Source organism: Dreissena polymorpha, chromosome 5 (assembly GCF_020536995.1).
Source record: "Dreissena polymorpha isolate Duluth1 chromosome 5, UMN_Dpol_1.0, whole genome shotgun sequence".
Lineage (NCBI taxonomy): Eukaryota > Metazoa > Mollusca > Bivalvia > Myida > Dreissenidae > Dreissena > Dreissena polymorpha.
In genome coordinates, this window is record NC_068359.1 from 91,071,262 (window position 1) to 91,132,209 (window position 60,948).

Below are 60,948 nucleotides of genomic sequence, written 5' to 3' on the forward strand. Positions count from 1 at the left end.
ATTAACAAATATGAGTGTATATGAAGTGAAAACACCAAAAATAAACAGCGGTTGCGATAGACACCTATAAACTGTAAGATGCCCATAATATCACTTTAAAGGGGCCGTTCAACAGATTTTGGCATGTATTGAAGCTTGTCATAAAATGCTTTTAATGATTTATATTGATAAATTTAAACATTTGAACTAATAATCTCCAGTAAAAAAACAAGAATACGATTTATAAAAAGAAAAATAGTAACCCTCAACAGGGCTCGAACCACTGACCCCTGAATTCCTGGAGTAAAAAGACAACCGGCTAGACCACTCGACCATCCACGCTAATGTTTAAATTTAATTTATATTTTAGCTATATAAGTAATCCTCGTAGTTTCCCAAAATATCGTTTCGCGTCGATACGATGCTTTATCTTTTGGACGGCCCCTTTAAAATGAAGATATTCATTTCGAGGAATTACACCAATAAAAAAAGTCAAATTTCAGCACAGACAATAAACCGTATTGTAGAACGTAACAGCTTACTACGCACAAAAGCGATGGAATAACAATTGAAATTTCTTAACGGATATAAAGTCACACACGATCATCATTGAAGCATTAAGATTGTGAAAAGTATATATTACTTCACATGCAAGCATGATATTCGGGCATAGGAAGGCTTTTTGCGGATCTATAAGTTTGACACATCAATGACCTGATTCTTGTCAGTCTGACTTGAAAGTTCAGTAAAATTTCTTTTGTATAAGTGTGTCCTTTACACATTTGTTAGATTGCTTCAATGACATTTAAAAAATACCACATGTTGGATGCAGTAATCAAATGAATGCATCCTAAGTTGTTGTTAATATTTATTAATTTTCTATCTCTGTCCCAAAGTATAAAGGATTTGTTTTTTATGAATTCATAATAAAGATCAGTGCTTCATAACAATAAATGTAAAAAATGTCATGGAAAAATGGGGAATAAAAAATATGTTGATTATGTTACTTGAGTCATATAAAAGAAGTGTATTGGAATTTATTACAAATCATGCGACCTAAAATTGTATAATTATGAACATGTAATCAAATGCATGAATGGTTTCATATTACAATTGAACACACATACTGAACCAAAAAATGAACTTGATTTTCATGGTCAAGACCATTTGTGTTAGAAACTTAAGAGTCAACATAGTGCTTGTAATTAAGTAAATTAAGTGAAAGTTACTGGGTTAGTTGGATTCGCATGCAGATACATCATCGTTTTTTCAATGGCAGTAGAAAAAATGAGCTCCATTTTCTGAAGTATATAATAAGTTGAAAATAAGAACACTATCCAACTGTCGAACGATAACAAATATTATTTAAAATTGTCTACTTCGCGAAATACCATCTTATTCCGCTGTATTTATCGAGCGTCGCAATAATTTAAACAATTTATCTGGCATTTTCCAATTTGACTCAATGATCATGGGACCGGCCGGATTGAAAATAGTAAAAACTGTTACTAACGATTATAGTTCGGGTGAACCGAAAGAAAAACCCGTATTCGATAACATGGGTAATTTAAACAAGAAAACAGTCTCGAGAAGTAACAAGAGGTTTTTCAAGTCAGGGAACGTTGCACAGAGTTCAGACAAGACGATTGAAGAAAGCTGAAACCGATTGACAGTCTTGTCATCGACCCTACATTATATGACAACGTGCAATCGTTGTAGCCGTTGATGAAGGAAAGAAACGTAGTTGGTTATACACCGGGCTGCAGCAAATGAATGGTTTAGCGTGAGAAAAAAACAACAGTATGGTGGTCACTGAAATAAATTCAAACAAACTTGTTTTGTCATCGGCGTGTCCTAAGCTTGGGGAAACCAAATAGACCTTAATGGGGAACAACTGCGAGTCTTTGGCATCGTTTTGTAAAATCAGAGTTAGTGAAAATTTCCAAGTCAAATGACTTTTGGGAAAATTGAATGAAACTGCCAATATTGCACAGTACATATGAAGCTGCGGCAGAAATTATGGCTATTTAAACGGTGCAAGAAACTCTGAAAAGCGTTAAAAAGAGTTACGAATTTGAAGACTTTTTCTCGGTCAAAGCGAACACTAACGTTTAATTGATTATTTCCCATTATTTCGCATGCTGATGAAAACAAAAGGGCAACGGATGGTGTTCAAAAGGCAATGTAATGAATATAAAAATAGTATGCCGTTTATTCTCGGAAGACTGTATTTGCATGATATTTGTATCACTTTTGATATAAGTTTTATTATTTCCCATTATTTCGCATGCTGATGTAAAGAAAAGGGCAACTGATGACGTTAAAAAGACAATTGAATTTATGCAAAAAAAATTATGTCGTTTATCCTCGGTAGGATGTATTTCCATGTTTGTTTAATCACTGTTGAAATAAGTTTTAGAACTATGTACGTTGTGAATAATATACATTTAACAACACCCTGCAGTGTATTTGTATAGTTTTAATTTCTAATAATACTCAACCACATAATTGTACTATGATGGGACCTTAGACAATTTCTGATATAAAAGCCCCTTCATCATCCCAAGTAAAACCTCTTATTATTAGGACTTCTTTTCATACATGTAGTAGAACCGGGGCTGTATTAAGCAATATTTACGAAAAAGGCATGTGTCACTGATCGGACTATATTCTTTCGTTGTTCATCATCGTTTTTTCCACCCGTGCAATATGGTCCTAATCAAAATGCCGAGTAATTATATGTGTTATATATTTACAATGCACATTTTAGTATATTTTGTTTTAAATTATATATTAATACAATTATTTGTTTGTTATATTGGTGTTAATTAAGAGTATTGATGGCATTATTCTTTTAGTTAGCTATATTCGCATTATTCATTGCAAATAAAATTGAGAGAAACATACACGTTGAGTTTTAAGTTAGAGCAGCTTAGTGTAAATCACCATTGTGTAACAAACAAAGAAAACAGACGATGTTTCCCATTCAGCTAGGAACAAAAAATACTTTGAGCAAATCAGAAATAGCACAACAGAACCCCGGTTACATGTTAACCAACTGAACTGAAGTGTAATAGAGTTAAGACAATTAAGGAACGAAAAAAATCACTAGAGACAATAATTTGTTTAGCGCTATGAACTTAATTATTGTTGTATGTCGTATAAAGTAGTAGGCTGTTATCGATTGTATAAGTTGAGGCATACATTATGTAAATTTAAACGTTGGACGAAAACAATTGCACACGCATATCATAAAGAACAATACCTACAAGTTTCAATGATGTACATACTATAATTAGGAGAATGCCTGCTGACGAGTGACCATTTTTATCTGCATTTATACAACATACGGTTCCGGTTTGATAAAAACGTATTTCAGATCCGAGTTTTTATTTTGGTGTTTATGAAGTGTTTTGTTAGGAGTATACGGATATTGTTTCAGATAAATGTGATAAAAGTGAGTTGACAGTTTTACGAAGTTTCATAACTTTGAATCAAAGAAATATTGACTTAGTAGATACCTCTTTGTCTTCATTTTTTAAGATGGACATTTATCTTCCATTAGCAAAATATTAAGCAACCAAGAAGGATATTTGCAATAATTCAACTCTCAGCTTTATAACCAAAAGGGTTGCTGAGAGTTGCAACGCGCCGTCTATTGTCCACAGGTGCTAAATTTCATCACTACTGCAAAGGCTAAGGAACACGGATACTGCAAACACATATCAACGTTTGACTGTCTTAATCACAAACTCATGCAAGAAATAATTGCTTTATGTATACATGCACTTTGTTATTCTTTCGTACGCTTTATCCACCATTTTGGAAACTGTTGTAGTTTTGCCGACAAAAAGTGTCGCTATCGGTAAGGTTGCATTACACCAATATTTTCCACATTGTGATATTTGCTGTACCCCCTAAGTCGATATCGATGTTTTGAGTCGTCGAACACTTACACTGTTTGAAGTATTAAAATGAAAATGACAGCAAGAATAATGTGTTGAAATGTCGCCGTGTTTTTTAGGTTGCATGCAAAGGATCACGTCCGTAGGCTGCCATTCAAGTAAACTTAATGTGTTTATGAAGTTTATTCGTCGCTTTTCTTAATTGGTAACAAACGACGTCTGTTCAGTGATGCGCACGAAATCTGTGCGCAGATTTGCGATTGGGTTTTAGGAGGGGTGCATATGGACTCCCAGAGCCGCTATAGCAAAAATTATCAAAGGCTCAGTGAGTACGTTTATATGGACTACCAAGAAGGACTTATACGCCAAGTGGGCATCCAACGTTGCTGCAACTTTGTATTTAGGTTGCATTCGAACGTTGCAGTTTGGTTGTAACAATGGTCTAAAAGAAAGTTTTCCCGACGTTTTTTTCCAAACGTTGCTGCAACATTTTTTCCAAACATTGCTGCAACGTTGTATTTAGGTCGCATTAAAACGCAGTATTTTTAAATTCTATTTTTTTAAATAATATAAAATTAAAAAAAATATTATTTACTGCCAACCGTTCTCTCGATTAGTATCGGCAGTTATGAACATTTTCGAGTTCGTTTCTTAGAAAAAACCATTGTTCGATGTCTATAGAGGAGTTAATGAAACGCTCTCCGAGTGGGAAACGAACCAACAAACTCCCGATCGCTAGGCGGACACCTCATCCACTACACCACGGCGACAATTGAAAGTTTCAGACAAAAATGTTGACTACTAGTATTTATTTTTTGTTGAAACTTTGAAACTAGATTCTACCATTTCAATGCATAACACAACTTAAACAAAATATTTTATCCGGCGATTTTGAGTTAAAGTTCATCTTTAGCATCGTTAAGTTAAAGCAACTGATCTGTACAATTTAAAAAATTGAATTTCTAAAATTTACAAGAAATCATATTTTCATCGATGCTATGCATGAACTGTATTATTATAAAGTACGATTCCTACTCAGGGAGCGTTTTATTATCTCCTCTTGAGACACCAAGTACTGATTCTTTCTAGGAAACGGACTCGACAGTGTGCATATCTGCCGATAATACTCGAAAGAGCGGTTGGCAGTTAATAGTTTGTTTAATTTTTTATATTAATTTAAAAAAAGCATTCAAAAATACTACGTTTGAATGCAACCTAAATACAACGTTGCAGCAACGTTTGGGAAAAAAAACGTCGGGAAAACTTTCATATACACCATTGTGACAACCAAACTGCAACGTTTGAATGCAACCTAAATACAACGTTGCAGCAACGTTGGAAAAAAACGTCGGGAAAACTTTCATATACACCATTGTGACAACCAAACTGCAAAGTTTGATGAAACGTCCGGGTAATGTTTTGTATGAAACGTTGTGGCAACGTTCGGTAATGGTTTCCGACGTTGCGACCTAAATATTACGTTGCCACAACGTTGCATACAAAACATTACCCGGACGTAATGTTTTGTATGCAACGTTGTGTTAACGTTCGGTAATGGTTGCCGACGTTGCGACCTAAATATTACGTTGCAGCAACGTTCGCACAACGTTTGATTCCCACTGAGCGTATGCTTGATAGAAATTTAGATAAACTAAAGCTTTATCTAACTGCTTCGATTGACGGGAAAATAAATTTCCTCCGAGATGACCTATATATGAGTATTAGTAGAGAGTGCAATAGAATTGATGAAGTATTCACAACAATCCAGTACCTACAGTAACAGTAGGCCTTAGACACGGGCTCGGGGAGGCAGCCGGCAAGTGATGGAGACACCGAAAGGACCGACACAACTCCATCTGAGCACCGGCGGTCGGGCCTCGACGATGCCGGATGTCTGTGCGACTGTGAGTGGAGTCGTGCGACAGGACGGAGAGGATCTCCTTACAAAGACAAATGACATCATCAAGGCCCTATGTAACGACGTCTTAACTAGAGTACACATCACGGGCGCATCACGATTACGGTCGTACATTCATGACCGCCCACCCCTGATAAAGATCAGCTTCCGTAATGTTGAAGAAAATATCCTCGTGTTACGCAACAAATATTTACATAAACAAAAGGCTCCGTACAAGAATGTCTACATCACAAGCAGCAAGTCTCCTGATGAACGGTTGATCGCACTAAATGGACGTACCTTACGAAGTCAACTACCGCTGGGAAGCAACTTCCGAGTAGACGCCAACAGTCGCATTCGCCCACGGGAAAATACAGATCGCCAGGATCAGCAACAGCGACAGCCCAAGACAGACACCCGGTGCCAGCCACAGGATCAGCATTTAAATTCCTCCTGTCCCGCGGGGTCCATATCATTAGCACATCTTAACGTATGCGGATGGACTCAGAGTAAAAGTGCATTACGGGAAAATATCATACGAGCGATAGACGCTGATATAAAATCTATCTGTGAAACCCACTTAAGTGATCAAAATGTGATAAAAAAACAACGACTTCACTATATATGGTTTGGTTATAACAGGGCTGATATCCATATTAATGCTCCACAGGCTTCCGGTGGAGTTAGCTTACTTGTAAAATCTAAACTGTTCGACTTATATGACATCCATATATATATGGTATATACATACCATGATCAACACACAGCATACCATGACGAAAACACAGTATACCATCACAGACACACAGCATACGAGCACATACACACATCATACTATGGCAAGCACACAGCATACCATTATAAGCACATATCATATGATTTAAACCCACATCATTTCAATAAAACTTACAACATTTAACATACCATCACAAACACACAGCGAACCATCACAAACACACAGCATACAATGTCAAACACAACATTCCATGGCAGACTATAGCAAACACACAGCATATCATCACAAACGCACAGCATATCATCACAAACACTCAGCATACAATCACGAACACACATCATACCATTACAAACACACAGCATACTATGGCAAGCGCACATCATACTATTATTAACACAAGCATATGATATAAACTCACATATATACCTCCGATATATCAATAGTCAACATCAGACAGACGAGGCGTTCCATACTCTGGAACATACAAGAAGAAGTAAATGCAAGGGATATTTATGGGCATAACTTATACATGAGACATATGCTTTGATTTATTGTTTGTTAAATAAAGATAATACCTGTAAATAATGCCGGAATATTTTTTTAGTATTAACTCGTATCATAAACGCAGATATTCTTTCATTTAATTTTGTTAAATTCAAGGAATTACATTTGAACTTATATATATGCTGTAAAATACTTATTGACACTTCTTATGAAATTATTATAATTTCATGTGCTTGAATTAATTATGTACATATGTTTATTACTGTAAATATTATATTGTTTGTGCTAAAATGTGTTCACATGGGCCATTGGCCTTCTGGAAATGATGTAAAAAAAAAATCTCGTTATATATAAATTTGTATACTCAGTACAAGTCAAACAAGAACCATTTTTATAAAAATAATAGCAAAACAGGAGTTATTGTTACCTCTCTATAATATACATGTATAATACATACCTTACTATTTATAGTAACAAATGTGTACAGTTTTTCCTGCCACTATAATATCACCATTGCGGGGTCAAAATAATGTTTCGGCCCTAGGGCCGATTATCTATAATCGGCCCTCAGAATGTGTGCGCGTGACGTTCAACTGGAAAAAAATGGCGTCCACATTCAGTCTTAGCCACAAATCAACGAAATAATCAATCATAATTCGATTATTTAATGACAGGTAGCACGCAATTTGGATAATACATAGAGGATATTTGTTTGATTCGGTGGATTATCGATTTTAATTCACGAGTGATCATAGAAAATGATATTTTCACGAGTGGCGCAGCCACAAGTGAAAATATATATTTGATATGATCACGAGTGAATAAAACTCGATAATCCACCAATTCCAACAAATTTTCTTTTTATTTTATGCTTTTTTTCGCAGTTTATATATATTGTTAAAGAGTTTAACTAAATAATATCGCTGGGATAATGACGTCATTTCGTCAAAAAAATGACGTCATTTCACAGTAAACAATGAAAATTATCGATAATTTTCACTGATAATTTTCACTGTTTGAAACAGTGAAATTATCGGTTTTTATTCACTGATATTTCTCTATAAACCACCGGAAAGCATAAAATAAAAATATCGATTGAAACTAAAGCTCTGCTTCACATTAGATTTATGCCTCAATTTGAGCTTAAACAGGATTCACAAAACAAAATTTAAAATGTATAGATACACTTACCTCTGTGCTTATAATAATAAAAGAGCAACGATGTGCAATCCGTTTTCTGTTATTCTATCCCTTTATCTTTATTTATTTTGAATCACACCTTTTTAAACGATTGTAGCGAATGCTAACCACTGTCACCAAACACGAATTAAAAAAAATTGAATGACTTGTCGATGCGATTACAAGAATTTTATCAAAGCTTCCAATTATGCACGAAAAATGCACACTCCGAAATACGTTTTTGCTTTTGTTCTATGTTTAAAAAATATTTGATATAAACCTTTCACGTCCGAATAGCTTAAACTGTTTTTTTTTGTCACAGAAATTACGTCACAGAAATACGTCATAAATTGCGGAATCAATTGAATGAAAATAAAAGTACGAAAAGCTGGTTCTGTTATAAATTTTAGAGAAAGAACAAAACGAAAATGAACAAAACAAAGTAAGATAAATATTATAGACGTTAATACACGGCTGAGCCGGGCCGGGCAGTGTTAATCGGCCCCAGGTCGCAACGGCCTTCGGGCCGTTATATAATATGCTCCCTGAGGGACGATTATCAATGCCCGGCCCTGCTCAGTCGTGTATTATCCTCTAAAGAAACGATGTCGAAGGGGTCCAATGAGGACCGCTCATCAAACACATCCGGGAAATGATATTTAAAAAATTGTATTAAATTGTTAACCCTGAAGGCCATGGAAACTGGGACAATTTTACGTAAAACAACGGCTGGAACGTAACCCAGAGTGTGTTGTCACACGCCCGTGTTGTCATGGAAAGTTTCCATGTACAGCCACGTCAGCCCCAGTACAGCATATTGCAGTCTCAATTGTTGGTTAACTATGAAAACTATGAAATGAAAAAACAACAACGAAAATAAGTTCAATTCGATAACATTTCTTGCCTTGTGATATTTGATATTTCACCAGCTGTTACACAGCAATCGTCCTGAACTTATGTTTCATTACAATTCTCAGTTTCTGTGTAAAACTATCAAATTATTAATCCCGATATGTGTTTTATTTGTTTTAATGACTAATTAGTTATCATCTAGCTAGTCTCGACATTCGTCTCAGCTTGATATTCGGGAGTAGTGCCGAATATCGATGTCAGAGCTGGCTCGACTTTCGCCCCAGCTCGATATTTGGGACCAGTGCCGAATGTCGATGTCAGAGAAGGCTCGACATATACCCCAGCTCGATATTCGGGACTAAAGCCGAATGTCGATGGCATAGCTGGCGAGAAAGTAGCTCGAGATCGATATTCGGGGCTTGTGTCAAATGTCGATGTCATAGCTGGCTCAAAATTCGCTCCAGATCGATATTTGGGAATAGTGCCAAATGTCGATGTCAGAGCTCAGGTCTCGAATTTCGATATGGAGCTAATGTCGCGCCAGCTCTGACATCGACATTTGGCTCTAGTCCCGAATATCGAGCTGGGGCGAATGTCGAGCCAGCTCTGACATCGACATTCGGCACTAGTCCCGATTAACGAGCTGGGGCGAATGTCGAGCTCTGACATTGTTATTCGACACAAGTCCCGAATATCGAGCTGGGGCGAATGTCGAGCCAGCTCTGACATCGACATTCGGCACTAGTCCCGAATATCGAGCCGGGGCGAATTTCAAGCAAGCGCTAACATCGACATTCGGCACTAGCGCGAATATCGAGCTCGGCGAATGTCGAGCCAGCTCTGAAATCGGCATTCGGCACTAGTCCCGAATATCGAGCTGGGGCGAATGTCGAGCCAGCGCTGACATCGACATTCGGCACTAGTCCCGAATATCAAGCTGGGGAGAATGTCGAGCCAGCTCTGACATCGACATTCGGCACAAGTTCAGAATAACGATCTAGGGCTAATGTCGCGCCAGCTCTGACATCGACATTCGGAACTAGCCCAAATAGCGAACGGGGGCGAATGTCGAGCCAGCTCTGACATCGACATTTGGCACTATTCCCAAATATCGATCTGGAGCGAATTTTGAGCCAGCTCTGACATCGACATTTGACACAAGCCCCGAATATCGATCTCGAGCTACTTTCGCACAAGCTATGCCATCGACATTCGGCTTTAGTCCCGAATATCGAGCTGGGGTATATGTCGAGCCGGCTCTGACATCGACATTCGGCACTTGTCCCAAATAACGAGCTGGGGCGAAAGTCGAGCCAGCTCTGACATCGATATTCGGCACTACTCCCGAATATCAAGCTGAGACGAATGTCGAGACTAGCTAGATGATAACTAATTAGTCATTAAAACAAATAAGACACATATCGGGATTAATAATTTGATAGTTTTACACAGAAACTGAGAATTGTAATGAAACATAAGTTCAGGACGATTGCTGTGTAACAGCTGGTGAAATATCAAATATCACAAGGCAAGAAATGTTATCGAATTGCACTTATTTTCGTTGTTGTTTTTTCATTTCATGGTTTTCATAGTTTACCAACAATTGAGACTGTAATATACTGTACTGGGGCTGACGTGGCTGTACATGGAAACTTTCCATGACAACACGGGCGTGTGACAACACACTCTGGGGTTACGTTCCAGCCGTTGTTTTACGTAAAATTGTCTCAGTTTCCATGGCTTTCAGGGTTAACAATTTAATACAATTATTTAAATATCATTGCCCGGATGTGTTTGATGAGCGGTCCTCATTGGACCTCTTCTACATCGTTTCTTTAGAGAATAATACACGACTGAGCCGGGCCGGGCATTGATAATCGTCCCTCAGGGAGCATATTATATAACGGCCCGAGAGCCGTTGCGACCTGGGGCCGATTAACACTGCCCGGCCCGGCTCAGCCGTGTATTAACGTCTATAATATTTATCTTACTTTGTTTTGTTCATTTTCGTTTTGTTTTTTCTCTAAAATTTATAACAGAACCAGCTTTCCGTACTTTTATTTTCATTCAATTGATTCCGCAATTTATGACGTGTTTCTGTGACGTAATTTCTGTGACAAAAAAACAGTTTAAGCTATTCGGACGTGAAAGGTTTATATTTAATATTTTTTAAACATAGAACAAAAGCAAAAAACGTATTTCGGAGTGTGCATTTTTCGTGCATAATTGGAAGCTTTGATAAAATTCATGTAATCGCTTCGACAAGTCATTCGATTTTATAATTCGTGTTTGGTGACAGTGGTTAGCATTCGCTACAATCGTTTAAAAAGGTGTGATTCAAAATAAATAAAGATAAAGGGATAGAATAACAGAAAACGGATTGCACAGCGTTGCTATTTTATTATTATAAGCACAGAGGTTAGTGTATCTTTACATTTTAAATTTTGTTTTGTGAATCCTGTTTAAGCTCAAATGGAGGCATCAATCTAATGTGAAGCAGAGCTTTAGTTTCAATCGATATTTTTATTTTATGCTTTCCGGTGGTTTATAGAGAAATATCAGTGAATAAAAACCGATAATTTCACTGTTTCAAACAGTGAAAATTATCAGTGAAAATTATCGATAATTTTCATTGTTTACTGTGAAATGACGTCATTTTTTTTGACGAAATGACGTCATTATCCCAGCGAAATTATTTAGTTAAACTCTTTAACAATATATATAAACTGCGAAAAAAAGCATAAAATAAAAAGAAAATTTGTTGGAATTCGTGGATTATCGAGTTTTATTCACTCGTGATCATATTAAATATATATTTTCACTTGTGGCTGCGCCACTCGTGAAAATATCATTTTCTATGATCACTCGTGAATTAAAATCGATAATCCACCGAATCAAACAAATATCCTCTATGTAATATCCAAATTGCGTGCTACCTGTCATTCCGATCACGCAATGTCTGGTTTGGAATGTTGTATTGAAGAGCAACACAACGGATGGTCTTTTTTTTCAACTTTACTTCTTCAACTGCTTTAAGCAATATGTCAGGGGTATAGTTTTTGTATTTTCCGTGATATATTTGAGGAACTGCCTACAACGTTAAAAACACGCGACGTTAATAAGATATTAATCAGTTTGCGTTTAACTTACCATTTCCCCCGTTACGGGCCTCTACTTTACAAAAACGTTGACTTTTGTCGATATTTTTATAGTCACGTGATCTTGACAATGTAATTTACAAATTTAAACAAAAGTATGGGGCGGACGTTAAACCTAAATAAGCGTAATATTTAAGGTATACTGTTATTTTACTCAGTAATTTCAGTGCAAATTGAAATTATATGAATGAAAAATTATATTATATTTGGTCGGACAGTTATACCGTCTGTAGAAATCGTTGGTCCGAACAGGAGGAAACTGTGATAGCAAACAAAATAATCAAGAACCACGATGCCCTGTTCGGGTCAATGACAGCTTGTGGAGCGCTGAAGATAGGATAAGTTAGGCGTAGAGGATGGGAAGCGGTGGCCAATGTGCTAAACTGGTTTGTATCCTTCTTTCGTATTGGTTCGTGAATTCCTATTAGTTCGAGATTTTTTTGTGACGCAATAATAAAAACATCCGTGCGTCGCACGTATCCGAATTCGATACTAGTATATCCGGAAGATTTTGCACTCTCGGTAAATGTGAAAGATGAGGAATATTACTTTTGTTTTTATTTTGTATTTATAATAATCTACTTTCATCGAAACATTGTGTTTTTTTATGTGAACACCTTTTATAGTTTAACAAAACAAGTAAAACCATGCTCAGGCCGACATGATCCCATATATCAAAAAGCCACAAATAGGTCATACTGTTAATATTTTTAATATTTAACGCCTATTTAATAGTTGTAAAATGTTGATTCGAGGTCCATCAAGCATAACAATACAAAAATATGGCCTTCAAACAAACATTATGAAAAAAATGAGTAAATTATGCGGTAGATTTATCGCAAATAAGAAAAAATTCAACCAAGATAAATGTGTGTGTCCATACATTAAAGTAAATTGTGAGTTTGTGGATTAAAGTTATGTATTGTTATGTAATTATACGTTAATCTTATAAACAACTCGCTGTTTATGAAAGTTAAGTAGAAGTTGTGTTTGAGTGTAATGTTTTTCAGCAAATATAACAATTTTGAATCTTGTTATTCGAAGTTCGGAAATATCCGACAGTATACCGAAAGAAACCGATACGTTGAGAATATATATTTCCCTATATAACCCGATTCCACTAGTCTGCTGCAACCTTTAATATTATATAACCCAACTCAAATAAACTGGTGGGAAAAAATAATCTCCCGGAGCATACATAGGAAGACGAATGTGGTATCCCCGTTAATCATGAGAAAATTATGATAATTATATAGTCATAATCTTTTTATAGAAAGCTAAAAATAAACCGGAATTCCATTCTAAAAATAAGATACAGTCCGGGATTCCACTTATTATTTTTGTCTGTATATAGGTGCGGTCCAACACTCGCCGAAGGCTCGTTGATGTTAAATGATAGAAGCCGAAGTTTAAAAGTTTTTCTATTGATCTTTCTAGCAAGATATAAAGCACGAACAAAATGAAGGATAAAATCAAATAGAATTGTTTCAAATAATTAAGATACCAAAACCGCATACCAGCGGGAAATAAACCGTTGTGTAGCAAGCAGCTACTTCCTTCTTCCCGATTCGTGAATTTCACCATTGAAATAACTCCCAGTGTCGTTTTGTGGGTTAAGTAAAATGTTTTGTTCATTATAAGTTTAATTTCTCCAAAAATCGATAATATAATTAGATAATATCCTTTTATCGCTTACCGGTAATCTAACATACAGGTACATTTTGTCATATGTATGTTTTGGTTAAACATAAACACTTTTTCCGACCACGTTGCATAATCCACTGATGTCACGGTTCATTCACAATAAAGTAACAATGAAACAACAATAAATACCTTATAAATAAGAAAGATGCAGATTGAAGGAAAGAAAGCAAAACTATCAAGTTGAACATTCATCTGTAAAAATAAAATACAGATTATTTAATTTTTTATTAAGCAACCCATTTAAGCACCAAAACTGATAACTAAATCATCTTTTCCATGTGCATTTTTTTTCTGTGTACATATTTTTAAACCATATTTAATTGACCTAAGATCTTTGGTTCCGATAAAAAATTGTTCAGTTAAGTAGATTTTATTGTTCGTGTACTTTGGTTTATTCTAGAAATGGGAAAAACGAGAAAACACAAGGAATTCTTCCAAGGCGACTCGCCTCACGGCTTGGTGAAAAGAGTCATGTACAAGAAATACCTGCAAGCTTACATTCCAATGACGCAGAGTGACCGTTTTACTCTCAGAACTGTTATAATCGATGGTTTCGCTGGAGCTGGAAGGTATTCAAATGAATGGCCTAATGAGTTAGAAAAATACGGCTCGCCTTTGATTGCAATGATGGTAGTTCTGGAACATGTTGTGAAGAAAAAAGAGGAATCACCAGAGCAAAATATCGACCCAGTGCCTGTTTTTGGTTGGGAATCTTCCTTACTTACACCAATGGAAGAACTAAAAAGCATGGACAAAGATCAAAGGGAAACATGCGTTAACACACAACTGGCAAAAGTCAAACTGATTTTTATTGAACAGGATAAAGAAAATTATACAACTTTGTTGTGTCATATTGAACTGCTAATTCTTAAGTTCCTTCAGAGACACTTTCCACAAATTAAATATAATGTCATGGAAAGGGAAGGCGTCACAATGTTTTCAATTACAACACAGCCTTTCTCTGTCTCCATAGAGGTACAAAATTGTTCGTTTGGTGATTACCAGCCATCTAGGAGTGAGTTATTGGACAAATCTGTACGTAGTCTGACTTTTGTAGATCCGTTCGGTTACACACACACTCCGATGGATCACGTGAAAAAGTTTGCACCCGGTGAAGGCAATGAAATTATGATCAACTTCATGAGCAGAGACGTAAACAGATTTGCAAAAAAACAACCGGAGAAAATAAGTCAACTTTACGGATTGCCTAAGTTTGACGAAGTTGCTGATGACTACTGTATAGGTCGTCCAAACACTGGCGAACTAGGAGAATTCATTAACTACGTTAGAAATAACATTTGTCCTGGGGCTCAAGAACATAGATCTTCAATTCAGAAATGTGTCGACACATATGAACTTTTTCTGAAAAAGAAAACTGGGAGCTCCTACTCTCTTGTTTTCGAAGTGCGCGGTGAGGGGAATTGCATCATATATCATATTGTGTATATAACCAATCACATCAGGGGAGTAGAAGTGATGAAGTCCGCAATGACCAAATGCAGCACGCATGAAGAGAAGATGTTGATGTCTGATTATGACGTTATTCGGAAGGGTAATAAATTGACTTTCCAGAAAACGCAAAATGATCAAGCCGTCGCAGAGAAAATTTTTGAACGATTTAAGGGGATGAAAGATGTAGTTGTGCAATATCACGGTAACCATAAATACGAAGAAAGTCCATCCGTTAAGACATTTGTTTTACTTGAGACAGTTTATTGCAAGTGGAAAACACCACTTGCAATTTTGCAAAAAGCAGGAAAAATTATTGATGTCTTAGAAAACGGAAAACCGCAAAAATCGAAAAATAAATTTCCGCACGAGGACAGTGTCACAAAAAAACCGATAGTCACAAGAATAACGTTTGCCCTAGAGGCATGTGAAACAGACAATCCAACTAAAGACGAACACACTGTCATCGATAACAAAGATGAAAAGGGACAAAAAAGACGCAAACAAGGCCAAAATGATCAAGCTGTCGCAGATAAAATATTTGAACGATTTAAGGGGATGAAAGATGTAGTTGTACAACATCATGGTAACAATAAAAACGAAGAAAGTCCATCTGATAGATTTCCGGAAAAGGACAGTGTCACAAATGAACTGATAAACACAAGAATAATGTTTGCCCTAGAGGCATGTGAAATAAACAATCCAACTAAAGACAAACGCCCTGACACCGATAACAAAGATGAAAAGGGGCGAAAAAGACGCAAAAGAGGTCAAAACACGAGCGAAAAAGCGAACACGAAAACAGAGAGTGAAAGCAAAAGGCGAAAGAAAGAAAGCTTTTACGTGGATGGCGAAATTAATGTACTACGAATGTCGGAAATATAATTTGTGGCGTGGTAAAACATATTGAGGTTGTATTATGAGAAAATTAAACTTTAAAATGAAAGCTTTCATCAGTTTTTTTATGGTTGGAATAGTGTAAGTCGCATCGAACTCTAGCTTGTTCTTAACACAATATGTTTAAACGAAATCCACGAATTGGACATTCAAACACAGTCAGCTCTGGAACAATTGTTATGTTAGCCGTTACCACCAACAGGATCGTCTGCTTTTGTGAAAGATTATACATTGTACTAGTAATTGTGCATTCAATGAAATCCTTATTTATGTTAATTTATTTTAATAAACGCAATTTAAAATGATTATAACTTATTTTTTTAATCATGCACACGTATATAATTATTATACACGCTCGTGACATTACGTGAAAATAATGTACATGAGCAAGTTATAAAAACTCATTGGTGAGCAAAGACCAACTAAAATTTGCTCCACTCCTTTCATCTGTAGGTGTAAACGAATGATAATACATACATACGCATGCAGATATCAATAGTATAGAAACAAAAATCTCGCGGCCATTTTGTTTGGAGCCTTTAGGAGCAGGTCAAATTGAGGTCAAGTCGGTCGAAGTCCAGGTGCAAGGGTGTGAGTTATTGGTTTTCACCTGGTGCCTGTTATGCATGTATCCGCTTAGGGGTATGGAAATAAATCCGTGTTTATTGTTGTCGGTGTAATGAGCGTGAATTCACCTGCGAGTTATGCGTGACTTTTGGTATTAGAAGCGATTCCCTATTATCGAAGCGCTATCGATTTGGCGCTTTTTTTCGAACCCGGTATAATTTTGAATGTATTTGAAAAGCGAACGGTATTGAACCACAAAATAGGCGCACAGAACGTTTTACATGATTTGGCGCTTTCTTTGTGTGCATTCTCTGTACACTAAAACGTATTTGAAGAGCGGTCATTTCCAATGCAATTTACATTACATGTATATTATAATTTTTAGTAGTCGAGTTACGATACTCTCACTTATGTTAAATATCAATTTGAATGTTCGAGTAAACTATCATTAAAATTTGCTGTAGAAAGTTAAATACAATCCAAAACTTTAGGGACCCGTTGTTTTCAAAAGTATCGTTCAATGTTTACAGTTAGATAAAACATGTTGATTGGTTCGATCATGAGTGTATAATGGATGGAAATTAATACTTTCATGCTAAACAGTGTTTTAATTTGAATAAGCCTGATTTCAATGGCGTTTTGTCGACATGATGAACAACAAATAAAAAGACAGACACATTAAATTTCAACGAAAAATTAATGAACGTTGAAAAGTAAAAAGTAAACATGAATTTCGGATTCTTATTTTACTCGTTGATTTTGCTGCCTGTTATAGTATTTTAGGTTTTGAGATTCAGATAAACATGTTTAAGCGGTGATTTTTTTTATATATTGATGTCGATTATGCGGCATTATTTAAACGAAAACACACGTTTGCATGTTATTTGTGTTAATCTGCTTACATGTTTTGATATAAGGCGCATATGTCGTAGAGAATTATGGCTTAGCATGAAAAATCTTGTATGCACATTAAATTATTTAGAATAATTATAATATGCACAATAATTGTTACTCATGTACATCCTATCTGAATAGGAAATTTATAATATTGGTCTCAAAAGAGGATGGTAATACCATTGATTACATTTCTCACAGTCTGTAGACAATTTTTAATTTTGCGAACAAAACACTTTCTGGAATAAATAGAGATTCCACAATACTAATTGTATTGTTATTTTCGAATGAGAAAGTCATGATGGTAAATCACCATCACAGATACAGAATCATTTAGATAAACATTACCTGTATTATAATTATTGGGGACTAAATGTGAACACTTTTAACACAGAGATGATGTTTTTCGTAAATACGGTAAAATCCGATCAATATTATGGTCACAACATCGAAATGGTCCATAAGTTAAATTATCTTTACACCGCCATTAATGACCATGTTACTTTCACTTTAAACCAATAACATCTGCTCAGGAAAGCCCTAAAGGCTATATTGAGTTTACTTTACGAATGTCAGCAGTATGATTTGAAGCCGAAATGAGTTCGTTCAGTTGTTTTATTTTTTGTTAAGTCTGTTTTATGTTATGCCTCTAAAATATTGGAGTTTTAATAAATTACAAAATATCAAATGTATTTGTTCAATTTTTGGCAAAAGATTGTTTCCTATTAAGGTAACAATATACAAACGTAATACTGCAATATATGTAGAGTTAGGCAGATAACCTTTAAATGTAAATATATGTACGAATATTTTAAATAGTGGTATAACATATAAATAAAAAATAGCATAGTACAAGCTCTTAGCTTTCAAACATAAGATGATTTTTTTTATAAAGGATGCAAAAATTGGGATGGAAATGTTCAATACTTATCAAACAAATATGGATTTTAAACTTTGAATATAACTAATTTTCTAGCATGTGTATGTTAGTTTAAATTCAGAATCATTGGTATGTTCAAGCAGGATTTTTTTTCTTATATGAATATTCATTCTATTTAATTTAATGTAAAGGAATGATTAAAACTTTTAAAGTTCTGTGTTGCCTTTTTAAAAATGAATTAGACATAAAGAATGATTTCTATGAAAGGAAACATATCCTGAAGCAATAAAGATAAACACAATTGATAATTAGCGGGTTAGTCCTTAAGCTTGTAACAATGGCCCCCAGTTTTAATTGTTTACCGGTCTCATTACAACTTTAAAGTTGATTGATATGTTTGTATTAACCTATGAATAATGTTTTGAATTTATTCTATATTTGTTGATTGTTCTGCTCTTAAGCTATAAGTAAAATGCATATACATACTAGATTAAAACAAAATTGATGCAGTATATAAACACCCAAGAGGAAAATTATTTTTGTTTATTGTTAAAAACCTATTTTTATTCAGATATTTACGTTCATATTCATAGTTATTGTTATAAATTTAAAGCTGTGATATCCGATTAAATTTTAAGGCTGTACACACAATTGGTCATCGGCGGGTTTCGTTTACTATATGACGCTGTTCAGATAAAGGGCGCAGTTTTATACCAAAATATTGAATTTCTGATGTTATCTTAGCAATAAATAGAATCCATTGTTTCAAATATCGTAAACAATTCACGAGTTCAATCGATTTTACAATGCTATTTTACCAGCTGCAGGAGATTTCTTGCAAAAACTAGGTCCTGCTACAATACACGTAGCTTGACTTTCATACGGTAAAAGTGATCTGATGTGAACAGTTGTACAACTTAATAGTCAATGATCGTATAACAAAACAACAAAGTATTTTATTTATGACTACTTTATTTTTTAACATACACACACACATTTAAGTAAATATACAACTACAAAGTTGATACGAAATGTCTATGAAACAACACCATTATACATATTTACATTTTAAAACGCTGAACAATGATACATATTGAATATAAACATTGAAAACATCATATTTTAAATCATTATTCTATGACTATATCGCGTTCTTTGCTGATTTAAAAAAAGCCTGGTGATTCGCTATATACAATTCAACCGATGGTTTCAGTAAAAGCTTGTTTAAACTGAACATAGAGTCTTACATTGTCCTGTTTTCATAAGCGATAAAAATAATGCATTTTCTGAAAATATTGGTTCTATTTGAAAGGCGAATAAGGTGGATGTATTTGCGAAGTCCTCTCTACTGATATCAACACCTTCACTTTTGCTCCACGTACCATTTGCTGTATAAATACAAACATAGGCATACATTTTTTATCTTAATTTTTAATATTTAGAATACTTTACAGTTACCCAATTGAACCTTTTATTGGTCTGTATTTCACAGTGTGAATTGTCAAAGATATCACTTTATTTAATATCCACCCAGAGCCATCTTTCATGTATTTTTCGAACATCTTAAATATTGTATGATAGGCTTCATGTATGTCCTCATTCAATGTTTCTTTATGTAATGTTGTAATGGTTATACTCCTAAAATGCGGATGTTGTTCAACTTGTTCTCCATCCATTGTATTTTTTACCAGATCCACCTGAACCGAAAGATACCATTTTATAGCTTGTTGATTTAATCGAGCATTCAAAAAATTAATAACATCCTGTTTTGTTTTTGCAAAAAAATGTTAATAAGTCATATTTTTCTTTATGGTGTGGGTATAACGTTCTGTCTTGCATCCATTGAGCGCATTTTTCATGGAATAAGAATGCTCGCTTTTTAAATTTTTTGTACTTGTAGACGTCGCATAACTGTGGTCTACATGGACGTTTGCTCCGCTAGATGTATCTTTGATTGATGATGATAGCACGTTTCCAGACGATGCTGTTGCTGATGGCACGTTTCCAGACGATGCTGATGATGATGACGCTTTTTCAGACGATATTGAAGGTAAATTTTTATGCTTGTGTTTTCCCTTTTTGTTATGTTGTAACAGGTTGTCTTTTCTGTTTGTTTTAAAGTCACATTGATCGCAGTTAAAAGTCGTGTTATGTGATAACACATGTCGAATTAAAGTCCGTTTTTTGGTAAACTCTTGTTTACATTGCTGACATATGTATTCTTGTTTTTGTTGTTTATGCTCATTGCTTTCATCACTTAAATCCAATTTCCTTTTCAGAGAGCGTATTTCCTTTTTTAATGTTCCATCATTGTCTGGGTATTTGGTTTTTAATCCTCAACCAAATTTTCCATGTTAACACTTTGAAGAGTTAATCCGATATGACGCTTGTACAGATGAAGAGCGCACTTTTATACCAATTCATTGATTTTCTTTATTTGAAATTTAAATAAAATCCATTGTTTCAAATATCGTAAACAAACCTCGAATGACAATGTATGCAGTTATTTAGCACATGAAATATAACAAACACGTGTGAGATCAATATTTGATCAACAATCATCACATTATTAATATCCTAAGCAACTTATCGTGCTGTCTATTTAGATGAAAATACATGACTAGTTCACAATAATTGGACAGACAGACAGACACATTGTTTATTCAAGACTTATACAAAGTACATCGTCTATATATATACAATCGCACATATATATTGTCACGTGATTTTGTACAAAAAAATAAATAAGCAGAAAAAATATGTTAGGTACAAAAAAATAACACAAAAAGCAAAACTCGTGGTTTTTTAAAATAAGATCGTTACAAAAGCAGTTGGAAATATATTACATACATCATAAGTATACAGAAGATGAATATATTATGACATATCATTTATCAGTCTTGATTGTATAAATAGCGCGTTTTTGACAAACGGTGACAGATTAATAAGTTCCATTTTATCCACCGTTTTTAAAAAATTCAAATATTTATAAACAGATGGTTTGATATAATAGTTGGTTTTTATTTAAAAATAATCTAAAATCATTATACATAGGGCATACACAAACAAACTGATATTCATCCTCAATGTCATTTAAATCATAGAAAATGCAGTGTCTTAAAGATCTTTCCTCTACATTTATAGCGTATCTACCCGTTTGAATTCTCAAAGGGTGTACAGATTAACGTAATTTACTAACATATGCTCTTAATGATTTAGGTAGAATATTTAGATATGGTTCATATACTAGAGAGGCTTTAAATTTCCTATACATATCCATCATAGAGCTTTCGTTCACAGCATTGTACCATTTAAGTTTAAAAGAGTCAACAATTCTACATTTAAATACAAACAAAAATGATTTCATATCAAAAGCATGCGCATTTTCGAATACATCTGGAAAACCATAATCATTTAACATCTTTTTAAACATTATATACCCAATTTGTGCAACCCTTTTCACAATATCTAATTGCTTCGTTGTGTACATATTTTAAAATAATGTTGTCGCTTGCCTGCAGCTTAAACCAATATTTTAGTATACGTACGTATCTATGTATATAAAGCGGATATATCCCAAGTTCGCCATACACCATATTATTACATGTATTAAGTCTAACTTTTAATAGACGTTTTAAGAATTTTAGAAGCAGCCTTTCTAATTCTTTTGACTTAGTATATCCCCAAACTTCTGCTCCATAATTGATGATAGAGCCAACAAAGGCATCAAACAATTAATAAAGAGTACTAGGCTTCAAATCATAGTCCTGACATTTACAAAGTAAAACATTCATGGCCTTAAGCCCGTTACCAACTAAATATTCTTGATTAAGAATAAAACTACCAGTATAATTTAGAACAACTCCTAAATAGTTAAAATCATTAACAACTTCTATTGGCTGACTATTGTAGGTCCACTTCTCTGAGGTCAGTAATCCACCTCGCTTACGAAAAACCGTAATTTTGGTCTTATTTATGTTAACCTGCAATCCCCAATTATTGCAGTAAGTGTGTAAATGGTCTAAATGGTTTTGAATTTCTGTTGGATTTTTACCTATAATAGCCATGTCGTCAGCAAACAAAAGTAATAAAATCATAACATCATCTAAATTTATGCCTGCATTAATATCATCTTGGAGATAAAGTTCCAAGTCCTCAACAAAGAGAGAAAATAGTAAATGGGACATTACCTCCCCCTGACGCAAGCCTGCTGAGTATGAGAAATAATCAGAAAATGAAGAAAATGACTTAACACATGATTTAACATTGTTATACATGTCTCTTACAACTCGTAAAACTTTACCCTGAATTCCCGATTTAAACATTTTCAACCAAAGACCGTTTCTATTAATAAAATCGAAACATTTCAACATATCGTCAAAAATAACATACAAACGTTTATTTTCAAACATATAGTTCTGAACTAATGACTGAAGTATAAATATTGCATCTACAGTTGAACGTCCTTTTCGAAATCCGAATTGGGCGTCCGAAATAATGTTATATTTATTGCAGACATTTTCAGCTCTCTTATTAATGACTGAGGTAAACAGTTTAGAAAGACAGCTTACAAGTGTAATACCTCTGTAATTGTTTACATCTGATTCGGAGCCCTTTTTGTTTAATGGAACAATAATACCGACTGTCCACGCTTCGGGGAACACTCCAGAGTATATTATATTATTGAACATATTACTCAAAGGCAAAGCTAAAATGTCAATAGATTCTATAAAGTATTCATTTAACAAATTATCAAGTCCACGGGCTTTATTCCGCTTAAGTAAATTAACGGCTTTAACAATTTCTTCCACAGAGATAGGTCTATCTAGCTCCGGATAAGCGTTATTCGGCAAATCAAAATTATTATGTTCATTAAAAAACTCAGATTCATCATTTTCACAATGAAAAACATGGCCCCTAAGTTCTTAAAAAAGTCTCGAAAAGCATCTAAAGGTATATTTCCAGATTTATTTTAAGTTTTTGTTCTAAAGTGTTTCCAAAAATCTTTCGGTTTTTTTCTTCTAAGATCCTCAATTTCATTCATTTTCTTTTTGTAACTTGCGTTTTTCTTTTTCCGAATAATACCTTTATAATGCTTTTTACGTTCACATAACAATATACGATTTTCTTGCGACTTATCTTAATTGAACAGTCTAAGAGCATGCAAATAACTATTGCGAGCTGTTTTACAAACTGGATCAAACCAATTATTTCCATGTACAGATGACGTACTAAAACGAACATCTTTTTTAAAATGACATGTTTTGGCAAACACAGGATCTGCTTTACTTCTCACTGTATCCGTAAACTTATTAAGCATAGTATTTACGGATTCTCTATTCAAACATTCTGTATTTTGTATTTTCATTAAAAATTTCTAAATTATCATAAATACCAGAGCGAAAATGCTCCCGTAAATTGACATCCCACTTAAACAAACTTAATTTCTTCATGTTCAAGTATAGTAGTAGTAACATTATTACAACACAAGGTAAAGCGAAATGGTGCATGATCGCTCCATTCATTTAAACCATCATAATAAAAATTGTTCAACTGTGACATGTCGTGATCATATGTCAGTAAATGGCCAATTACAGAACAACCGTTATGTGATAAAAAAAAGTATGGTGGTTTGTATTAGCTAACCGCCCATTCACAATACGCAAACCGGTCGCTTTACACAAATCTAATAATTTAACATCGTGGCTGTTAACTGTATGGTCCAATGAGGCCCGTCTAGAACTACAGTCGGGGCTATAATCAACATCGTCAACAATACAGGTAAACTTGTCATGGATGATAAAATCACATTTTTGCCCAACTCGACTATTAAAATCACCACATAAATACACTGATCCACATTTGTCGTAAACGCTTAAATCGATTTCCAATATATTGAACAGATCAACATTAAATGTATTCTAAACGGGCAAGTCATCGCCCCATATATAAGCACCACACAAATATACATCTTTTTTCTATGTTAAAAATACATGATCTAGTCTAACCCAAATAATAGAGTCAAGGTGATTTTTTACAATTTCTATACCATCTTTTAAACATTCTGTATAGTAAAGTATAACACTACCACTACTACGCCTAGCATTTTTATGTTGAAATTTTCTGTAAAAGTTATGTGAAATGTAACCAATAAGCTCAATATTACTGTAAACATTACACCATGATTCATATAGAAAACATATATCATTTTTGGCTAAAATATCAACAAAAGATTTACATGATTTTTTGTCGCTGTTAAGTCCATGTATATTCCAGGATAAAATAGAAAGTTCATCTCCAACGTAATCCTAGTCCCTGACGGGTTTGCCGTCAACGTACAGCGTGTCGTAAGATATCCATGCACGCTTTCCTCCTCGCTTGGCAGCCTTCACTTTAGGGAAAAGTCTGGCCCTCGGGCTTGGACTTCCGGGGGTAACTGTTCGATCACATAAAAATGTGTCCCCTTCAGCTCCGGCCACTGCTGCTTTACCGTTTCTCTGTCCTTAAAGAAAGCAAAACGAGCAACCACGCTCCTCACTCTCCCCGCGACCGGCTGCGACGGCATCCGGTGCACCCTCTCGAGGCGTAGCGCCTCTACTGTCTCCCTGGCGATCTTCGTCTTCTCATGCAAAAAATCACGGAGCTTGCGCTCAGTCACTGCCTGGGTCTCGCTTCCGGTGGAGTTGTGTTCCGGAATACCAGAGAAGATGAGGTTGTTGCGCATCGACTGCGTCTTCAGATAGTTCACGTCATCACTGAGCTGCTGGCGTTGACGCTCCGGATCGTGCACGCGGGAGCTGACCTGACCGACTCCAATATCCGCCGCTTCCACCTTGTCTTCCAGGCGTGACACTTTTTCGTCGGTCCTTTTTGCCCAATCATCTAGAGCGACCCAAACCTTCTTGAATTCACGCTCAAAGTCCGTCACTTTCTTCTCCAGTACTTCGATGGCACATAACTTCCGTTCCATGGCCTCTAGTCTGCCCGATATACCCCTCATATTATCTTTAAGGGCACTCATTAAGTCCCGGTTGGTGGGTTCCCGCCCTCCTTCGGCAATCTTGGATACTTCTTCCTGTCCGCCCGCACTGTTTAGATAAACACTAGAAGCACTAGAAATATTAGGGTATTCACAGTCCTCATACAGCAATGCATTTGCTCTACACAAAACCTTACTCACAGAAATATAACCACTCGATTCGTCAGACGGGCCTCTTGTCGTGGTCACCTTACACTTCAAACTACTATCCGGACCATCAGAATTGTTACCACTACTATTCCGCAGTTTTCTTTTCTTTTGTTTTATTTTTGGCATGGTAAATTCCACAATACTTCATATCCAACTGTTAGTATAACATTAACAAACACTTTGTAAGATAATCCGATAATTTAACTGCTAATTAACACACACAAAAACTTAATTTTATATTCCCGTTTTGAAAAACACACTTGACCGCTCAATATCACACGACATCCTTTGGACTTGAACAAACAAATATGAGATCAATATTTGATAAACAATTATCTCATAATTAATATCTTAACAATTATTACTGGTTTTGACAGTTTATATCAAATGAAGATGAAACAAGATTAGAACATTGAAGAAAATTATTTAGATAAAAGTGTATTTGAAAATACCTGAATAAAAAATGTTAAGCAAAATGTTTTTAATAAAATGTTAAAAAAATAATAGAATAACTCATTAAATCAAAATGATTTTACGAAAATAATTTTACATATGAAAATAATTTTAAGAATTTGAAACGTAAAAAAGATAAAAAAAAGTTGAAAGGAAAAATATTTTTTAAGGTGTATGTTTTAAAAGAATGTTTTTGAAACTAAGATTAAGAAATTTATTTTCGAGAGAATTATTTTTAGAAAAGCGATGTTTTAGGAGAAAGTTTTTGAAAATAAGTTAAAGAACTTTTTTTAAGAATGAAGTTTTATAAAAATGTTATGACTAAGAAATAGTTTTAAGGAAAATATTTTTTAAACAGTAGTTTAAAAAAGAAAGTTATAGAAAATTATTTAGACACTATTCAAAAGTTGAAAAGAAAATATTTTAAGGTGAATGTTTGTTTTTTTAAAGTTAAAGAAATTTATTTAAGAATGAAACGTTGTTTAGAAAAACAATGTTAAAGAAATTTAATTTCAGTGTTAAAAGTTTTTTTATAAATTTTATTGAAAAATCTGTTATAAAAAAGTTGTTAAAAGTTTTTACAGAAGAAAAAAGAAAAGATTTGCAAAACAAAAACCAAACATCTAGAAAGCATTAACACAAAAGTTATTTAAGAGTGAAAAGTTTTATAAAAATATTTGATAGAAAAAGTTTAATGAAAAATATTTTGAAGCAGTAGTTTATGAATAAAAGTTGTGAAAAGAATTTTTACAAAAAGTACGTGCTTTTAAATTTTTATAACGGAAAACATTTAAGAATTTTTTTTCCCATAAGTTGAATATGAAAACTTATGCACATATTCAATATAAGAAACTGGTTTTGAAAAAAAAAATTGAAGAAATTAATTTTAGAATGAAAATTTAATCAAACTATTTTTTGAAAATCATATTAAGAAAAAAATTAAGATGAAAACACTATGCAAAATATTTTTGAAATAAGAAAATGTTTTTTGAAAAGTTAAATAGAAAAAAGTTAAAATTAATTTTTCAATGTGAATGTTTTTGAAAATAAGTTGAAGACTTTTATTTTCGAGTGCATTTTTTTAGAAAACCAATGTTTATGAAAAATTAATTTGAAAATAAGTTTAAGAAATTTATTTCAGTGTGATTTTTTTTAAAGAAATGTTATTAAAAAATATTTATAAAAAAAAGTTGCGTTGTCGAAAGTATTTTCACAAAAAAAAGTTGAAAGGAAAATATTTCTGAGGTGAAGCCATGTTTTAGGAGAAAGTTTTTGAAAATAAATTGAAAGAAATTTATTTGAGTGTGAATTTTTTTAAAGAAATGTTATTAAAAATATTTTTAGAAAAAAAGTTGCGTTGTGGAAAGTATTTTCACAAAAAAGTAAAAGGAAAATATTTCTGAGGTGAAGCCATGTTTTAGGAGAAAGTTTTTGAAAATAAGTTAAAGAAATTTATTTTATAATAAAATGTTATTGAAAAATATTTAAAAATAAAAGTTCTGAAAAGGATTTACAGAAAAAGTATGTGCTTTAAAATTTGTATATTTAAAAAATCAAAGAAAAAAGTTTAAATATATCTTCTTTTTTTTAATAAGTTGAATTAGAAAAGTTATACACATGTTTTTTTTTTAAATATATGAAACTCTTTTGAAAATTAGATTAAGAAATAACTATAGAATGAAGTTAATCAAACTTTTTTTTGGAAAATTATATTTAGAAATAAATTTAAATAAAAACACTATACAAAATAATTTTTATATAAGAAAATATTTTTGAAAATTCAATTTATCAGCACTGGTTTTAAAATGTATTTGTTATTTTTTTTAAAGAAAAACATTTAAGAAAGAAAAAAACATAAATTTATCAGAAAAGGGTTTTAGAAATAATTTTAAACTATCAAAGAGACGTGTTTAAACATATCCCGAAGCAATAAAGATAATCGTATGATAATGTATTTTCAATAAACACAATTGGTCATAAGCGGGTTTCGTTTAATATATGATGCTGTACAGATAAAATGCGCAGTTTTATACCAAAATATTGCATTTCTGATGTTATCTTAACAATAAATAGAATCCATTGTTTCAAATATCGTAAACAATCCACGAGTTCAATCCGATGTTATTTTAATACCTGCCCCGGCTCGCTGCTAATAAGAAATATGGTTGTTTTACAAACACTATCTGCTTAACTTTTAACTCACTTTTGGTATAATTTTTAAAGAATGGTCTTGATTTTGATTCATTTTTATCTCGTTTTCTACGAATTTCAATTTTATTTTAATCATTTTCACTTGTTGTTTTGCGTTTTTTTACTATAATCATCAGCTTTTTGTCGTCTGTGAACACAATTTACACCGTTTTTTTCTGTCGTGTTTGATCAGTTTTACTAGTATTTTGCATAAAATTGTAAGTTTTAGCTAATAAAATTCAATCAAAATCAGCCCTTAATTGTTTAGATATTAATTATGTGATAATTGTTTATCAAAGAATGATCTCACACGTGTTTGTTTCTTTTGCTGTTTTATCGTGCTGCTGTGTTTATCAATTCCTAAATGTTTTGCTATTACATAATGTGCTCAGAAATCTCTTTTTATTTTTAAAGTGGTGAATATTTGAATACATTGTCATTTTCCTCACTACCTTTAAAAACAGATACATTTTCTGGCGATTAGTTTAATACTATGTCCTCGCAACTAGTTTCATATTGTGTTTATGTTCACGCATAATATTTAAATCGTGAGTATATGACTCAAACAATACAATTTTAAAACTGATTTTATCTTGTGTTTTTTTGCTATGACCTCACAACAAACAAAAGACATCACACACATGTTCGTATTTTCGTCTTGTAAATACATTCGAAAAATAAATTTACATCCAAAATCATGAAAAATTACGTTATAATATATAACATTGATTTTGTCAATCATGAAGGTGGTTCTCTCATAATGCAGCCTCGGGATACACTTAATAAACGTACAATTTAAATTTCCAGTGCGCCTAGACAAAACAAAGAAACCGCTATAACAATGATAACTATCAATAAACACACAATGAGATCGATCGATATGGACATCAAATGCCTTAAGTTTCTTAAATTGTTTTGCGATTTTTACAGTTGCAAACATTTTCGACCACCCTCATTCATTTCGCTTTTTATCAAGAGAATGTACTTGTATGAAAATAAGGGACTGTGCAAAAAATACACGTTTAATGCTTTAACAAATAAAGTTTGAGAGTTCGTTATTTTTAGTAATATCATATTTTTCACAATTAAATAAAAAAAATGGTGCATAAGTTACATAATGCTCAAACATAATGCCTTATAAAAGAAAAACAAACATTTGACATTTTTAATCACTGGATAGCTTATTGCATTCTAGGCATATAAATGGAGTAGTGTTTTGGTTGCACGACTGGACACAGGAAAGCATTCTTATAGTGTAATGCATATCATGTTGGGAATGGATATATCAAAACAATTAACTCATACCCGCTATTCTTATTTTGGGCTTTGCTTTTATTATGTTTCAATGAATTGTCTGTGAACATCGCTTGCTGAAACTGTCGAATAATTGCATTTAAATCTGTTAAAGGTTAAATCTCGTTAATAATTTATGAATTCTTATCTTCCGTACAGCCTTAAAATTGAATCGGATATCACAGCTTTAAATTAATAACAATAACTATGAATATGAACGTAAATATCTGAATAAAAATAGGTTTTCACCATTAAACAAAAATCATTTCCCTCTTGCGTGTTTATATACTGCACCAATACTGTTTTAATCTAGTATGTACATGCATTTTTCTTATTGCCTATTAGCAGACCATTCATCACATATTTAATAAATTCAAAACATTATTCATAAGTTAATACAAACATATCAATCGACTTTAACATTGTAATGGGACCTGTACACAATTAAAACGGGGGCCATCGCTTTGGAAAGATAAATGCTAAGCATTTGGAATTTAAACGGAAAAAGACATTTTGATCATTTAACCCAGAATTTACCTCAAAACACATTTAAATAAAAGTTAACCCGATTGCAATTAAAAAATGAAAACCATTGAAATAGAATATCACATAAATTAAAACACCTTTTAGCTTCTCGATGGCTAGATATAAGCTAAAGATGTAGATTAATTCTGAATTGAAATTTACTAAACATCAACAACATGGCTTTTTTGTCACAAATTTTAAGGACTAACCCACTAATTACCAATTGTGTTTATTGAAATAACACTATCATCTGTTTATTTTTATTGCTTCATGATATGTTTGATCACGTCTCTTTCATCCATATTCCCACCTAAAGTCAAAAATTGAATAAATGCGTTTGATATTTTGCAATTTATTAAATCTCTAATATTTTAGAGGCATAACATAAAAAAGACTTAACAAAAGAATAAAACAACTGAAAAAAAATCGGCTTCAGATGTTGTGACCATAATATTGATCGGATTTTACCGTATTTGCGAAAAACATCATCTTTGTATTCAAAGTGCTCACATTTAGTCCCCCAATAATGATATTTTAGGTAATGTTTATCTAAATGGTTCATTTAGATGGTTTATCTAAATGGTATCGATGATGGTGATTTACCATCATGGCCTTGTCATTCGAAAATAACACAAAAATATTATTATGGAATCTCTATTTATTCCCGAAAGTGTACTTTCTTGTACACAACATTCAAAATTGTCTACAAACTGAGAGAAATGTAATCAAGGACATTACCATCCTCTTTTGAGACCAATATCATAAATTTCGTATTCAGATAGGATGTACATGACTTAACACATGATTAACAATTATTATGCATATTTTTAATTATTCTAAATAATTTAATTTGTATACCAAATTTTTCATGCTAAGCCATAATTCTCTACGACATATACGCCTTATATCAAAACATGCAAGCAGATTAACAAAAATAACATGCAAAACGTGTGTTTTCATTTAAATAATGCAGCATAATCGACATCAATATATAATCAAAGTACTGCCAGTACTGGTGTGACGATGCTTTTGAAGAGGATGGATATAAAAGCATCAATTTAAGTTTATCTGCATCACCACAATTGTGTATGTGGGTACGAAAAAAAATGGGTACGAAAATTTTGAATACAAAAATTATGCCAACAAAATTGGGTACGAATAAAATTTGGTTACGAAAGAAAATTTGGGTACGAAAAAAATTGGTACGAAAAAAATGTTGATACGAAAAAACATTGGGTACGAAACAAAATTTGGTACGAAAAAAAAATGGGTACGATAAAAAATTAGGGGTACTGGGAAGTAGTCCCCTGGGGAACTTGACCCATTCAGCGAAACTGGGAGGCGGGTTAAATTCTCGATCAAATATATCAAGAAATATCTTTAAAAAGATATTCAATGTGTATTTTCTGTACCACTTATCTTAAAAAAACGTTCTGTTACAGTAAAACGTTTGTGGGTTATAACATTACGTCACGTAGAAGATATATTAAAAACTTGACATGCTTTTAATTAAACCATGCTCTTTAATTTCACATGTATATCATACAAAACTTTATATTTCTTTGTTTTCTTTCCAAAGTAAATGATGTTATGTGTACGGACGTGATTTCACATGCCCATGTGCATAAACATATAATTTTTTCTCTTTTGATTATTGTTTTTTCTCTAATTCAATTTAAGTACGGCAATAATTTTATGATGATTCCCGAAAGTAGGTATGAGCACATAGTCGAATACGACTTGAATACGTGAGCTCGCCCATGAACACATGACAATATTAACAAAATCTCCGCGATATGATCTAATATGTGTTTTAAACAGCAAACAATATGCAACAAACGAATGAATTATCAAACATAGTATGTGCACTGATGTGGCTTTGTAATTTCTGTTTGAAAAGGTTATTAAATATGCAAAATGAGAAAGCACTCATGAGAGCGAGTTTCATAGATATCCTACGGCTATTAAGCTGTTTATATACCATACTCGCTATAACGTTTGCAAATCGCAGGTTCGTAATAATTCGTTTTCTTACACAAATACAATACAGAAAATGCATAGTTGTTTCATTGATCTATAAACATATCGAACAGCGTTATCAATATTTCACGTCAGTTATTGTATTTAAAGCATTTCACAATCAAACCCCAACATACATACGTGACCTTCACAAAATAATCACTATAACTTGCGATCTTGCGAAAAGGGGGATTTTAAGCTAGTGCGAATACCCAAAACAAACTATTTCAAGCAATCGTTTGAATTTTCTAGCAAAAAAATTTGGAATTCGTTACCCCAATCTATACGTCAAACAAACAATTTAATAACATTTAAGAAAAAAAATAAAAGCCTATCTTTTTTCCACACTTTATGAAATGAATTGAACATGCTTCATGTTGTTTTAGTAAATTACATTAGTTTAATGTTTGAATACTGTTCTAGCATAAATGGTTATTGTAGTTTTATGTCTGTCATTTGTTTTTAATTATAATATATAGCATCATAAGTGTGCATGCATATATGATTCTATATGTTTTGTTCTTATTGCTCAAGATGAAATATGAAGTATTTGTTGTAAATTGTTTATTGTTAGAAGACCTTGTTGAAAATAAGAAATGTATTATATTAATTGCATATTATGTAATTTCATCTGATGTATTTCTTAACAAGTCTATCTTCTTTAAATAAAGATTCTATTATTATTATTATTATTATTATTATTATTATTATTATTATTATTATTATTATTATTATTATTATTATTATTATTATTATATACTGGATTGAATATAGCTGATTTCAGATTAACGTTTTCAAACTATTATTAAATCTTTTTCCCAGAATGTGCTGTCCTATAGACGAGTTAATTGTTATTGTTTACATTCGGGATTTTCCGCGCATGCGCACTGACTGGTTGGCAAAAACACTGGTTACAGTAACGTAAAACATGTATAAAGGGCTTTTGTTTAGTCAATAAATTGATAATAAAAACGAAATAAACATTAAAACCCTTTTTAAAAAAGTGCAAGTATAGCATATTTAGTACCAAATAAATGTATATTCACAAATAAAATTCCCTCTTCATAAAAATACGAAGTAGTTATTAGCATATAGTAAACGTGATCGGAAGATTTAATACTGACAATTCCGCAAAACAAAATAATACATTATCCGTATTCTTTCTGATAATAAGACTTGAATAAATTATATTTCAACACTAATAAAACATATATTAATTGTATTATAATTAATAGTGGTGTGGATAGTGTTTTATTTCATCAGCGATCGATAGAGTCAGAGGTGCATTTAATCAATTATAAAAACAAAGCCCTAAAAAGCGGCATACAGTACTGTTTTTAAATATTGTGGTAATTTTCTTTTACATTGAATGAATTTACGTTTCGTTTACATTGAATGAATATAAATTCAATTTAGCATGCAAACGGAAAAACCCTGCATATTAATTACGCAAATTGAACTGTTTTTGCATGTCTATTGAAATCTCTATTAGTAATAAGGAGTGATGAAAATATAGCATTTTATGATAAATGGCTTTTAAATGCATATATTTAATTTATCTAACGGCCCCTTTTGTGACTGCTTATGTTCATGATCGTGTTTCGGACACTGCAGTAATGTACAATCTTTACACGTAATAGCGGAGTTAACTTTTGCCGGTACCCGTTTAATACCTTAATTGCATAGCAGTAAAATTGCCCAATATTTAAAATGTATAGTTATTAAACAATGTATTATTAAGTTTAACTGGCTAATAAATTTATACACTCGTTCCCGTTAATACATTTCCGACAAATTACTTCATTTTTGTTAAAATTTTAAAATATTTCATTTTAACATAAACTTATCAGTATTTTAAGCTTTAAAATGTGGCTTAAATGATTGCTCAATATGCCAAGAGATGACATTGAGGTATCGTGACTTATGTTTACTGACCAGACACTCGTCTGCAACATGTGGTTTATGCAGGGGCCCAAGTATAGGTCCCTGGGTTTATGACACCATGTTTTCTTTGTAATTGTCTGGACAGTATCCGATCATAACGAGATAATCGGTTAGTGATAACAAAGGTGCAATTAAACACCGGGATATAAATGCTGCTACAAAGAGTGCCTAAATTAGTGTGAACAATTAAATAAAACAATTACATTAAACAATATAATTTATTGAATGTGTAAGAAGGTAAGTTTTTCCAGACATATAAGGTTCAAATCAGTTACCCTATAAGTCGCGTACATACAATTGACCTATTCGTCGTTTGTTTTTATCCTTATTTGTTTTCGTTCATTAAATTTAATTTATTCTGAAAGAATTTCAATTTCTGAGCATTTTTTAACTAAAAATGGTCGCGAGGAAGTGCCAAGAATAGAGAGATTTTTGTTTAACCACATACCGAACTCTTAGATTGTGTTCCACTCCCGAGTTCGTTGTCAGTAAAAACAAATAATAATAACAACAATGTAATCGTTCCAAAGATGCATTTCCTTGCATGCTAATGTTTTATTCAGACATAATTAGTAAAATTATATTTGATATTGTGCATGATTATCATTAAAAAAGAAGATTTCGTCAACCTTCTCTATATGCGCTTATATAAATTCCACCTCTTTTGCCAACCAGTGGGCGGAGTCTAAACTTTGATGGTGCGTGTGACGTCACGCGTTAACTCGTCTATTTATAGCAGAGCTTCCTTTACCTTTATCAATGATAATCAGCGAGGTATGCCAATTAGAAAAATCGAGCTATCTCGATCGGACTGGCTCGGTCTTTTACATAGGTCGCCATTGTGAAGAATTTTTTTATGGTATGATAACTTAGACGAGCTGCTTCGCAGCATCGTCACAAAGAATCAACACTTAAACATGTTTATCTAAATCTCAAAACTTAAAATACTATTACATGCAGCAAATCAACGAGTAAAATGAAAATACTTTTAATAAAATATTCATATGAAAAATCACTGACTATCGCTTTATTATATTATTTTAAACGTTTCACTGAATCCATAACTTCATCTGCCGTTATCGGTTGATCTAGTTCAATGTAAAATTTTCATCGTTAAGATTATTATAGGAACCGATTTCTTCAGCTTCAGCTTTAAAAAAGTAGCGGTAGCGTTACTCAAGCTTTCAAAAATAATCATGGATTGAATTATACCATTGCCATTGCCATTGCCATTGTATTGCCATTTTTGTTTGTACATTAAAATGTTTTCGAAATTCATGTGTTTTTTTACTTTTCAACGTTCCGTAATTTTCGTTGAAATTTATGGTGTCTTTCTTTTTATTTGTTGCTTATCATGTTGACAAAACGTCATTGAAATCAGGCTTACTCAAATTAAAACACTGTTTAGCATGAAGGTATTGATTTCTATCAATTATACACTCATTTTCGAATCAATCAACGTGTTTTATCTAACCGTAAACATTGAACGATACTTTTGAAAACAATGGGTCCCTAAAGTTTTGGATTGTATTTAACTTTCTACAGCAAAGTTTATTGACGGTTTACTCAAACATTCCAATTGATATTTTACATAAGTGAGAGCATCGTAACTCGGCTATTTAAGATTAAAATGTAAATTGCGTTGGAAATGATCACTCTTCAAATACATTCAACAATACATAGGATTCGCACAAAAAAGCGCCAAATCATTTAAAACGTTTGCGCGCCGATAATGTGGTTTAATACCGCTCGCTTTTCAAATACATTCAAAATTATATCGAATTCGTAAAAAAGGCGCCAACAGTATAAATCGTTTGCGCGTTGATATTATGGAACCGCTTCTAATACCAAAAAGTCACGCACAACTGGCAAGTGAATTACACGCTGTTTACAGCGACAACAATAAACATCTATTTATAACCATACGTACCTTAAGCAAATACATACATAACAGCACCTGCTGAAAACCAAGTTCATAACAGCACCGGATGAAAACCAATAACTCACACCCTTGCACCTGGACTATCGATCGATTTGACCCGCTCCACGCGCTCCACGACCTCAACCACCCTAAAAGATGGCCGCCAGATTCTTCTATCGATCGATTTGACTCGCACCACAAAGCGCACCACCGGCAACACCGGCACCACAACCTCAACCACCTCAAAAGATGGATGCCAGTTTCTTCATTTCCTACTACTAAGAGCATTACAAGCCGAATTGATTTAAACAATAAAAAAGAAAGGTCATGCAGTATGTAAGAAAAGAACTCGACCCGGAATATAATTGTCATAGTTTTAGCGCAGCGAATAAGAGGAAAATTATTTCGTGGAATAGCCATTCGTCTGTGCGATACGAACCAGAGAACACGTTAATTTTCCTAATATTATATTGTATATAAAATATTGACAAGTTTACTCATGAAAAGGATTATATTCAGGAATATAGAGTTTTTTCGTGTAAACTATATGACCTTTAGTTCATGTATGAGTTATGAAATCTATATCAAAATGTAAATTGTTCACATATGTTTATTGTCATACGTTAAAAATGTGTCATCTGGTCGTACGCATAGATACCAAAATACAAGCTGTATTGTCAAGTTATATCGTTGTGTACTAGTAAGTTGTTTATTTAGGAGACGTATAAGGTATAAGTGTAGCAGGGTTCGGTATACGGGGATTTTATACTGCCTTGCTATATATAGGAGCTAGTTTTTATAGCGACGCGGTAGAGTGTCTGTCTGATTTTGAACCGGGGGTCCCGGATTCGATCCCCATGGTGGTCGGGGATTTTTATGGCTGGGTTACATTGGCGCCCAACGTTAAACAGCCCTCCATGTCTGTCAGACGTCCCTGAGATGTCGTGGCAATAGGAAATTAGTGGAAGAATTTCACAATTGAAGAGGGAGTAGCAGGTTCGGTATAAGGGGAATTTATACTGCCTAGCTATAGGAGCTAGCTTTTATAGCGACGCGGTAGAGTGTCTGTCTGATTTGGAACCGGGGGTCCCGGGTTCGATCCCCATGGTGGTCGAGGATTTTTGTGGCTGGGTTACATAAAGAATCAACGGTCACTGTTTTACGGCCAACTGTTTACTGGCTTATCTCCACTTGAAGAGGGTTTCCCGCCACCTGTCAAAGTCTCGTGTAGTCCCCAACCTAAAACAGTGCATTTCTGGTAATCAACATTGTTTTCCCTAGCACATGCACACAGAAATATTCAAAAATAAAGTCATGGCAAGTGTCGATACAGATAATTGTGTTTTTCAAATAGATGACGTTCCAGTTTTTAGAGGGATTTAGTATACTGTAACCTTAAACCGATTTGGGTTAAAATCGTGCTTATTCGAAGCGTCCCGAATATGTCTGAACAACCAAAGTAAACAACAATCGATATGAGTTACAAGAAAGACAATGAAAACAGTGTATGTAACTCGGTTGAAAAGGAAAACAAGTACAATGGTTCCCATATAAATATATTGATATGTTATCACGTTTGTTCTGACGATAAATGTTCTTTTTTAAGTCGAATAAAAAGCTAGTCAGCCTAGTGTACAAATCGGATGCAAGTTGAGTTCGGACATCTTCCAACACATCAATCCGTTCTTGATATAGAAGATGTGTGATTTCTTCTTTTCATTAAGTGCAGGGCCTCGACCCACTTTACTTTGACATACTTACCAAAACTTAACAGCCTTCTGTCAGACATTGGTCATAATTTTCTGTCAAACCCATGAAAATTCGTAAATTGAAAAAATTAAGACATTAGAATTAAAGAATTTTTTATCCTCATTTAAATCTAAATCATATTGTATGGAGTAGCAAAATTTCTGTGAACATTCAATTTCTCATCCTGAAAATACATTAAATAAGCATTGACACTATCCATACTTACCAGAATTTGCAGGTTAAAATCTGGACATTCCATAAAGAATGTTGGGACATTTGACCAAAAAGCTGGACACCAAAAACAATCAATCAAGCCACCTAAACTGTTGTCATTATATCAGTATAATACTTACAAATACTCATAATTTCTAGCCAATATTGATGATAAATGTGTTGAACCATTTTATAAAAACAAATAATCTCCATTGTCCACAAGTAAACGCAAATGTGCACCATGAAGATGACTCCATAAAGTTAAATGTGGGGCATGCCTTTATTTGACATCTAGTCGGGACAGGGGCCCCAATTGAACATGTGTCAATCGTGTAATGCGATATGCGCACATCAAGCACGTTTTTTATTCAACCAATGGTCAATTTACTTGGATTGGATTTGGTCAGAAGATTCGTCTCAATGATATCTTGGATGAGTTTGAAAATGGGCACGGTTACTTGAAAAACATGGCCACCTGGGGCAGGGCTTTTTCCTAATATGGCTAGAGTAAAACCTTTTTAACACTCTAGAGGCCACATTTTTGTCAGATCTTCATGAAACTTTGTCAGAAAATTTGTCTCAATAATATCTTGGATGAGTTCCAAAATGGTTCGGGTTGGTTGAAAAAGAATGCAGCCTTGTGGCTATGGCTATAGTAAAAACTTGTTAACACTCTTAAAGTCACATTTATCGTCCAATCTTCATGAAACTTTGTATGAACATTTGTTCTAATTATATCTCGAACGAGTTCCAAAATGGTTCCAGTTGCTTGAAAAACATGGCTGCAATGGGGCCTGGCATTTTTCCTTCTATTGCTATACATATTACTATAGTAAAACATTGTTATCTATTTTCTTGAAATACTTCACATTTCATGAAAAAACCTGAAAATATTTTATATCCCATTTCGGGTAGAGGAGTTAATAATATCGAGCCACCCTTGAATGTTTATGTTGGACATGTCGGTAGGTCTGACAAAGTTTCAGGAAGTCTGCAAGGAGTGTTGGTCCTGTGTAGAACTAGTACTTGGTTTGTTTGGGTGAGATCTAAAGAACGCTCCCACAGTTGTTATCAAACTTGTTACGTCCCGATTGCTAGGTGGACACCATAATCATGACCATAGCCAATTTTCCATGACAACTTTTTTCTTAGACCATTTTCGATTTAGTGTTGATTGAATATCCAACCATCCACTACAACCTTTTTCTTAGACCATTTTCGATTTAGTGTTGATTGCATAAAAACAAAATCCAACATCAAATAGCTTTTATATTCAGAACAAGATGTGGATTATTTGTAATTTGTATTTTGTTTAAAAATTGTTAAGGATATTACCGATAACAAACAATTTTTTAAAACAAAGTGTTTTTTTGCAAATATTGCCTGAGACCTGTTTTTTGCGGTAAAAAAACACCATGTTCATATTTCCAATAAATTATTGAATAAACACTGACATTGACTTAACTCCATTTCAGAATTACTTTGTAATAATGAAATACCTTAAAATTTCACTATTTTCACATCTAAAATAATACAATTGTCCGTCATTCCCATTTATCATATATAATACCAGGTATTTCCATTGTAAATAGGTTAAAGGGACCGTCGACCACAAATGAGGAAAAAAGAAAAGTTCTAAAATACCGTATTTTTTTACAATTATTAGTTTATATTCATTATTGATTAAAATATCACGACTGGTAGATTACATTATTTTAAAAAAGTTGTTAAATTTTCATATTTTCAGTATATTGATTCTGTTAAAATTTTACTGGTATGTGTACCAGGTATTAAACTATACCAGTTAACTTTAAATAACGCAAGTAGATTGATCATCATCGTCACGTGGTAAACCCAGGAATGCAAATTGTGCATGCGTAGTGAATTGTATATATTTGATATATAAAATTATCAATCTACTTGCGTTTTTTATAGTGTGTATATCGTTATGTCACCTATTTTCGCGATGTACTTTCGATTTCACATCGCGAAATTTTATTATCCCCACGTTTTTCGGAGAAAAAGTGGGGATATTGTGGTGATGTGCATCTGTCAGTCCGTCCTGGCCACCTGCTCCTCCTACACTATAAGCACTAGAACCTTGAAACTTACATAAATAGTAGCTATGTGCATATCTGCGACGGTGACAGTGACGGAATTTAGATCTGACCCCTAGGTCAAAAGTTATGGGGGTTGTGGCGGGGCCAGGTCAGAGATTTTCACTCATTTTTTTATGTTATTTTACATTGACTTCTTCATTTCTGCACCGATTTACTTCAAATTGATACTGAGTCTCTCTTATGACAATACATTCAATCTCAACTATAGAAGGCCCCATTACCAACCCTGGGGCCCCCCGGCCACATAGGCAACGCCCACCCAAAATTGCCTTTTACTATAATTTCTTCATTTCTACACCAATTCACTTCAAATTGATACTGAACCTCTCTTATGACAATACGGTCAATCTCAGCTATGCATGGCCACATTAGTAAAATGATTACCAACCCTAGGGCACCCCGCCCACATAGGCCACGCCCACATATGCCACGCCCACCCAAAATTTCCTTTTACTATAATTTCTTCATTTCTACACCGATTCACTTCAAATTAATACTGAACCTCTCTTATGACAATACGGTCAATCTCAGCTATGCATGGCCCCATTACCAACCCTGGGGCGCCCCGCCCACATAGGCCACGCCCACCCAAAAGTGCCTTTCACTGTAGTTCTTCATTTCTACACCGATTCACTTAAAATTGATTCTGAACCTCTTTAATGACAATACAGTCAATCTCAACTATACATGGCGCCATTACCAACCCTGGGGCGCCCCGCCCACATAGGCCACGCCCACCCAAAATTGCCTTTTACTATAATTTCTTCATTTCTACACCGATTCACTTCAAATTGATACTGAACATCTCTTATGACAATACGGTCAATCTCAACTATGTATGGCCCCATTACCAACCCTGGGGCGCCCCACCCATAATAGGCCACACCCATCCAAAATTGTCTGTTACTATACTTTCTTCATTTCTACACCGATTCACTTCAAATTGATACTGAACCTCTCTTATGACAATACGGTCAATCTCAGCTATGCATGGCCCCATTACCAACCCTAGGGCACCCCGCCCACATAGGCAACGCCCACATATGCCACGCACATACCCAAAATTGCCTTTTACTATAATTTCTTCATTTCTACACCGATTCACTTCAAATTGATTATGAACCACTCTTATGACAATACGGTCAATCTAAGCTATGCATGGCCCCATTACCAACCCTGGGGCGCCCTGCCCACATAGGCTATGCCCACCCAAAATTGCCTTTTACTATAATTTCTTCATTTCTACACCGATTCACTTCAAATTGATACTGAACCTCTCTTATGACAATACAGTAAATCTCAACTATGCATGGTCCCATTACCAACCCTGGGGCGCCCCGCCCACATAGGCCACGCCCACCCAAAATTGCCTTTTACTGTAATTTCTACACCGATTCACTTCAAATTGATACTGAACCTCTTTTATGACAATACAGTCAATCTCAACTATGCATGGCGCCATTACCAACCCTAGGGCGCCCAGCCCACATAGGCCACGCCCACCCAAAATTGCCTTTTACTATAATTTCTTCATTTCTACACTGATTTACTTCAAATTGATACTGAACATCTCTTATGACAACACGATCAATCTCAACTATGTATGGCCCCATTACCAACACTGGGGCGCCCCACCCATAATAGGCCACACCCACCCAAAATTGTCTTTAACTATAATTTCTTCATTTCTACACCGATTCACTTCTAATTGATAGTGACCTTCTCTTATGACAATACGGTCAATCTCAACTATTCATGGCCCCATTACCAACCCTGGGGCGCCCCTGGGTCAAACATGCGGCGTGGGGATACGCGGTGACCTCTGCCGCGCCATTTCTAGTTACCAAATATACTGAAAATATTAACTTTTTTCAAGTTATGTAATATACCCGTCGTGATATTTTAATCAATATAAACTAATAATTGTAAAAAAAATACGGTATTTTAGAACTTTTAATTTTTCGTCTTTTGTGGTTGACGGTCCCTTTAAATAGTGCTATTATTAAATCAATCATGTATTGAAATAATATATGACATACCATCAAAAGCAACATTCAATTAAGTTTATATCAAATAGAAATAATGACATAATAGTATATAAATATCACAGTTATTTTAACCACTATTCACATTTAAAAAAAGATCAATTTAAGTCTGAAAATTCAAATGTGGCTATAGTCTGACCTCAAAAATTATCAAAATATTTAGGTACTGTACTGGAACCTCACGAATTGTAACAATATAAATAATGTCTTACCAAATCACCAGCAAGCGGACATCCCATGAAAAAAGAAAAAGAAAAAAACTTGAATACAATATTTTATTTTGAGATGGGGTTTTTTCTATTTAGGCTTCAATAAATGTTTTCAATCCCTTTTGGACATTTTAATACCAAAAATCGATTGATACTGGAAGCAAGAGAAGTTTTCTTGAAGATTCAAAAGTAGGTGAATCAGGTTTGTTTGTAAAAAAAAGCCATGGGGCATTAATAAAATACCTCAAGATAAATCAGGAAATTGAGACATTTTCTAGTTTGTATTTTAATTGTTAAGTCCAGAAAACTTGATTAATCGAAACTTAAATGATTTTATGATCATATGCTCAATACAATCATTTAAATAATGAAAATGGCTCTAAAATCTGCATACTTCATACACTTAAAAATGATCAGCAACTACTTTTCAGCAAGGCAGTAAGAATTGTAGTATGAAGATACTTCCCTTTTGGTTATATTGAACAACTGTTGTATTGTCAAGAAAGTAGTGTGCATAAAGTTAAATCTTTATCTATGAACCCAAAATAACAGATTATGTTATTCTGCCCCCACCCAACCAAACCATTAATTTAATAAATAAACTTTTATAACAATGTCTGACATTATAAAAAGATTAATATTTTGAACAATTACATATTCATGTTTTTCCTATCATTAAGTATTTCCCCATACACGCTGTAATGTATCACATGGCTCTTTTTATAAAAATGGCACTAAATGAGGACACTATGTCATAAGTCCAAAAAGATCATTTGTTTCCACTAACATCACTCAATAAATAAGGTCAGGTAATCCATCTTTAAAAATCGCCTTGTATAATCATTTTATAATCATAATTGTTCATATACCATGCATTCAGTTTTAAGTCACAGAACCATAACTGTTTTCATAATGTTGTCTCTGCAGACCACCAGCACAGCTCTGACAGCAGTTGCATTTCAAGACCATCTTGTCAAGTCTTTGGGCCTCACAGATTTTATAGGACCTCATCATGTCCCCCTTGGTCCGGCTGCGAAGGCAAAAAGCAAGAGACCTATCAAGTCTGTGATCAGTACTGGGAAGTTTGGGAGAAGTATGGATACTCTTTGGTGAACACTGGCTATTAACCCTTTATCCCTTAGATTTGCAATTTGACCTGTTTGTGGTCACGAAGAAAATCAAATTAAAGACCTTTCTTAACTGAGTTCAGATATAAAGGCTTCATTTCCAACTGTAAGATACTGATGATCAGCAAACAACATTAAACATAAACAGTCTTCGAGTTACTCGCAGGCTGTTCTGGTTTTATGCTGGTTGCAAATAGCCATCTTAACTTTGCTTCCAAGTGGGAAAGGGTTAACATGTTTGAAAAAAAAGATAATTAGAAGATTATTGAGTTTCCTGTGACAACTGAAGCATCAATAACTCGTAATTGTGTAATAATATGCTGTCATTTACAGCCTATTAATTTTAATGAAATCAAATATAAATTAATAAACTGTGGATTGCTAGTGATTGAATAGCAATAAAAAAACAAATGTTGACCTAGCTGTAGCTGGTTTAAAAAAAGAACAGCAAATAAATGTTTTATAACACACATATACTAAACAATAGTAAATTTTAAAAACGTCTCTCAAATGAACAAGTTTGGTTTTCACTTCTCATTCACAGACCCCCCTACAGTGAAGAACAAGGAGACAAAAGAGAAGGAGTATGTTCTGGATCCCAAACCACCACCTCTTACACTCGGTATGAATAATAGGAGTATGTTCTGGATCCCAAACCACCACCTCTTACACTCGGTATGAATAATAGGAGTATGTTCTGGATCCCAAACCACCACCTCTTACACTCGGTATGAATAATAGGAGTATGTTCTGGATCCCAAACCACCACCTCTTACACTTGGTATGAATAATAGACCTTGCTCTGGGAAAACTGGGCTTAATGCATGTGCATAAAGTGTCGTCCCAGATTAGCCTAAGAAGTCCGCACAGACTAATCATGGATGACACTTCCAGCCTAAACTTCATTTTTGCTAAAAAGGGACTTCCTTCAAACAAAGTACGAAAAAGGTTGAATGTGTTGTCCCTGATAAGCATGTGCAAAATAAAAATATTGCTGATCTATATCAATTACTTCTTAAGATGCATTCACTGTTTTTTTGTTGCACATTATATGCAATCATTTAAATATTATGACACTGTAGTTTTTGTTTTTGTATGTGTTTTTCAGCCCAAAAGTTTGGTTTGGTTGATGCCCCTGACCAACCACTGTCTGAAACTCAATGGCAAGAAGCTAAGAAGAAGTCCAACACTAGAGATGACTCCAAGATGCCCTGTGTTATATGCAAGGAGGACTTTGGTATACAGGAGCAGGTAAGCTATCAAAGATGCCCTGTGTTATATGCAAGGAGGACTTTGGTATACAAGAGCAGGTAAGTACTTGAAGATGTATGCCATGTAGATAAATACTGGAACAAAGAGATATTAGTACACACAATTGAAGCATCAGTAGTTTTTGGTTTCTAATAAAAGGATCTTAGATGCTAGATTGATTTTACATCACCATCTAATATTTGAGCCTTGCAGCGTGAAAACATGGGTTGATGCATGTGCATAAAAATTTGTCCCAGATTAGCTTATGTAGACTGAGTAAACATTCTTTAATGCACTTGTGTAAAGTTTTGTCACAGATAAGCCTATGTGGTCCATATATGCTTAAATGGGACAACACTTTCCGCCTAAACTGGATTTCCACTTAGAAGAAACTTCCTTTTCAAGAAAAATATGATACTTGTTGACTGCAGAGGCTGATCTTGGAAAGCACTTTATGTACATACGTTAAGCCCCATTTTCCCAAAGCAGCCTCATTTTATTTTTGACTTATATTTGGCAATGAATAGGTTAATGTAAAAAACTGAAAGTACAGTAATAAAATTATGTTCACACACCAGAATGGAACTATTATACCAACAACTTAACACAAATTTTAATATTACCATTTGAGACTGGATTAACATGATACATGCCTTTTCCTTGTTAAATTGAGCCTCTTGAAACACAGGACTTAATGCATGTGCCTACAGTGTTGTCCCAGATTAAACTGTGCAGTTTGCACTTGCTAATTAGAGACTGATTAGCTATTTAGTGTGTGCATACTGCACTGGCTAATCTGGGATGACACTTTACACACATGCATTAAGCCCAGTTTTCCCCGAACCAGGTTCATTTTTGTTTGAATCTCTTTCAGGTGTTGCTATCATGTACCCATGTCTTCCACAGAGTAAGTGACATAAACTAGATTTGTTATAACATTACACAGTAAATAAATGTTTCTGTAGATTATGCATGTGGTTAGCTTTAAAAAAAATTAACATAATTATTGATACCATTCATTTCTTTAAGGAAGTTGTATTTATGAATGTGTGTATTTACAAATCATTTACAATAGAAATCAAACGCCTTAGTTTGTTTATTTCAAACCTTGTCTTACCTCCCTTTGATTGACTATGAAATGAATCATTTGCTAATCAGAAAAAAATCAAAATATATGAGCCTCCCTCTGTGAAAAGGGGGTTTTATGGTATTTTCTGTTTACATAAAGTCTCTACTTTACAAAAATCCAGTTTAGGCGTAGTTTCGTCCCTGATTAGCCTGTGTGGACTGCACTGGCTAATCTGGGACGACACTTTATACACATGCATTTAACCCCCTTATTACAGAGCATGGCCTATATATATATATACTGAAAATCATGTATGTATGAATATATATATACCATGGGATAAGCATTGAACTACAGATTTGATTAACCAGGTTTTCCGAAGCTTGTCCGGGCCATAACTTTGTTGTTCATTGTAAGATTTTAAAATAATTTGGCACATTTGTTCACCAACATTAGACGGTGTGTCGCGCGAAAGAATTACGTCGATATCTCCAAGGTCAAGGTCACACTTTGAGTTCAAAGATCAAAAATGGCCATAAATGAGCTTGTCCGGGCCATCACTATGTCATTCATTGTGAGATTTTAAAATCATTTTAAAATCATTTGGCACATTTGTTCATCATTATTTGGCAGTGTGTTGCACGAAAGAATTACGTCAATATCTCCAAGGTCAAGGTCGCCACGACTAAAAATAAATTTAGTTTGAAACAAAGGGGGTTAATTTTAAACAATCAGTTCAGTTTTACTTGTCTCCCTTTATCAGACTTTTTTTTCAAATTGAAAACCTGGTTTTGTGGCACTTTTGTCCCTTGTTTTGATATTGTAATTATTAGCTCGGCTGTTTTCGGAGAAAACCCGAGGAATTGTCATAGCCAACTCGTCGTGTCCACCGTCCATGTCAAGGTTTTTTAAGGTTTTTAACAGTTGCTCTAAAATCAAAGTCCTACCACCTACAACTTTGAAACTTCATATGTAGATGCACCTGTATGAGTTCTACATGCCACACCCCTTTTTTGGTCACTAGGTCAAAGGTCAAGATCACTGCGACCTCAAAAAAAAAAAAAAATCTGACAAGCTTTTGCACCCGTTATGCGGTGCTCTTGTACAAAACATTTTCACAGATTGTTTTCTCTGCAGGCCTGCTTGCAAGCGTTTGAAGCGGTTCACGGGCAAGAAGACATGTCCAATGTGCAGGAAGGAGCAGTACCAGACGAGAGTCATTCACGAGGGCTCCAGGCATCACAGACATAAATGTGCCACAATGTGAGTTGTCAAAGCCTAGCTCTTAGAAAACGTGGGCTTATTAAATGTGCGTAAAATGTCGTCCCAGATAAGCCTTTGAAGTCTGCACAGGCTAATTCGGGACAACAATTTTTGCACATCCATAAAGCCCAGTTTTTCCGCAGTGCAGCTCAATCATTGACGTGTTTCCAGTCGATCATGTTGCGCACATTTTACATTGAATTATACTTAATGTTTGTCAGGGCTTTTGTCGTTTCTATAATAATGCCAAATTTCAAGTCATGAGTAAAATAAGTAAACACGCTACCTATCAAGGGGTAAAAGCATGCAAGGTTAATGACTGTATCTGGGTATCATTGAAATGAAAACGCAGTTTGTGCATACAGTTGTATACTGATAAGTTTCAGTTTGTTTTTAAAGCTTTTACTGTAGTAAAATAATTATTAAATCTTACAATGTCACATATGCGTTAAGTATGCTTAAAATCCCTCTATTTTTAGATTAAAACCATTATATCTATTTTGCAGATTTTTAATACTGAAAATTGTTAAAAATACTCTTTTTTTCCAACAAAAGAAAATCTAGTACCATATTACATAAGTGTGTGTTCTATTCAACTTTTATCTTAAGAACCTGGGGATTATAAACAACTGGCGTCTATATCCTCAAAGTTTTTTCAGCAAAAACTCAAGTAAATGTATTAAATTCATAAAATTTAAAATATCTGTGACTGGCTGATATCAGTTTTTGTTAAAATGTTTCACTTCACAACTCAAATATTGCTTTAATAATTCATGTTATGCAAAGTTTTTTTCTTTGAATCATAGCAAATAGAAGACCTGCATCATGGTAGTGTGGTGTTTAGGTGTGTCATCCTACAGCCCAATAAAGTGTGAAGCATTAATTGACTGGGAAGTTGGGGCCTAATACATGTGCGTAAAGTTGCATCACATATTATCCTGTACCGTCTGCACAGACTTATCAGGGATGACACTTCCTGTTGTTATAAAAATTTTAGTTTAAAAGAAGTTTCTTCTAAATTAAAATCCAGGTGGAAAGTGTTGTCCATGATGATTAGCCTGTGCGACTGCACAGGCTTATCTGGGATGACACTGTAAGCACACGCATAGAGGCCTGTATTCCCAGAGCGCGGCACATACATGTGTTACAGGATCCAGGCCTGTTGGAGAGGCTACGTGGTCAGATGTATGTACAGGAAACTCAGGGAGTCCAACCCACCCAAGGATCCCAGACTCAGAAAGAAGTTCTTTGAGGAAAAGGTGATTCTCTACAGGGATTTATGTTAAAATTTTAGCTGCGATTTGGAAAAAACGGGTTTAATACATGTGCTAAAAGTGGAGTCCCAGATAAGCCTGTGCTGTCCACACAGGCTAATTGGACGTGACACTTTTTGCCTCAACAGGAATTTTAAGTCTTATTGTATGTGCAAGAACAGTTCTCTTTTGTTTTGTTTGGAATTCTTTATTTTAATTTTTAAGATCGTTTTCTTAAAGAAATCCTAACTTAAATGGATCTGTAAAATGCTGGAAACCATTTGATGAACCCAGTAAGGGGGGAGGGTAGATTATGTACCTACCCTAAAATGTTTTCAAAATCACATCCCAGTTTAAACATTTTCTTTTAACAGAAATGCATGTAGGTAATGTGGTAGTTTATAGATATGTCTGTAGACATTGTGCAGGTATAGGTCCTGGGCTAAAGACTATAATGGCAAATTATTTGATTATGTGTATGTATATAGACATGTCCTAAGGGTTCAATGATTTGTGTATATTTTATGTTTACATTCTTAACTGTAAGATTTTTATGCTCCCGGATCGAATGATTGGGGGTATATTGTTTTTGGCTTGTCTGTCATTGTATGTGTCCATGTGTGTGTGTCCCAAAACTTTAACCAAAACTTAAACCTTGGTCATAACTTTTGCAATATTGAAGATAGCAACTTGATATTTTGCATGCATGTGTATCTCAAGGAGCTGCACATTTTGAGTGGTGAAAGGTCAAGGTCATCCTTCAAGGTCAAAGGTAAAAATATTTAATTCAAAGCGGCGCATTAGGGGGAATTGTGTTTCTGACAAACACATCTCTTTTTATACGCCCGTATAAAATACGGGACGTATTATGTGAAACCCCTTGGCGGGCGGCGGGCGGGCGGCGGGCGGGCGGCGGGCGGCGGGCGGCGGGCGGAAGGCATCACTTTGTCCGGACTCTAATTCAAATTGTATTCATCCGATCTTCACCAAACTTGGTCAGCAGTTGCATCTAGTTGATATCTAGGCCAAGTTCGAATATGGGTCATGCCGGGTCAAAAACTAGGTCATAGGGTCAATAAGTGCATTTTCAAAGGGGCCACTTTGTCCGGACTCTATTTCAAATTGTATTCATCCGATCTTCACCAAACTTGGTCAGCAGTTGCATCTAGTTGATATCTAGGCCAAGTTCGAATATGGGTCATGCCGGGTCAAAAACTAGGTCATAGGGTCAATAAGTGCATTTTCAAAGGGGCCACTTTGTCCGGACTCTATTTCAAATTGTATTCATCCGATCTTCACCAAACTTGGTCAGCAGTTGCATCTAGTTGATATCTAGGCCAAGTTCGAATATGGGTCATGCCGGGTCAAAAACTAGGTCATAGGGTCAATAAGTGCATTTTCAAAGGGGCCACTTTGTCCGGACTCTATTTCAAATTGTATTCATCCGATCTTCACCAAACTTGGTCAGCAGTTGCATCTAGTTGATATCTAGGCCAAGTTCGAATATGGGTCATGCCGGGTCAAAAACTAGGTCATAGGGTCAATAAGTGCATTTTCAAAGGGGCCACTTTGTCCGGACTCTATTTCAAATTGTATTCATCCGATCTTCACCAAACTTGGTCAGCAGTTGCATCTAGTTGATATATAGGCCAAGTTCGAATATGGGTCATGCCGGGTCAAAAACTAGGTCATAGGGTCAATTAGTGCATTTTCAACGGCGCCACTTTGTCCGGACTCTAATTCAAATTGTATTCATCCGATCTTCACCAAATTTGGTCAGAAGTTGTGTCTAGATGATATGTAGGTCAAGTTCAAATATGGGTCATGCCGGGTCAAAAACTAGGTCACGAGGTTACTTAGTGCATTTCAAGCATTTAGCATGGTGTCCGCTCTCTAATTGAAGTAGTTTTCATCTGATCTTCACCTAATTTGGTCAGAAGTTGTGTCTAGATGATATGTAGGTCAAGTTTGAACATGGGTCATGCCGGGTCAAAAACGAGGTCACATAGTGCATTTCAAGCATTAAGCATGTTGTCCGCTCTTTAATTGAAGTAGTTTTCATCTGATCTTCACCAAATTTAGTCAGATGTTACATCTAAGTGATATCTAGGTCAAGTTCAAATATGGGTCATGCCGGGTCAATAACTAGGTCTTGAGGACACTTTCAAGCATTGAGCATGGTGTCCAAAACCCTCGAACGGGCGTATCTTGTGACAGTTTGGCACTCTTGTTTATCATAAAATGGATTACACAAATAATTTACAAATATTTTATAAGCAATTTGTGTGACTATTGTATTTAAATCTAAGTTAAACAGCTTGGTTGGTTGTTTTATCAGTAATGTTATAAAATTGTTATTTACCAGTAAATGTTCTTCCTTTGTTGGAAATCTCAGGCTTGAGTTATAGTGATTTATAGTTATTTATTGTAAACCAAGGCTTTTGTATGAGACTTATGTATATGCTATAACCTGTGTAGTCAGCAAATCTCTTGCATGCACATCTGAAGGTACATAAGTTCACTGCTCAAAGGTCTGAATTGCTGAAAGATAAAATAATTCTTTTTTGTATAAACTAACGCAATTTTAAAGTACACATGTACTGGTAGTTAATCAACTTTTTAACATTTTATTAAAGGTTATAAAACCGTCAATATTCAAAATATCATTAAAACTTACTTCTTTATAATCATGCAATATTCACCAGTTTAATAAAAACTGATACATCAAAATATCATTTAAATGAAAAATAAACAGTTTTTCACTACCCCCCAAAACAATTGCATTTTAAGCAGTATAAAGCTCAAATAACCTGGACATTTTTTAACCTAAAAATTACATTATGCGCATTTTAGAAAACGAGAAAACAATCATCAAATTCTTTTTCCATTTCATTTGATATTAATATTTCTGTTTTGGGTGTTATAAATACAGAAAATTACAACAAAATCTATTTAGTGGATTGTTAGTTGATTAACTACAAAAATATCCATCAAAGTGTTTTATAACTATTACTCAATGTGCATGATTAACATTTGTGTCTTGTTCTGAGAAAACTGAGCCTAATGCATGTGCACAGGCTAATCATGTATGACAGGTTCCGCCTAAACTGGAGTTTTGTTAGAAGAGACTTTCTTTAGACAAAAAATTCCATAAAAGCCTAATGTGTCATCCCTGAATAGCTGCTGCAAACAGCACAGGCTAATCACGGACAACACTTTACACACTAGCATTAAGCCACGTTTTCCCAGAGCAGGCTCATTTAAACTTTGCATGTTTTGAAATTTAAAATGTTGTGTTCCCAGTTACACAGTATCACAGAGCGGATGGTGAAGTCATGTGACTTTGACGTGCATAGTTTCCTGCGAGAGATGGACAGTAGCCTGGCTGCCAGCCGGAAGGTTTTTAGGGACTTTGACACGCGGTTCCAGCCAATCACAGAGGACCAATGGGAGGCAATCCAGCTGCGGGCAAGAATTTTCTGGATTTATTCCCTTCAATGATCTAAAAGAGTTACCGACCCCCATTTTATAAAACAGAATAATGTAGATAAATGTTATGCACTTAGATATCAATAACTATTAGGGATTACAGGAATCACATTTGTTTCGTTCAGATAAGATTAGTTTTTATGCCCCCGGTAGGGTGGCATATAGCAGTTGAACTGTCCCGTCAGTCTGTCTGTCCGTCCGAAAACTTTAATGATCATAACTTTTTCAATAATGAAGATAGCAACTTGATATTTGGCATGCATGTGCATCTCATGGAGCTGCACATTTTCAGTGGTGAAAAGGTGATGGTAAAGGTCATCCTTCAACGTCAAATGTCTAATATATGGCGTCTGATCGTCCGTCCGAAAACTTTAACATTGGCCATAACATTTTCAATATTGAAGATAGCAACTTGATATTTGGCATGCATGTGTATCTCATGGAGCTGCACATTTTGAGTGGTGAAAGATGAAGGTCAAGGTCATCCTATAAGGTCCAATTTCAAATATATGGCGTCTGTCCGTCCATCCGAAAACTTAAACATTGGTCATAACTTTTTCAATATTGAAGATAGCAATTTGATATTTGGCATGCATGTGTATCTCATGGAGCTGCACATTTTAAGTGGTGAAAGGTGAAGGTCAAGGTCATCCGTCAAAGTCATATGTCAAATATATGGCGTCTGTCCGTCGGTCCTAAAACTGACATTCACCATAACTTTTTTATGCCCCCAAAGGGTGGCATATAGTTTTTGAACTGTCATTCAGTTCATCTGTCTGTTTGTCAGTCAGTCTGTCTGTCCGTCCGTCGGTCCGTCTGAAAACTTTAACATTGCCCATAACTTTTGCAATATTGAAGATAGCAACTTGATATTTGGCATGCATGTGTATCTCATGGAGCTGCACATTTTGATTGGTGAAAGGTCAAGGTCATCCTTCAAGGTCAAAGGTCAAATATTGCAACATTGAAAATAGAAACTCAATATTTGGCATTCATGCATATCTCATGGAGCTGCCCATTCTAAGTAGTGAAGGGTCAAGGTCAAAGGTCAAATTTTGCAATATTGAAGATAGCAACTCTATATTCTGCATGCATGTGTATCTCATGGAGCTGCACATTTTGAGTGGTTTAATATCAAAGTCAAGGTCATCCTTCAAGGTCAAGGTCAAAGGTCAAAATTTTTCAATATTGAAGATAGCAACTTGATATATGGCATGCATGTGTATCTCATGGACCTGCACATTTTGAGTGGTGAATGGTCAATGTCATCCTTCAAGGTCAAAGATCAAATATTGCAATATTGAAGATAGCATTTTGATATTTGGCATGCATGCATATCTCATGGTGCTGCACATTTTGAGTGGTGAAAGGTCAAGGTCATCCTTCAAGGTCAAGGTCAATTTTTGCAATATTGAAGATAACAAGGCAATATTTTGCATGCATGTGTATCTCATGGAGCTGCACATTTTAAGTGGTGAAAGATGAAGGTCAAGGTCATCCTTTAAAGTCAAATTTCAAATATATGGTGTCTGTCCGTCCATCCGAAAACTTTAACATTTGCCATAACCTTTTCAATATTGAAGATAGCAATTTGATATTTGGCATGCATTTGTATTTCATGGAGCTGCACATTTTGAGTGGTGAAAGGTGAAGGTCAAGGTCATCCGTCAAAGTCATATGTCAAATATATGGCGTCTGTCCGTCGGTCCGAAAACTGACATTCACCATAACTTTTTTATGCCCCCAAAGGGTGGCATATGGTTTTTGAACTGTCCGTCAGTCCATCTGTCTGTTTGTCAGTCAGTCTGTCTGTCCCTCAGTCAGTCCGTCCGTCCGTCCGAAAACTTTAACATTGCCCATAACTTTTGCAATATTGAAGATAGCAACTTGATATTTGGCATGCATGTGAATCTCATGGAGCTGCACATTTTGATTGGTGAAAGGTCAAGGTCATTCTTCAAGGTCAAAGGTCAAATATTGCAATATTGAAAATAGAAACTCAATATTTGGCATTCATGCATATCTCATGGAGCTGCCCATGCTAAGTAGTGAAGGGTCAAGGTCAAAGGTCAAATTTTGCAATATTGAAGATAGCAACTCGATATTCTGCATGCATGTGTATCTCAAGGAGCTGCACATTTTGAGTTGTTTAATATCAAAGTCAAGGTCATCCTTCAAGGTCAAGGTCAAAGGTCAAAATTTTTCAATATTGGAAGATATCAACTTGATATATGGCATGCATGTGTATCTCATGGACCTGCACATTTTGAGTGGTGAAAGGGTAAGGTCATCCTTCAAGGTCAAAGATCAAATATTGCAATATTGAAGATAGCATTTTGATATTTGGCATGCATGCATATCTCATGGTGCTGAACATTTTTAGTGGTGAAAGGTCAATATCATCCTTCAAGGTCAAGGTCAATTTTTGCAATATTGAAGATAGCAACTCAATATTTGGCATGCATGTGTATCTCATGGAGCTGCACATTTTGAGTGGTTAAAGGTCAAGGTCATCCTTCAGGGTCAAAGGTCAAATGTATGGCTTCAAAGCGGTGCAGTAGGGGGCATTGTGTTTCACGAATACAGCTCTTGTTAATCCATAATTCAGCAAATAATTGGTTTAACAAGGGAAACTTGTAAAATAATCTTCTAGAAACGAATGCATTAAATTTCAGTCAATGTTTGCCTTGCACTTAGGAGATTTTGAGTGAATTTTAAAATCTAGCGACAATCTCAAGATCTTTTCTTGAGAAACAAGTACTTATTCTACTCAGGCAATGCATTTACACATTATAGTGGATATTTGTTGATTTTGGTGTAAGATGGATGTTATTGCAGGAGTGGTTATCCAAAAAATAATATCACACGTGGCATAAACATTAATTTAACTATTCTTTTATCAAAAGAACATGTTAAAGAAAATATCTGATTATTCACAGAAACCAACATATTTAAAATCCTTTAATATAACAAAAAAATAAACAAAAATATGTGAAAAAAATGCTTAAAGCATATGTCTGTGAGCATTGACATCATAAAAATACGTGCTTAAACATGTCATGAATTAGTATGCTTGGAAAACTGTAACACAATATTTGTGTCATTTTAGCTATATGATATTGTGTAGCTATTTTTCATGGATTTTTGGTCATAAACATTTTTGTGAATAATCTGTATACATTTAACTGTCAGGTAAAGTACCTGACACTGGTAGACATATGTAACTCATGGGAGAATACTGCAAGGTTTTTATCTTTCTGTTTTCCACTGAAAAAGTATGCCATAAAATAGATTTTAAGAGATTAATATGAACCTTGCTCTGGGAAAACGTGGCTTAATGCATGTGCGTAAAGTTGCATCAGAGATCAGTGACAAATTCTTTTAGCTTTATTGGTATGCTTTGTTTAAAGAAAGTCTCTTCATGGCAAAAATCCAGTTTAGGCAGAAAGAGTCGTCCTGCATTAGCCTGTGCAGACAGCATAAGTTAATATGGGAGGACACTTGCATTAAGTCCCGTTTTTTTTAAACACGGCTGATACCAATCATTTGTTTTGACAGGCTGTAGAACGGGAAAACAAAGAATGTCCTATTTGCTTGACACCTCTGTACTCCAAGTCCTACATTGTGAAACATGGCTGCTCCGCTCAGGAGCACCTAGGGGCACCTCAGAAAGGGAAAACAACATCTGGTATTGCATATGCCTCGTCTCTAGGGCCCAAACAAGTGCCAGCTCTGTCGAGAGCTTCTGCCAAACTTAGGAGCGGAAAACAAACCAAAAACCTTACCAAAGATTTGTCAGTATTACAAAGAGAGAAGCAAGAAGCCAAAGGTCCCGATTCTGAAGATAACAGCGCCTTTGAAGGCACTGGTTTTGAGAATCGTGAGGCCGTTCTTTTGTCATGTTCGCATGTTTTTCACAAGACTTGCCTGGAAATGTTTGAGGAGTTAAGTATGGAGACGAAAAACTCATGTCCTATTTGCAGGTCGAGCTATCAAAAGAGAATTCTTTGACTCTAAATAGTGTTTCATTGTATTGTAGTTTCTCTTTTAAGATTAGATGGATAATCTTGATGGATGGAAACAATGTTAGAGAGCGTGTGATATTGATTGCTTTGTTTTTAGAGACTTCTGTCACAATGTTTGGATGGAAACAATGTTAGAGTGCGTGTGATATTGATTGCTTTGTTTTTAGAGACTTCTCTCACAATGTTTGGATGGAAACAATGTTAGAGTGCGTGTGATATTGATTGCTTTGTTTTTAGAGACTTCTCTCACAATGTTTGGATGGAAACAATGTTAGAGTGCGTGTGATATTGATTGCTTTGTTTTTAGAGACTTCTCTCACAATGTTTGGATGGAAACAATGTTAGAGTGCGTGTGATATTGTTTTCTTTGTTTTTAGAGACTTCTCTCACAATGTTTGGATGGAAACAATGTTAGAGTGCGTGTGATATTGATTTCTTTGTTTTTAGAGACTTCTCTCACAATGTTTGGATGGAAACAATGTTAGAGTGCGTGTGATATTGATTGCTTTGTTTTTAGAGACTTCTCTCACAATGTTTGGATGGAAACAATGTTAGAGTGCGTGTGATATTGATTGCTTTGTTTTTAGAGACTTCTCTCACAATGTTTGGATGGAAACAATGTTAGAGTGCGTGTGATATTGTTTTCTTTGTTTTTAGAGACTTCTCTCACAATGTTTGGATGGAAACAATGTAAGAGTGCGTGTGATATTGATTTCTTTGTTTTTAGAGACTTCTGTCACAATGTTTGGATGGAAACAATGCTAGAGAGCGTGTGATATTGATTGCTTTGTTTTTAGAGACTTCTCTCACAATGTTTGGATGGAAACAATGTTAGAGTGCGTGTGATATTGATTTCTTTGTTTTTAGAGACTTCTCTCACAATGTTTGGATGGAAACAATGTTAGAGTGCGTGTGATATTGATTTCTTTGTTTTTAGAGACTTCTGTCACAATGTTTTGTGTTCGTCCTATTTATTAAAAATATAGATATCCATTACACAATAAACGCAAACTGTGATATTTGATATATTGTTATCATAAAGACTGACCATGTTATAAAATAGTATGTATTATTTTAGTTTTTTATTTAGAGTATTGTGCCTTGTTTTTGAATAAAAATGGTTGAATTTAAGCTATGTTGTACTATTTTTTTTGTAATATTAGTGATTGTTTGTTAACCTTCAAAATTAAAGTTTTTACAAATTGGTTGAAAAGACACAGTTGACACGTTTCTCTTATTGTGTGTGTATCTATCTAAATTACAGCATATACATGTAGGCTTGAATTGTTTGTTGCAAATTCAGGCTGATTCTCAACGTAAAATGAGATGACAAGAACCAGCATAATTTACTACTGTCGAAAGAAGTGTTCATGCGGATGAAACATGTTCATTGTAAGTACAGCTGATAATCACAATTGAAATACGTTGATATTTTAAAATTCGAACATTACGATTACCGCACATTAACCATGACCCGTTTGATAGTGGTTTCACATCTTCAAATACTGAATATTAAGTTATTGGTCGGTCCACCAGTAGAGACACTTTTGTCCGGTGAATTTCTCATACTTCTTTTACATACAGCATTCAAACCTTCTTGAATCAATCCTTATGATGTGAAGTTCTTAATGTGCGCATTGTCACATCCCATGTGATTAATTGAAAAAGTTAAGCCTCTTTTTCACATACGAATGCTGTTACATAATTATTGTTAATATATACTTTTTCTCTGACACTGAGAAGCACAAATATTTATGCTCCCCTTCGAAGAAGAGGGGGTATATTGTTTTGCTCATGTAGGTAGGTCGGTGGGTCCGTCCATCCACCGAATGGTTTCCAGATGATAACTCAAAAACGCTTACGCCTAGGATCATGAAACTTCATAGGTACATTGATCATGACTCACAGATGACCCCTATTGATTTTCAGGTCACTAGGTCAAAGGTCAAAGTCACGGTGACTCGAACCAGTAAAATGGTTTCCGGATGATAACTCAAGAACACTTATGCCTAGGATCATGAAACTTCATAGGTACATTGTTCATGACTCACAGATGACCCCTATTGATTTTCAGGTCACTAGGTCAAAGGTCAAGGTCACAGTGACTCGAACCAGTAAAATGGTTTTCGGATGATAACTTAAGAACGCTTACGCCTAGGATCATGAAACTTCAAAGGTACATTGATCATGACTCACAGATGACCCCTATTGATTTTCAGGTCACTAAGTCAAAGGTCATGGTGACTTGACACAGTAAAATCGTTTCCAGATGATAACTCAAGAAAGCTTATGCCTAGGATCATGAAACTTAATAGGTACATTGATCTTGACTGGCAGATGACCCCTATTGATTTTCAGGTCACTAGGTCAAAGGTCGAGGTCACAAGGACAAAAAACGAATTCACACAATGGCTGCCACGACAACTGGCAGCCCATATGGGGGGCATGCATGTTTTACAAACAGCCCTTGTTTATATTTGGTACGTAGCATTGTAGTGTAGTCCTCTACAAACTTCGTTTCATAATGTCCCTGGGACAACGTCCCAAGGTGCAATATTTATGCCCCCCTTCGAAGAAGAGGCATAGGTCAGTAGGTCGGTCCGTCTGTCCTTCTACCAGATGGTTTCTGGATGATAACTCAAGAATGCTTACGCCTAGGATCATGAAACTTCATAGGTACATTGATCATCACTGGCAGATGACCCCTATTGATTTTGGGGTCACTAGGTCAAAGGTCAAGGTCAAAGTGACTCGTTCTTGGATGCAGTTTAGGACCACATTTGCAGATTATATTATGTACTGGTGTCGTGGGGTCTCCGTCCATCCACCAGATGGTTTCCGGATGATAACTCAAGAACGCTTATGCCTAGGATCATGAAACTTCATAGGTACATTGATCATGACTTGCAGATGACCCCTATTGATTTTGAGGTCACTAGGTCAAAGGTCATGGTGACTCGAACCAGTAAAATGGTTTTCGGATGATAACTCAAGAACGCTTGCGTCTAGGATCATGAAACTTCATAGGTACATTGATCTTGACTCGCAGATGACCCCTATTTATTTTCTGGTCACTAGGTCAAAGGTCAAGGTCACGGTGACTTGAACCAGTAAAATGGTGTCCGGATGATAACTCAAGGACGCTTATGCCTAGGATCATGAAACTTCATAGGTACATTGAAGATGACTCGCAGATGACCCCTATTGATTTTCAGGTCACTAGGTCAAAGGTCAAGGTGACTCGACACAGTAAAATGGTTTCAGGATGATAACTCAAGAAAGCTTACGCCTAGGATCTTGAAACGTAATAGGTACATTGATCATGACTCAATGATGAACCCTATTGATTTTCAGGTCACTAGGTCAAAGGTCACGGTGACTTGACACAGTAAAATGGTTTCCAGATGATTACTCAAGAAAGCTTACGCCTAGGATCATGAAACTTCATAGGTATATTGATCTTGACTGGCAGATGACCCCTATTGATTTTCAGGTCACTAGGTCAAAGGTCAAGGTCACAGTGACAAAAAACGTATTCACACAATGGCTGCCTCTACAACTGACAGCCCATATGGGGGGCATGCTATTTTACAAACAGTCCTTGTTAATATTTGGTACGTAGCATTGTAGTGTAGTCCTCTACAAACTTCATTTCATAATGTCCCTGGGACAACGTCCCAAGGTGCAATATTTATGCCCCCTTCGAAGAAGAGGCATAGGTCGGTAGGTTGTTCCGTCCGTCCGTCCACCAGATGGTTTCTGGATGATAACTCAAGAACGCTTACGCCTAGGATCATGAAACTTCATAGGTACATTGATCATCACTGGCAGATGACCCCTATTGAGTTTGAGGTCACTAGGTCAAAGGTCAAGGTCACAGAGACTCGTTCTTGGATGCAGTTTAGGACCACATTTGCAGATTATATTATGTACTGGTGTCATGGGGTCTCCGTCCATCCACCAGATGGTTTCCGGATGATAACTCAAGAACGCTTACGCTAAGGATCATGAAACATCATAGGTACATTGATCATGACTGGCAGATGACCCCTATTCATTTTAAGGTCACTAGGTCAAAGGTCAAGGTCACAGTTACTCGTTCTTGGATGCAGTTTAGGACCACATTTGCAGATTATATTATGTACTGGTGTCGTGGGGTCTATCTTCCAGGGCTAGCGCTGTCCCAAAATTTCTTTGAGCCAACCAGTTTTTTGTTTTTCAGTGCCCAAAAACTGGTTTGGAAATAATTATATATACGTGTACTATCAACTTGTTACGCCCCCCTTCGAAGAAGAGGGGGTATATTGTTTTGCACATGTCGGTCGGTCCGTCCACCAGATGGTTTCCGTATAATAACTCAAGAACGCCTAGGCCTAGGATAATGAAACTTCATAGGTGCATTGATCATGAATGGCAGGTGACCCCTATTGATTTTCAGGTCACTTGGTCAAAGGTCAAGGTCACAGTGACTCGAAATATTAAAACGGTTTCCGGATGATTACTCAAGAATGCTTACGCCTAGGTTCATGTAACTTCATAGGTACATTGATCATGACTGGCAGATGACCCCTATTGATTTTCAGGTCACTAGGTCAAAGGTCAAGGTCACAGTGACTCGAAATAGTAAAATGGTTTCCGGATGATAACAATACCTACGCCTAGGATCATGAAACTTTATAGGGACATTGATCATGGCTGGCAGATGACCCCTATTGATTTTCGGGTCACTAGGTCAAAGGTCAAGGTCACAGTGACTCGAAATAGTAAAGTGGTTTCCGGATGATAACTCAAGAATGCTTACGCCTAGGATCATGAAACTTCATAGGTATATTGATCACGACTTGCAGATGACCCCTATTGATGTTCAGGTCACTAGGTCAAAGGTCAAGGTCACAGTGACAAAAACGTAATCACACAATGGCTGCCACTACAACTGACAGCCCATATGGGGGCATGCATGTTTTACAAACAGCCCTTGTTAATTCTTACAACGTGCTGCA

The 60,948-nt window shown here is 34.9% G+C and overlaps 2 protein-coding genes across 2 annotated transcripts; both read left to right on the plus strand.

Annotated features, from left to right (window-relative positions):
- Positions 1-14,291: 14,291 nt before the first annotated feature.
- LOC127831869 (uncharacterized) lies at positions 14,292-16,565 on the plus strand. The gene is made up of 2 exons (XM_052356943.1): positions 14,292-15,786; positions 16,048-16,565. The coding sequence occupies exons 1-2, from the start codon at positions 14,317-14,319 to the stop codon at positions 16,246-16,248; spliced, it is 1,671 nt and encodes a 556-aa protein (XP_052212903.1). The 5' UTR covers positions 14,292-14,316; the 3' UTR covers positions 16,249-16,565.
- Positions 16,566-20,493: 3,928 nt separating this feature from the next.
- On the plus strand, positions 20,494-57,079 carry LOC127881407 (RING finger protein 32-like). Its single transcript, XM_052429274.1, is given in 10 exon segments — positions 20,494-20,651; positions 43,399-43,564; positions 44,143-44,220; positions 44,707-44,849; positions 45,724-45,756; positions 47,056-47,076; positions 47,078-47,181; positions 48,332-48,440; positions 51,738-51,902; positions 55,482-57,079. Coding segments are annotated over 10 exon segments (1,365 nt in total). The 5' UTR covers positions 20,494-20,558; the 3' UTR covers positions 55,935-57,079.
- The last annotated feature ends 3,869 nt before the right edge of the window (positions 57,080-60,948 follow it).

What these genes read in the sequence shown, in the direction of transcription:
- LOC127831869 (XM_052356943.1), top strand. Translation starts at nt 14,317, where the DNA reads ATGGGAAAAACGAGAAAACACAAGGAATTCTTCCAAGGCGACTCGCCT. An exon ending in GAATAACGTTTGCCCTAGAG is followed by an intron (nt 15,787 to 16,047) that starts GCATGTGAAACA and finishes TTTGCCCTAGAG; the next exon opens with GCATGTGAAATAAACAATCC.